The 60,948-nt window shown below is 42.9% G+C and overlaps 1 protein-coding gene and 1 non-coding gene across 6 annotated transcripts; one reads left to right on the top strand and one right to left on the bottom strand.

Annotated features, from left to right (window-relative positions):
* Positions 1 to 1,965: 1,965 nt before the first annotated feature.
* Positions 1,966 to 2,038, bottom strand: TRNAS-GGA (transfer RNA serine (anticodon GGA)). The gene has a single exon. It is a non-coding gene; the product is annotated as a tRNA-Ser (tRNA).
* Positions 2,039 to 32,619: 30,581 nt separating this feature from the next.
* On the top strand, positions 32,620 to 53,394 carry C6H4orf54 (chromosome 6 C4orf54 homolog). Of its 5 annotated transcripts, none has more exons than XR_008199603.1 (4): positions 34,541 to 34,777; positions 35,597 to 41,040; positions 48,737 to 48,862; positions 52,852 to 53,394. XR_008199603.1 is itself a non-coding variant. In XM_052642261.1 (3 exons), exon 2 carries the CDS (start codon positions 35,628 to 35,630, stop codon positions 41,001 to 41,003), a length of 5,376 nt encoding a protein of 1,791 aa, XP_052498221.1. In that variant the 5' UTR covers positions 32,620 to 32,900; positions 35,597 to 35,627; the 3' UTR covers positions 41,004 to 41,040; positions 48,737 to 49,894. The 5 variants fall into 5 exon arrangements, 3 of the variants coding, with proteins under 3 accessions (XP_052498221.1, XP_052498219.1, XP_052498220.1); XR_008199604.1 differs by having other exon boundaries at positions 48,737 to 48,858; XM_052642261.1 differs by lacking the exons at positions 34,541 to 34,777; positions 52,852 to 53,394 and adding an exon at positions 32,620 to 32,900 and having other exon boundaries at positions 48,737 to 49,894.
* Positions 53,395 to 60,948: the final 7,554 nt, after the last annotated feature.

Below are 60,948 nucleotides of genomic sequence, written 5' to 3' on the forward strand. Positions count from 1 at the left end.
ATAAGAGACCCGGTTTTAGTCCCTGGGTCGGGAAGACCACTGGAGAAGGGGATGGCTACCCACTCCAGTATTCTTCCCCTAAGAATCCTACGGACAGAGGAGCTTGGCAGGTTATGGTCCACAGGGTTGCACAGAGTCAGACATGACTAAAGCAACTTAGTACACAGGCAGGAGGTGTCAAGCGCCGGGTTAGGCAGGTATTGAAAATTCACTGACAGACCAGCCTGTCAAGTAAACATCACATAAATGCTAGTGATATGTGCATATAATATTATGCATATATCAAACTCAAAAGATATAGATATGTAAATTTAAAAGATATACTTTTTAAATGAATGTATAAGCTCAAAGGACATTCAATGTGGAAAACCAAAGCCAGCATTTAAATGTGTTTATGACTTTCCAGAGTGACTTAGGTGGCACGGCCAACGCCATCTGCTCTAGAGCAGAGAGACTACTTACCAGGCAAAAGCAGCTGCCAGCTGAGGCTTCCATGTACTCTTTCATTCCCTCCAGGATGACCTGGCGTGACCACCCTTTCTAGGTAAAGAGGATTCTATCTCCATTTGACAATAAATCCTCAACCTGAGGAAAGGGAGCTTCTGTCAGCCTGGCGGACTTGTAGTCACAGGAGGGTGGATTTTACAACCTAGTCCGCCTTGCAAAGGCCAGTCATTCAGTTGGGTAAATCCAGCATGGTCTGTTTGGGATCAGATTGCTTGTTTCAGTGTTTCAGCACCACTGACGTGAGGGGATATATTTCTGAGATATTAACATAGGTACTCTTTCCCTGATATTTGAGATGCACTAAAACACAGTGGTAAATCCTTACGATGGGAGCGCGGACAGGGGTGAAGGAAGAGATGGGCTGGGGAAGGAAGGAGAGTAAAGTGTACTGAGAGAAAGATTTTCCATTCTTGGAAAATGAAGCTTTGAAATAAAAATTAACATTGCTATAAGAAAACATTTTAAATCTCTTTCTTGCATACCTGACACTGTGGGAAGGGAGTTGAAATTGGCTCAGATACTTTCTGGGGATTTGGTCTGAAGTTGCAGTATCTCAGGGCTCACTGCTATACAGCAGGCAACTTTGGTAAATTTCTTAATAATGAAGGCAAACGCAAAGTCATTGTAATAAATTTGGGAAATAAAAAAGTCTAAATAAAGAGAAAAAGAAAGACTCATTTATAACATTTGTATCCATTTCCTTCTAGTATGTTCCTTCAGCATTTTATAAAATATAACTGAAAGTATACCATATATATATATATATACATATACTTGTCTTACTATCCTATCTGACAATAAATACTGCATGTGGTGGGTTAGTTGCTCCGTCGTGTCCGACTCTTTGTGACCCCATGAACTGTAGCCCCTCAGGCTCCTCTATCCATGGGATTCTCCAGGCAAGAATACTGGAGTGGGGTGCCATTTCCTTCTCCAGAGGATCTTCCTGACCCAGGGAACGAACCCAAGTCTCCTGCATTGCAGGCAGATTCTTTACCATCTGAGCTACAGGGAAGATCTTAAATACTGCATAAAAAAAGTTTTTTTTCTGGGACTTCCCTGGTGGTCCAATGGCTAAGGGCCCATGCTCCCAGGGCAGGGGGCCTGGGTTTGGTCACTCATCTGGTGACTAGACCCATATGTCTCAACTAAGAGTTCCTATGCTGCAACTAAAGATCCCACATGCTGAACTTAAAAAAAAAGGAACTTTTTTTGCCATTAAAAACATTTAAATATATTTTAAAATTAAATATGTTTTATTGCAAAATTAAATTAACCCATGTCTATTTGTAAAAAATTTAGCAAATTTTAGGAAATTAGTTAGTTAGTGAGTGAAGTCACTCAGTCGTGTCTGACTCTTTGTGACCCCATGGACTGTAGCATACCAGGCTCCTCCCTCCACGGGATTTTCCAGGCAAGAGTACTGGAGTGGGTTGCCATTTCCCTCTCCAGGGTATCTTCCCTGACGCAGAGATTGAACCCGGGTCTTCTGCATTCCAGGCAGACGCTTTAACCTCTGAGCCACCAGGGAAGCCCAGTTAGTTAGTTAATTAGTCCTAACTAACCAGAAAAGAGAACTTTTAATCTAGCTGGCTCTGAACCATAGACAAGTGTTCCACCTCTAAAAACCTCATTTTTTTAATCTTCAAAATCTTCACTAATGATAATATTTTCCTTACAGGGCTGTTATAAGATACTTCATATAAAGATAAAATGTTTCTCATAGTGTCTGGCATATAAAAAGCATGTACATATAACCTTATACTAATTTTAAACCAAGCAATTTCAATCTCTACAAATTGTTCTAAAACCTGCTTTCTTCAAAAAAGCAAATAATATATCAGGATCCTTTTCATATGTTAACAAACATCAAACTGCAATATAATTTGAATAACTACATAGTGTTTTTTTAATCTACTATGATATATGTATGAAACACTTGGATGACAAAGGTGATTTCTAATGGTTGTATGATATTCCACAGTTTATTTGACACCTTATGTTGCCAACTGTATGCTGCCTGGGGAAAATGAAGCTATATTAACAGTAATAAAATATGTTTCTCTGCCTCTCTTCCAACTTTCTTTTGCTGGGCTTTAGGTTCTCTTCAAAGACTTTGTCTCTCATTTCTAGGAGCCCTTGAGGGATTCATCTATTCATTCACTCAACAAATATTGAACACATAGCATGTAGCAGGCAATGCCCTAGGGATGCAATAGTGAGGAAACACAGGCACAACTGCAGCTCTGTTGGTGTTTTCAATCTTTTGCAGGAAACCAAACCTTAATTGTATAATCACCAGGGAATCAAACACATGCTATGTGAAGTGCCATGAAGAAAAAGTAGAGAGCCCTGAGAACGATGGTAAACAGACCTGACTCGGGCTGGGGCTCGGAGAAGGTCTCTGAGGAAGATCCCGCTGAGATCAGATTTAGATGTGCAGAAGCTTGCTAGGTCTGGGGGAAAGTCTTTCTGAAGCAAGAGGGTCATCTCTGGTAGAAGAAATGGCAAGGTAGGAAGGACCTCAGCATGCTTGATGAACTGAAGAAAGCCCCTGAGGCTGTGAGTGTATGCCATATGATGTCTTTTAAAACTGTTATTGTTCAGTGGCTGAGTCATGTCCGACTCTTTGCGACCCCATGGACTGCAGTGTGCCAGGCTTCCTTGCCCTTCCCTATCTCCTGAAGTTTCTCGAACTTATTTCCATTGAGTTGGTGATGTTATCCAACCATCTCATCCTCTATCACCCCCTTCTCCTCCTACCCTCAATCTTATGCAGCTTCCCTGGTGACCCAGGTGGTCAAGAATCTGCCTGCAATACAGGAGACCTGGGTTCAGCCCCTGGGTTGGGAAGATCCCCTGGAGAGGGGAATGGCAACCCACTCCAGTATTCTTGCCTGAAGAATCCCATGGGCAGAGCTGCCTGGAGGCCTACAGTCCGTGGGGTCACAAAGAGTCAGACACGACTGAGCAACTAACACTTTCACTTTTTAAACTGTGGATTTTATTTTCCAGGTATGGAGGAGCTGACAGGTCAGGAGACAATTGCCATTGAAAAGATCTTTCCTTACACTCACAGATTCCAAGAGGATGGGGCACATGGGGAAGCATGAGGGTCAGAGGCTAGGGAGCCAGGGAGGAAAGTGGGCAAGAGCCTTTGTCATGGTTTCTGTGGGAAGGAATGGGCAAGGAGGGTACTCAGCCTAGAATTGACTGATTTGAATGGCTTAGCCCAGTAGTGGGCTCTGGGCAATGGGGGCTGTCCCTGCTTGTCTGGTACCTGGTCCTGAGATGGTTAGAGCCAGGAAATAGTAATCCTGCATGTGCAAAGAGGTGGTTGATAGTTTGAGCTCTGGGTTGATTGATTTATATTTGAAAGGCACACTCATGCAAGCTGTTTGATACCTCTAGAAACTGCCTGGGATAAGAGTCCCTCCAGGGCCAGCAAGCTCCAGGATGCCAAAGCATCCAAAGGACAGAGTGAAAGGTATGATTGCTACAGTACTACTTTGACACTGTGGCCTCAGTGGGGCAAAGCGGTTATAGGAAGTTTAGCGAGAGGAAGTAACAAGAAGGGATATAGCTCAGTGTCTCAGAGAGACTTCAGTGAAAGCAGATCTTTCCGTTTTTTGTAGTCCTTTTGCCCTTTGGGCAAAAATATGCAGCTGGACTGAAGGTCAAAGCTAGGTGGTAGAAGCATCTGCACTCAGAAGTGTCCCAGCAACTGAGGTGCTGATGTGCAGCTAAGCCTGGGTACTGAGTCTCCTCATCAGGGATATATTTTGAAAACATTATCTTTTCTTAAGTGTTTTTTTTTTTTTTTTTTTTGTCAAATAGACCCTAGAGCAGTGGTTCTCAGGTGGAGCAGTTTGATTCCCCATGGGATAGTTGGCAACGTCTGGAGACATTTTCTGCTGTCACAACGCGGTGGAGGGTATTACTGGTGTTTAGAGGGCAGAAGTTGGGGATGCTGCTAAACACATTCAAATGCATGAGACAGCTCCCCACAACAAAGCATTATCTATCCCCAAATGTCAATAATGCCTTGGTTGAGAGATACAGATCTAACATCTGCATCTGAGAATAGGGCCAGGGTTTAATATCTTCCCTGGTGGCTCAGATGATAAAGAATCTGCCTGCAATGTGGCTGACCTGGGTTTGATCCCTGGGTGGGGAAGATCCCCTGGAGGAGGCCATGGCAGCCCACCCTGGTATTCTTGCCTGGAGAATCGCCATGGACAGAGGAGCCTGGCAGACTACAGTCCATGGGGTCGCAGAGAGTGGGACACGACTGAGCTTAAGCTGTGGCCCTTCCACAACAGAATTTTTCATTAATAATTATGCTGCAGTGGGTATATTAGATATTAGTTCTATGAATCTTTCTTTTAGTCTCAAGAAATGTCTTACTTTTATTCTCCCTGCTTTTTCTCTCCATTTCTGTTTCTGGGGAACAAGACCTATGGAGCTTATGTGGAAAGAGTCACTTAATCTATTACCTTGCAGCACAGTTCCAAAGCCCTTTGAATGACTGTCTTATGTTTTGATTATTTTTGAGTCTCCCGATAACTTTATGAGATCATGTCAGCTCAACAAGTCTCAAATGACTGCCCACCACATGCTTAGCATGTATCCCGTCTCTCTAAATCTAGCATAGTGACTGACACAGTGTGCACAGGGATCTGACTTGTGAGAATGTTATCTTAGTGACTTCTCCCAACAGCCTTGTAGTGGAGGGATGAATATACCTCATCCTACACATGGATAAATGGAGGCCTGAGGGTTGAGTAATGCCTAGGTCACATGGATGGTACATAGTAGATCCTGGATTTGAACTCAGCACATGATTCGACCCCAAACCTGATGCCCTTCTTGTGGAACTCAAGGACTACATCTTACTGATGGAAGCTGTAGACCACCACGACTCTTCATCCCCCAAGAACTGTGCTCCAGTTGGCTGCTTTAATTTAGAGAACTCCATTAAGCTCACTCAACTTACCCTCAAAGAGTAAGCACAGTCCTGGATGAAAGGAAAAATATTAACTAAAGGAATAAAGAGCCCTCGTAACAGCTTGACTCTCCTCCACCAGAAAGGCTGGCTTTCAAAAACTCTGACTCCTACTTAATTAGTACCTTAGTTGAATTGCTATAAGCTAGCAGAGGTCAGTTGGGGATAATGACAATGGAAAGGGCTTGTCCTGATACTACTCAAGTTCTGTTCTACAGATTTCCCCCTGGAAAATTAAACATTCTCACTGAGACTGAAGTCAGCTCTGAATTTATAGATGGTGGTACAATTCATCACAGTAGGCCTATTTTTGCTCTTAAAAGGTATCTAATCCTCAGACGTCAGCTCCTTCCCCATTCCCCTGTATTTCCCATGTTGTCAGCAGTTTTTGAAAAAATTATATCCTTCTGTATTGTATCCATGTTTTTTTCCTTTATGCCCCTATTACCTCTCTAAAGTGTGACACGAGCTAGCTAGCTGAATAATTTATAGTTATTAAGAGAACTATCCACTGTGTTATAGCTTTAAAAATAGGATGCATAGAGCAAGTCACAGAACAGTATATAAGATGTGATTTCAACTGTGTTATACAAAAGAAAATACATTTTAATATGCATAAAATCTGTCTGGACTGAGATAATGGCCATTATGAGGAACAGAGACTGAGGAGGTGGGAGAGTTGTTGGATGTAGGAGATATTTACTTTTCGGAGGTTTTAAAAGACCTAGTCTACTTTCCCAGGTGAAATTCTACATGGGCCAAGATGCTGTTCTGTAAGTGTTAGTCACTCAGTGATTCAACTCTTTACAACCCAATGGGCTGTAGCCCTCCAGGCTCTTCTGTCCATGGAATTCTCCAGGCAAGAATGCTGGAGTAGATTTCCATTCCCTTTTTCAGGGGATCTTCCTGACCCAAGGACTGAACCCAGGTCTCCTGCATTGCAGGCAGATTCTTTACCACCTGAGACACCAGGGAAGCCCCGCCACTCTGAAAGCTCCTGTCATATTTACAATTTAAGCACCTAAGTTCTTGATTTGTTTACTAAATGTTGTAATTTGGTGAACAGCATAATTTTTATGTCATTTGTAAAATTTTTATATTTTATGGCCTCTGCAGGTCATAGAGACTCCTTATAAAATCAGTTCTTAGTCTTTCACAAAACTGCTTTGCACACCAAGGATCCACACTCAGATTTCAGAATATCTATACCTCCACCAGCAGAGGTAGGGCATCTTTCTTGCACTAATGTATTACTCTTTTTAGGTCAGTGCCCAGCCAGTTGGCACATTTCTATTGACCTCTAGTAATACTAATTTTGCTGTAAACAGTTACAACTACCTCTGGGCAAAGATGGCTTTGTGTGGTTGGTGTGCTGTCACTACCTGACCCAAATGGGCTAAGCCATTCAGTGACTGATCCTGGTTGCAAGAAGAATCAGTAAATCTTCCTAATATTGAACTCACCAAGCAAAGCCCTCTGGCACCACAAATGTACTAACCAGTTAGAGAGGCCCGCAGGGCACACCATTCACTTCACACCCTCGACTATCTTTCTTCCTCTTGTCCAACTGTTTTTTTTTTTTTTTTTTTTCTGTGATCATACTGCAGTCTCTGCTGAAATTTAAGAAAGACTGAAAATCAGGGACACCTGTTGTAGCTGGAAACGGCCGTGTTGTCTGTGTTGTAGTGGCCACCAAGCCTGGCAGCTGCACAAACTCAAGGCCAGTCAGGGGCCACTTCAATACAAGTGTCTTCTCTGTTTGGAGGAAAAATGCCAACAGAACTTCAGATCCGGGGCTGTTGCTCTGTTTTGTTTTGTTTTTTTTTTTTTTGCATTTGTTTGTTTTTGCAGAAAGAATGTTTTCTAGTCTATCTCTAGATACACACACACACACACACACACACACACACACACGTACATAGGTGGTTGGGCTAGCAGCCAATTGAAAAAGTCAAAGGGATGAATGACAAAAATACTATGCATACATATAAATATGTTGTCTTAAAACATGGATGTCTATTTATTTTCCAGTGTCTAATGGAAGGCCAGGTCCTGTTTTGAGTGTGGGCACACTGTTTGAAGTTATGTTGTTGCCTCTTATGGGTGAAACTCACTTTCCAACGCACCATGCACAATTCCCAGGCTGAATTTCTTTCGAGTTCCAATTTCTTGGAACTCCAAGTAACTTAAACCATCTGAGAGTAGATTCCATCTAGATGTTTACAAAGAATTAACTTGTCTACATGTAATTTCATAGCAATATTATTAGTGACTTTAAAAAGTCTTTCCAAATCATTTTCTTTAGTATCCACAGAAATACTTATGAAACTCATTTTACTGTATTTCACCAGCTTGTATAATATATAATTAAAAGAATATAAAGTTATGTACAGTGAAAGCTATGGTTTTTCCACATATGTATGGGTGTGAGAATTGGACCATAAAAAAAGGTGAGTGCCAAAGAATTGATGCTTTTGAACTGTGGTGTTAGAGAAGACTCTTGAGTGTCCCTTGGACTGCAGGGAGATCAAACCAGTCAATCCTGAAGGAAATCAGTCCTGCATATTCATTGGAAGGACTGATGCTGAAGCTGAAGCTCCAATACTTTGGCCCGCTGATGCGAAGAACTGACTCATTGGAAAAGACCCTGATGCTGGGAAAGATTGAAGGCAGGAGGAGAAGGGAACAACAGAGGATGAGATGGTTGGATGGCATCACTGACTCATTGGACAGGAGTTTGAGCAAGCTCCTGGAGTTGGTGATGGACAGGGAAGCCTGGCGTGCTGCAGTCCATAGAGATGCAAAGAGTTGGACACGACTGAGAAACAGAACTGAACAGAACTGAAAAAACTACAATAAAAATAAGTATAATTGGTGCTGACTTGTTTGGGGACAAAATCCAACTGATCCTTGAACCATAAGCAGCCCAACTGAAGCTAGTAGAGGGGGTAGGTGGCTTGGGTAGCCATAAGCACCGCCTGGTTCCCACTGACCGCATCAGTCAACAAGTCCACCTTAACCCTGGGAGAAGCTCAAGCATAGGTTGGTTTGTGGAATATCAGCTGTTCAGTCACCTCTTTGGGGGCTTTCCAGTGCATTTTAAGCAGCATAACACTTCTTTCCGGAGAAGGCAATGGGACCCCACTCCAGTACTCTTGCCTGGAAAATCCCATGGATGGAGGAGCCTGGAAGGCTGCAGTCCACGGGGTCACTGAGGGTTGGACACAACTGAGAGACTTCACTTTCACTTTTCACTTTCCTGCATTGGAGAAGGAAATGGCAACCCACTCCAGTGTCCTTGCCTGGAGAATCCCAGGGACGGGGGACCCTGGTGGGCTGCCGTCTATGGGGTTGCACAGAGTCAGACACGACTGAAGCGACTTAGCAGCAGCAGCAACAGCAGCAGCAACACTTCTTACACAGAAGAAGAGAATGAAAGACAAGAGAGGGGATGCTCTGGGGGGTTGCCTCCTCCTTTTCTACATCCCTTCTCTTCCCCTGAGGTGGCCCTTGGAAAGCGTCTGGAACCCCTAGGGCTCTACGAACCACAATATGAAAACATCCCACAAAGTCCAGTCCTTTCACAATAAAATGATAAGCTGAGATCTAAAGATACTGTGACCAGAACTCAGTCTTTCTGGTTCCTATGCTTGAACTTTTTCTGCTGCATTTTCTCTTACTTCCCAGGCAACTTGAGGCTGCCACTTATGGGCCTTTCCGCCATCTGGTTATCTTTGTATGGTGGCTCAGAGGCCAGGAAGGAATGGAGAGCAATAGATTCAGCATGGACTTGCTTTCCTCAGGGCTCTCTGAACTTCTTGCCACCAGCATCTAACCCCTGAACTAGAAGGTGCGGCCATGATTTTCTTCCTGACCTTTCTTCAAGATTCTGCACTTTTGGGGCTTAAGAGGTATTTTCATTATTCAATGCACAGTCCCTACTTTTGTCTTCAACCCTGACCTGGGTTTGGTCAGGAGGAGGGGGCGGGGGATGGAAGGGCCTTCTAGGCATGGCCGATGTTAGACACAAAGGCCTGAACTTGACTTGGGCCAGTACAGTGTTTCAGAAGCAGAAAACCAGAGCAGGAGCTAGAATCGTGAAGGGTTCTGTATCCATGCCAAGGACTCTGGGCTTTATCATGAGGGCAATAGAAATATATTAAAGGATTGCAAACAAGTGCATGACAAAATGAGACTTGTGATTGAGATGGGTCATGCTGTCAACACTAGCAAATGGATGGTGGTGGGAGGGCGGACGGAAAGCAGGGAGACCAGAGAAGAGGTGGCTCTAGGAATTCAGGCAAGAGATGACAGAAGACCTCCACTGAGGTGGTGACAATTTGAGTGGAGTGGAGGAGACAGATTCCAAAACATTAAGCATGCCTGTACTTAGACAGGACACGACTGCTGACTAGAAAGCTAGATTGAAGCAGTCAAAACAATTTGGGGGGCATGAAAGAGTGTGGCCCTCACATGTGACCAAGCTTCAGATTCAATTTCAGGGACTCTTCCCAAGCTTCTAATTTTCCTATCAAGGCTACCAGATGTGGCTGGTAGGCTGTGCACTGAGCAACTCCGGGAGATGCTGCTGATATAGACCACAGTGGGTTTAAAGCCTCTTGAAGTTGTGCCTTCCTGCTCCCTATGGCTGTGCAAACAAACATTTCTAGAGACAGTCTACACAGCTGCTTGAGAATACTCTATGAGGTATAAAAGTCCTACCAAATAGAAGAGGTGAAGGGAAGGTAAGATTCCGGATGGTTGCTCTTAGGATCTGATGCAAGACTGAAACAGTCCTTGCTTCACACTGAAGCTGAGAGAGAAGAGGAGGGCATATGGCAGTGGGCCCTCAGGTGGCTGAAGAAGGACAAAGGGAGCTGGTACAAGGCCATTGGGATGAGAATAGAGTGAGGGAGCACTTCCATCAATATACCCTGGCTCTGGAACATAGGAACCAGCCCAAACAAGGACACCTTGCCATAGTGCCCAATTCCAGGGCCCCAGATATGAGCCACGGAGAAACTTAGAGGAGTCTTCAGAATGGCCAGCCCTTCAGTAACATCTGCACCCACATACCCTGAGGTATTTCCTTTCCATTCTGTTTGGGAAAATCTGAGGGTCCCACACCTTTTCTTATTTCACATTAGCCAATCAAGATGATAAGTCTTCTAGAAGTAGGTCTTCGGTTCATAAATTCATGGTGCATGTGAAATATACAAGGAAGTAAATGAATATGTGTAATTGTCTTTCACTTTACCCAGTTGATATAATTCTGAGAAGTGGGGGTTTTACTACATACAGATCAAGTCAGAAGTCTGTAAGAGATGAAAATTGCAAATGAAAGTGCCATACACTGTTGATCACAATATCAGTGCCTAATGGTGCCTGGCACATGATACCTGCTCCCTAAATGTTCACTGAACTCACAGATAAATGAATGATGTTAACCAAGTGCTTCTACGCAAATTATCTCATCTGATCCTAACCAGCCTGTGAAGTAGGTGTTGTTATCTCCGTTTACAGAAGAGAAAACAGAAGCTCAAAAAGGTTAACTGGCTTAAGTGCTCAAGGTCACACAGCTAATAAATGGTGTAGCTGGGACTCTAACTGAGGCCTCCTGATTCTTTCCACTGCTAACAGCTGTGTGTAAAAGCTCTGGTCTGTGTAATTCTGATTTAAAGGAACCTACTGAGGAATCCTTTGGTAAAGAAAACCACAATTAATGTATATATTGTCAGCTATCTTTTTTAGGTGTTATTTTGGATTTTCCTAAAGTGGACCTCTCATCTTGTAAATGCATAAATCCCTACTTTGTACTCTTTTTGAAGATGGAGGAACTGAAGCACATAAAGTTTACACAAATAGTTGGTAGGCACAAAAAGGAAAAAAAAGATTAAAGCAGAGTGCAAGAAAAAGAAATTAAACTTCTTAACTTTTCCTGTTTGGTCCTGTCTATCAGAATCTACCTCTCTCACATTTGGTAGCATTATCTAATGTTTTATTTCCTTTTCTATCTGGTTCAAAACTGAAAGATTTGTTTTCTAAAACTGGGATCCTAATTTGCTGGGTTGACTTGATAGATGAATAAAGTAGAAATTGGTGTCTATGAAAAACCTCCCACCCCCAAATCACAAGTATTAAAAACAGTAGATGGAAAGAGTCATGAATCACTGAGGTTTTGAACTTTCTTTTATGTAAAAACTAGAGTGATTGAGCTCAGTGGTGAGGGAAGCTGATATCAGAGAGTGTCACCTCTCAGATTTCCGCGTCTCTCCCACCTGCATGCGGGCTTCATGGGCCAAAGTCAGTTTGAACCTTCACATCCTCTGGTGGAGATCCCCAGGGATCCCTCGGAGATCATGTTCTTGGTGCCTCTCCTAAACCATTGTTGAGCTCTGCACACTTGGTATGCTTTCTCTACTGATCTTTTTTAGGTGAGAGTGAACTGAAGCCCAAGGATCAGGTGCTGGCTCCAGAACAAAGCTCTGTAATTTCCATCAGGATCAAAGGTGAACACAAACCAAAAATAAGGATGGTACCTTCACCACTGGGGGCTTCAGACAATAAAAAAGAACATATTTTTATAATTATATCAGAGTCACTGCTCAGGAGAATCTGTCTATAACAATGCAATGTCTTAATCTGATTAAACCAGTCCTCTTTTGACTGGTGGAAGTCTCATATCCTGGACACAGTAACCTGGTCTATGGTGATACTTTCAAGAATCCCAGAGACCTCAGCTTTGTCTGTGGTTAAGCTTCATTTAGTCAACCTTCCCTCATTCAGAGCCCTTTCTCTCGAGTTAATTGATCTAAAGCGCTGAGCAGAAACTGATCAAATGTCAAGTTTTAAAATAAAAAGAGAATTTACTTATCATTTTAATTGATAAAAAAAGGACCCAACAAGACCTAGATATGTACATGCATGCATTAAATTTTGATGGAGGTAGATATATTCTCCAGCAAGCACACTGCACATTCACAGTGGTGTTTACTGAAGTCTGCTATATTTAGAAAAGGCCTGTCTGATGGAGCTGGGCTCTGAGAAAGCTGCTTGATCCTCCCTTTCATCACTACGTGGTGGAGTGGACCTTGGCAAGCCCTGGGTGGGGAGAAATCACCATGAAGGCTTTCACTGCACGAACCTCCACTCTTGTGACCAAACATAGTCCTGTTGCTTCAGGAAGGTTTGCATAAAAGGGATTGATTTTCATTTGATTCTGCAAATGGATTCACTGAGTGAGCCTGGCAGAAAGGAAGAGAGTAAGAAGGAAAAAAAAAATCTCAGGCAGTTCTGGCCAGCTTCCAAATGCTTCAAGCTGACAGCACAACTGGTTTAATCTGCTTCTTTGTAGGTGAAGACATGCTTCACCTTTCAGACCAGAAACTTGGGACTTAAAGAGCGATCACCTGAAATTCTTTTTTTTTTTTTTCTGGCAAAATAACAAAACCAAAACACAAACTATTGTGCTTGAACTATATACATTAAAATTTTTTTAAATTGTAGTCCCTCTCATTTGCTTAAAAATTATTTTAAAAATTGTAAAACTGCATAACTTCTTTCAGAATCGTTTTGCACCTATTGCTACTACATGATTACACTAATACTATTTAAGACAAAAAGATATTCATCTTTAAAGTGAAATTAATTCAGCTGGATTGAAAATAATTGTCATTTATTTCCTGACAATTTACAGTGGTCAGGTATTAATGTCAGGTTAGTTACAAAGATAAAGACCAAAAAATAAAAAAGTAATCACTTTTTCTCTAGAGTTTCACAGTCTGGCAAGAAAAGCATACAGTCACGGCTATGTAAAGGCATGTATTCTAATTTTCATATAGTGCAGCTAGTGTTATATAAAAGGGATGGGTATGATGTCGTGAAAACAAGCGAAGCAGTAATGAATTTGGCGTGGGATGGGGCAGGAGTTGATTGGGGCTTCACATAGATATTAACATTTAAGCCAGGCTTTAAAGAGATACTATCCATCAAGATTTAAGAGTAAGACCAGGACCACATGAGGACACAGTGTTCAGCAATCACTCCCAGTGAGGCCAGCTCTGTTCAGACAACACAGCTGGGCCAGAAGCTGGATTACTCAACTGCTGTCGCCTCTCACCTGGAATGCTAGGCTCCTTCTTGGTCTTCTTCACCTCTCACTCTTCTTCAGACGTCTCCCCTCCACAGTGCATCAAAGCTCATCCCTTTAATATGTAAAATCATTTACTTCCTTAACACATTTGCAGAGCAGCTACCTCGCATCAGATGCTCTGCTAAAGGCTTGGGAATGTGGGTGAACTAAACAGCCAGACACCCCTGCTCTCTCTCCATCTAGCTATGAAGAGAGTTAGGCAATGAAGAACACAGTGAACACGTGTAAATGAGCAAATTTCATAGGGTATTAGACAGTAGGAAGTTCTATCTAATAACGTGAACAGTGAAAGCTCATCGGCGGTGAAAGAGTTCAGAGCAGGTTTACACTTTGACTCGGATGGCCAGGGCAGACCTCAAGTGTCAGACCTTGAGAAACTGACACTTAAGAGAAAACTTGAAGAAAGAGAGGGAACTAACCGTGTTGGGGAAGCGAGTGACAGGCAGCGGGAACAGCCAATGTGATCCACAAAAGTGCACAGTGCCTCACATGTTTAAAAAACAGTGAAGAGGCCATTATGGCTGGTACAGAGAGTAAGGGAGAGAGAAATAAAGGAAAGTCAGAAAAATAAGCGAGAGGTCAGCTCATGAGGGTCTATTTGGGTAGTATAAGGAATCTGGCTTTTACTCTTTGGGGAAATGGGCTTTGAGCAGAGGAATGACCTGCTCTGACTTAAAAGAAACCATCTGGTTGCTGTGTGGGGGATAGACTGCAGGCAAAGGTGGGGAGTGGGGAGACTGAAACGGGATGAATGATTAGGAAACTGCTTCAGTCATCCAGGGAGGAGACAATGGAGGCAAGAAGAAGGGAGTAAGCAAAGAAAGTGGTATGAGAGGTAGGGTTCTGGATATACTTTGAGGGAAGAGCCATAGGATTTGCTGATGGATTTGGCCATAAGGTGAGAGAATGAGAGGATTCCAAGATGACACTAAGTATTTTGACCTGAGCATCTGGAAGGATGGAGTTTCCATCAGCTGAATCGGGAAAGGTTTCATGTAAAGCAGATTTGAGGATGAGATAAGGAGCTCCATTTGGGATGTATGAAGTTTGAGATGTCTACCAGACACCTCAGCAGAGACATGAATCTGAGTTCACAAGAGAAGTGAGGATGGAGATATTAACTGAGAAATCATTGGTATATAAATCATACTGAAAGTCCTGAATGGTACTGGGTGAAATCACAAGTGAATGTGTATATATGGAGAAGAAAAGACCAAGCACTGAGAAAAAAAAATACCTAACAAGCAGTTAGAAGGAGGGATCAACGAGGTAGGCAGTATGCCAAGTAATACAGTTTCTAGGAAGCCAAATGAAGAGAGTTATCAATATAATCAAGGGGGAAAAGATAGTCAACTCTTTCCAATGTGGCTGAAAAAAGTTAAGAGCTGATCTTTGTATTTAACCAAGTGAGGCTTAATGTCAAAGCCGAGGACTTAATACTGACTCTTAAAAGCGCAGTTTTGATGGAGTGGTGACCGTAAAGTTTGATCGGAGTAAATCATCCGCAGTCTCTGTTTCAGAACCAAGTTCCCCAAACTGTTCCTGTTTCTGTCTTGCCTCTTATTCTTCTGCTGGTCTACCTTGCTGTCCTCTCATTTCTGTCTTCATGCCAGGTTTGGGCTTTGTGCTTGGCTCCATTTCCATGGTGACAATTATCACTCCTTTAAACAATGACTATGTATTTATGCCCCATCGCCTCTGTGCTCAGCTGCTCAGTAGTGTCCAACTCTCTGTGACTCCACGGACTGTAGCTTGCCAGACTCCTGTCCATGGAATTTTCTAGGCAAGAATCCTGGAGTGGGTTGCCATTTCCTCCTCCAGGACATTGCCTCTAGAAGCCTCAAATACAAATCTCTCCCAGCTCTCTGACCCGGACCCTTTCCACTCTGACATTATCCTCATGATTTATTACTACAGGAATTGTCCTGGTTTTGTACAAGCATGAAAGAGCTTACCGTAGCCTGGACTGTTGGCAAAGCTTCCCTGGTACATGAATCATATCACTTTTTTTTTTTTTCTTCAACTCAGTATGTTCCATTTTTCCTGAGACTCACCAACCCAGATGTAATAGTTGGCCTGACCTTTCCATGAAGTTGGGACCCTTCATGACTTGAGCTGGCACACGGCCTAGCTTCTCTTCATAGTTATGTGACTTCTACGGAGAGTTCTCTACCCTTATTAGCCTATCTACTTGTGAATATCTTTGAAGCTAATTTGGAACTTGCTCTTTCAAAGATTATCTCATATAAGAACATCCACAAAGTTCTTCTCACCAAGATTAGCTCTATCTTGTATCTTATTTGCATCACTATGTGGCAGAATATACTGTAATGCCAGGGACACAGAAATGATAAGAATGTCAAGAGGAGTCCTCATAGATATTTGTCATCCAAAAAAGCATGATAAGGAGTAATTCCCAGTGTCTTATGTTGGCCTTTATGTTTATTACAGTTTCATTCAATACCAAGGTAGGACCATAACGATAATGCTGGCAGTAGATCCCAGGATCTTAACATTCTTGAAAAATAAAGGAATAATGCATTAAGAATGGAAGATTGTTGAATAATGACTGCTAAAGGATACCCAGAAAAGACATTCAAATGAGTTCTCTTCGTTCATGATCTTTAGTCCAAATATTTTATGAAAGCTTCCTGAAAGTAAACACAATAATACCTGAGAATGGTCATGGTGTTTAGGTTAATCATCTTAATAGAAACTGTGTGTGAAATTCACTATTTACTTAAGTTGACAGTGAGGGGGAATTTTGGAAGAAGTCTGTGGCCCCAGCCATCACTCTCTCGTAGAATTCACTCTTGAGAAGTCCTCTCCCACATTGTAATCAATAGAATGAGGCAGAAGTGACAGTGTGTGATTTCCAAAGCCAGGTCACAAAAGACATCTTGGCTTCTGCCTTGTTCTCTCACTCTTGGGTCACTTGCTCTGGGGTAGCCATGTGCCATGTTAGCAAGATGCTCAAGTAGCCCTATGGAGAGGTCCATGCGGTCAGGTACTGAGGCTTCCTACCAATCACCAGTGAGAAGCTAGATTTCTTTCCCAACGGGTGAGTAGGCCATTTGAAAGTGGATTCTCCAGCCTCAGCTCAGCCTCATGCATCTTCAGCTCTCTCCAACATCTTCACTGCAAACTCATGAGCGATCCTCAGCCAGAAGACTTGGACTCAGCAACTTCCACATTCCTAACAGAGAGAAATGGTCTGAAATAATACCCATGCATTGTTTTAAGCCCTTAGGTTGTGGCAGAATATGTGACTCACAATCGATAGTGAACACAGTGTCACCTAGAACTTGAAGGTACAATTCTCCCGCAAATCCTAGAGCACTAATAAGTCATCAACTTTATTTGTCTGGTCGCTCATGTACAGTTGAATCCCCACGTGAAAATATTTTCTGAGTTCTGAACTTTGTACCCCTTTACCTTGAGATTTACCACAGTTTAGCAAAAGAGCTTAATGATTCTGAAATTAGGCTTTGGAATTAACAGAGTTCAGTTAAATCCTGTTCTGATACCACTTACTAGCAATATGACATTAGGAAAGATGTGCATCTGGTTTTCTGTCAGTGTCATGATTATAAAGAACTTTACTGATATAAGAATTAATTAGATAACACATATCAAACACTTAGCACACTGCTGGCTCCTAAAAACTGCTCAGTAAATGGCATTGATGCTGCTGCTAATGATGTCGATGATGACAGTGGTGGTGGTGACAATGTGAGGATGTGGACGATGTAGAAGGCAAAAATGTCCTTGTTTTCAACTTGCAGGCAAACTCCTTACAAGGTAAAAGAACTTTTTCATTTCTATATTAGAGTCATCTCAGTTATTACACTATACTTCTTGCCCATCTGTAGTTACATCTATAATCATCATTATTTAATTTTACAATTTGCCTATTTTTCTAGTTTTTTCACAACCTTTTCTATAACCCACAATATAGCAAGATTTTGCAGGTATTCTCATGACAGAAGCATCATATGACTAAGTCAACTAGGGCAAAATTTTAGCAATAAATCTAATTTTGGTGTTTATTTATATTCATATTGATTGCTCCTTTTACAGGTAGGTTACCTATTATTACAGATTATGAAAATGCATATATTGTTCAGCTATTCAACTCTTTGGGCTTCTCTTGTAGCTCGGTCAGTAAAAAATCTGCCTGCAATGCAAGAGACCCAGGTTCATTTCCTGGGTCAGGAAGATTCCCTGGAGAAGGAAATAGCAACCCACTCCAGTATTCTTGTCTGGAGAATCCCATGGACAGAGGAGCCCAGTGGGCTACAGTCCATGGGGCTCCAAGAGTTGGACACATCTTAGTGACGAAACTACCATTCAACTTTTTATAGAGATGTATAACGATGGCTTTGGTCACGTGTCTGATAACTTTGTGGGTTTAGCTAAATCTTCATAGGAGGACAAACTGAAAAAGACACATGGAGTTCACATTCTTTAAAGAAGATTAGGCTGTGTTTCAATCTCATGGTTAAATGTGATTTTGGTTCTCCTTTTCCCTTGAAATTGGACAAATGAAGAAAGAAGACCCACTTGTAGGATAGACATTTATAGTCACAAGTGTTGATTACATTGGTGCTTCTCTTATTCTCAGTTTTATCAGTTTTACGCTAAGTGCTGCTGCTGCTGCTGCTAAGTCGCTTCAGTCGTGTCTGACTCTGTGCGACCCCATAGACGGCAGCCCACCAGGCTCCCCCATCCCTGGGATTCTCCAGGCAAGAACCCTGGAGTGGGTTGCCATTTCCTTCTCCAAAACATGAAAGTGAAAAGTGAAAGTGAAGTCGCTCAGTCGTGCCCGACTCTTGGTGACCCTGGACTGCAGCCTACCAGGCTCCTCTGCCCATGGGATTCTCCAGGCAACAGTACTGGAGAGGGTTGCCAGTGCCTTCTCCTAAGTTGATTGAACTAAATAACCTATAGAGTCACTCTTCCTCCAGGTTTTTCTACTCATTCTCTGAGAAATCACGCCTACTTCTGTTTCCCACCAAAGGCTATAAAAGATGAAAGACTTGGCTGAGTCTTTGTTGCAAATGGATATCTAGCATTAAAAGTGAACTCTACCAGCCTTTTCTATGTCTGGAGTATCTTGGATCAGTGAATGATAAAGCCTTCACTAGATGGTTCAATGCAAAGAAATAGAGGAAGCCAAATGGAAAATACTAGAGATCTTGTCAAGAAAATTAGAGATACCAAGGGGACATTTCGTGCAAAGATGGGCACAATAAAGGACAGAAATGGTAGGGACCTAACAGAAGCAGAAGATATTAAAAGAGGTGGCAAGAATACACAGAAGAACTGTACAAAAAAGATCTTCATGACCCAGATAATCACCATGGTGTGATACTCACCTAGAGCTGACATCCTGGAATGTGAAGTTAAGTGGGCTTTAGGAAGCATCACTATGGAACAAAGCTAGTGGAGGTGATGGAATTCCAGTGGAGCTATTTCAAATCCTGAAAGATGATGCTGTGAAAGTGCTGCATTCAATATTCCATCAAATTTGGAAAACTCAGCAGTGGCCACAGGACTGGAAAAGGTCAGTTTTCATTCCAATCCCAAAGAAAGGCAATGCCAAAGAATGCTCAAACTACTGCCCAATTGCACTCATCTCACACACTAGTAAAGCAATGCTTAAAATTCTCCAAGCCAGGCTTTAGCAATAGGTGAACTGTGAACTTCCAGATGTTCAAGCTGGTTTTAGAAAATGCAGAGGAACCAGAGATCAAATTGCCAACATCTGATGGATCATGAAAAAAGCAAGAGAGTTCCAGAAAAACATCTATTTCTGCTTTATTGACTATGCCAAAGTCTTTGTGTGGATCACAATAAACTGTGGAAAATTCTTCAAGAGATGGGAATACCAGACCACCTGACCTGCCTCTTGAGAAATCTATATGAAGGTCAGGAAGCAACAGTTAGAACTGGGCATGGAACAACAGACTGGTTCCAAATAGGAAAAGGAGTACGTCAAGGCTGTATATTGTCACCCAGCTTATTTAACTTATATGCAGAGTACATCATGAGAAACGCTGGGCTGGAGGAAGCACAAGCTGGAATCAAGATGGCCGGGAGAAATATCAATAACCTCAGATATGCAAATGACACCACCCTTATGGCAGAAAGTGAAGAGGAACTAAAAGCCTCTTGATGAGAGTGAAAGAGAGTGAAAAAGTTGACTTAAAGCTCAACATTCAGAAAACTAAGATCATGGCATCTGGTCTCATCGCTTCATGGCAAATAGATGGGGAAACAGTGGAAACAGTGTCAGACTTTATTTTGGAGGGCTCCAAAATCACTGCAGATGGTGAATGCAGCCATGAAATTAAAAGACGCTTACTCCTTGGAAGGAAACTTATGACCAACCTAGACAGCATATTAAAAAGCAGAGACATTACCTTGCCAACAAAGGTCCATCTAGTCAAGGCTATGGTTTTTCCAGTAGTCATGTATGGATGTGAGAGTTGGACTGTGAAGAAAGCTGAGCGCTGAAGAATTGGTGCTTTTGAACTGTGGTGTTGGAGAAGACTCTTGAGAGTCCCTTGGACTGCAAGGAGATCCAACCATTCCATCCTAAAGGAGATCAGTCCTGGGTGTTCATTGGAAGGATTGATGCTGAAGCTGAAACTCCAGTACTTTGGCCACCTCATGCAAAGAGTTGACTCATTGGAAAAGACCCTGATGCTGGGAAGGATTGAGGGCAGGAGGAGAAGGGGACGACAGAGGATGAGACGGCTGGATGGCATCACTGACTCGATGGACAGAAGTTTGGGTAAACTCTGGGAGTTGGTGATGGACAGGGAGGCCTGGCAATGCTACGATTCATGGGGTTGCAAAGAGTCAGACACAACTGAGCAACTGAACTGAACTGAACTGAGATGGTTCCAAAAAATTCAAACCACTCCCAGGATGCCTGTTGTCATGAGATGAGCAATAGAAGGCATACTAACAACATGCAGAACTCCCTGTATGCAGGCAATATTTTAAGTACTTCATATATTCGTGCTTTACCTTCTTTGATCCTCTTCCTTGTCATGTTAGCTATGGTTATCCCAGTTTTTCCAAGTTACCTGGCGTTTCATTATGAGGATTCTACATTCTCCACTCTCCAGACACTGGAGACAGAGGAGAGCATTCTTATTTTGTCTGTGGAGTCCTCATCCTGGTTTTTACGCCAATAGCAGTGAGAGTTCAACTTTAGAAAGTACAGCTCCGCAAAGTGAGAACTGAAGAAACACATCCATTCTCAGCAAAAGGGTAAACATGTGGTCTAGAAGTGTATTTTGAGAGGTATAACTCTGCTTAGAGGTTGTGCAATCCAGTCCTCCCCACCCTCCATGTACCCACACACACATATATACACAACCTCAAAGCACTCACTTCAGCCTTTCAAATAATTTAAATGTGATTACTTATTACAATATTAGAAATGGAACACGTTTTACATTTAATGGCTTTTATAAAAATTCATGTACTACATCTAAAGCCCATCAAGTGAATAAATCATTTTATGGAAGAGAGGCAGGATAGGAATTTGGAAAGATCATGGCTCTGGCTGAGAAAGAAAAACTGCCTGCCTTTCTAGACAATCAGATGGCCCAAGTACAAGTTTCTTGTGATTATGTTGTTTGTCTAAGTAAGGTCATTGATATTCCTGAAAACTTCCCTTGGGAAAATGATCTCAGATACATAGTTGGTTCCAAATAGGCTTATTTCAAGCACAGAACAGAAATCAAGGCTTCAGGTTAGTACTCAGAGGGCAAATAGTACCTCTGATTGCTGCAGTAGCGATCCATCTTCAAGTAAATTTAATTTATGCAAATTCAACCACTCTGTTTGTGGGGGTGGGAGGCTGGAAAATAAAAATGTTATCAAATGCTCTTCTGCATATATGCTTTTATTGCATACTGAATAAACACGTGCACTTATAAATTATCTATTGTACACAATCATGCAGATTCACGTATTATGTTACACAGGGTTGTATACTCAAAACCTGAAATCAGAATTTATGGGCAATTTATGGGATTTCCTAGGGTAATTTTTAACTTATGTGTCTTTTTACCTTGGGGCTTCCCAGGTGGCTCAATGGTAAAGGATTTGCCTGCCAAAGCAGGAGACGCAGGAGATGCAGGCTCAATCCCTGGGTAGAGAAAATCCCCTGGAGAAGGCAATGGCTACCCACTCCAGTATTCTTGCCTGGAGAATGCCATGGCCAGAGGAGCCTGGCGGGCCACAGCCCCTGGGGTTGCACAGAGTTAGGCACGACTGAGTGATTGAGCACCACGCACATCTTTTTACCTTAAACACAATCTTAGAAGCCCAACCAGCCCGTGACTCTACTGTGAATTAAAATGGCCATTTAGTGAATGAAAAAGCCCAAGGGATAGATGTCCCCTGGTCCCAAGTTCCAATCCAAATCTCTCTCTCTGTTTGATCAGTCTGTTAGATCTTATCCAGAACTGCACAGAGGTTGCTTTAAGATAGCTGGGAGAAAACTCAGGTGAGAAGTTTCAAAACCAGGAGAACATGTGTCAAAGTCAGTGAAAAAATGTTTTGTGAACTGTTGCATTGAAATTGTGTTGTGTTGACAAATGAACGTTATATATGAAACAGAAACAGATTCACAGATACAGAGAACAGACTTGTGATTGCTGAGTTTGGGGAGGCAGAAGGGATTGATTGGAAGTTTTGGATTAGCAGATGCAAACTATTATATAGAGATGGATAAACAAGGTCCAACCGTATAGTACAGGGAACCACATTCAATATCCTGTGATAAACTATAATGGGAAAGAATACGAAAAATAATATATACATATGTATCACACAATAGAAATTAACAGAACATTGTAAATCAACTATACTTAAATAAAATATTTTTCTGTAAAGTGTGTTGTGTTAGAAGTAGTATTCTTTCCCATGAGTTTGCTTCCCCAGCTGCTAAGGGCTTGAGAGCGGACAGTTCACCAGAGTTATCCAGAAAAAGCCTCTGCACCTATTTCTATTCTTAGGGACTGTGAGCTTGGTAATTATAAAGAGACCAGTTTGAGTCTTATGGAAGGGGGTATATGTTTCCAGGACCTAAAATAGTAGCACATTAAAGTCAGGCAGGTGCTTGACTAGGGAATGTGAAACCATCTTCTCATAAGAGGCTCTGAAAGTTTTTATTAAATGTTTTCAGCAAAATAAACTGTTACTAGGAAAACATGTTGTTATAAATATAAGAAGGGTCTGCAGGCCTGGAATGTATCTGGCTGATTTCTCCTTCCTATGTAATCCCACTAAGCCTAGATGCTCAGCAGTGAAAGATCTCCTTGCACTCCTCATCACCCATCACCCTGCTGGCCGAAGATGGTCAGCTTTCTGAGATTAAAGTAAACAGTCCTTGATGAATAACTCCTGACCTTTTAAAGACGACCTTTTTCAGATATCTCTTTTGACCCAGGAGGCTCCTGCATGATATAAAGGGCAGTCTACAGAGAGCAGAGAATTTTGCTGGAGGCAGTGACTGATTTAATGAAGGGTTATGAAGTACTGCAAAGAAGCCTCTTCGGATTTACCTGATCAACTGTTGAGCTGAGTTATATACCAAAGTCATTATGTTAGGATCAATTCATTCTGAATATTCATTCTAAATACGTGTTATTTGATAACCTTCTATTTAGAAATCTATGTTGCTTTATTTAGAGACTTTTTTTTACAATGCAAAGTTGTAAGGCAAACAAGATAATGAGGGAATTGTTTACTAGCTTTTGAGTATGGAATGTTTCTAAGGACTTTGGATGCAACTGTTTAAAAACGATGTATTAATAATACCCAGAGATCATAGTGCTCTGATAAATTTATTATAAATCATTTTTAGCTATTCATTTAAGGAGGATTTTTTCCCTAAATAATGTCGCTAGCTTTTCTCCAATTACCCTGAAGTAATAATTAATCCATTGATTGATTGATTGATTCAATAATGTAGACAAAACAGCATTTACGGAGTCCCTACTCTTCATTCAGCAGAGATTTGTTGTGTGCTTACTATGTGGCAGGAACTTTTTAGGCACCAGGGACCATATTAGAGAACAAAAAAGTAAAAGAGAAAAGAATATCTATGCCCTTGTGGAGCTTATATTTTCCAAGATGTTGGGTTTGAAGCAACAAACAAGTCAGACATGACCCCTGCCTGCAGAGTGTTTAAATTCTGATGGAAAAGATGAGCCATAACTACAGACATACATTTTATAAAGGTAACTGGATCGGAATAAAATGGAATATACAAAGTAATGGGGTCCATGGTCATTCTGAGGCCCACTTTATGTTTTCAGTTTTTATTTGATATTAGAGTATAGCTGATTAATGGGCTTCCCTGGTGGCTCAGCGGTAAATAATCCGCCTTCAATGCAGGAGACATGAATAGACATGGGTTCAATTCCTGGGTCAGGAAGATCCCCTGGAGGAGGAAATGGCAACCCACTCCAGCATTCTTGCCTGGAGAATTCCATGGACAGAGGAGCCTGATGGTTACAGTCCATGGGGTCACAAAGAGCCGGACACTACTGAGTGACTAATACTATAAGAATGGGTAGAGATGAACAGAGTAAAAGGGAGGGCCCAGCTCTCAACTGATGGAAGTACCACTATTGAGATGGAAAATCCTGGGATGGAAATATCTGGGGAAAGGGAAGGGTGGTGTAAACAACCACGAGTTCCCTTCTTGATATTTTACATCTGTGATGCCTATTGGACATTCAAGGAGCCTTCGGGGTATATGAATCTGGAATTTAGGGATGATGTCTAGGCTGAAGGCATAATACTGACAGGCCCCAACAAATGTAACTCATTTATTTATTTTTATTTTTGGCTGCCTCAGGTCTTAGTTGCAGCATGTGGGTTGGATTCTCTAGTTAAGGTGCACAGGCCTAGTTGCTCCGTGGCATGTGGGATCAAACCCACATCCCTTGCATTGGAAGGCAGATTCTTAACCACTGGACCACAAGGGAAGTCCCAAATGTAGAGCATTTAAGACCATGGGCCAGGATGAAATCACCTAAGAAGAGGATAATAATAGCAGATGATAAGTGAACAGTTAGTCCACACATTTTTACTGCGGACTCACTATATATAAGGCATATTGCCTAGTCATTGAGGGCAAACAGATATGTGAGACAAATCCTTCCTCCTTAAAAAAATTGCATTTTGAGTATGAGAAAAAACATGCAAGAAAGTGAAAATAAATGTCAAAAGAAGGGACCATTTATTAGTTAGGATAGTGATTGCTATGGGTATTGAGAACAAGAGTCACTTTGTAATGGTGTTGGAGTCCAAGGACCACAGGTTGAAGGCTGGACCAGGGTTCAGGGGGATCACAAACCCCCAGAATCAGATAGTTTGTTTCCATGAATGCATATATTTTTTTTCCTAAAAGAGAGAAACTGTCAAATTGCAATTGTCAAATTTGCAAAGGGTTTTGTAAAACAGAAAAGATTAGAAGCATTGCTATAGGAGATCAATTTAATCTGGGTCTTAAAAAACTGTTAAATTATAGAAGGTATGGAAGAGCAGGAAGGATGTCTTGGGAAGTGGGGACAGTGCAAGTTTACATAAGCAATGAAAGATTCTGAGATACAAAAGTGTAAGGCGTAGCTGGGAATGGTTGTAGACTTGTATAATTGGGACAGGAGGTTAATACGGAAGAGTGAAGAAACTGAAGCTGGAAAACAGACAGGGATGAAAAGAGGAACAATCTTAAATGAAAACTAGGATATTGGACTTTCTCCTACAGACCAAAGGGAAACATTGGATTCAGTTCAGGAATACTGAGCATCTGATATGTGGACATCACCAGACGGTCGACCCTGAAATCAGATTGATTATATTCTTTGCAGCCAAAGATGGAGGAGCTCTATACAGTCAGCAAAAACAAGACTGGGAGTTGACTGTGGCTCAGATCATGAACTTCTTATTGCCAAATTCAGACTTAACTTGAAAAAAGTGGAAAAAACCACTAGACCATTCAGGTATGACCTAAATCAAATCCCTTATGACTATACAGTGGAAATGAGAAATAGATTTAAGGGACTAGATCTGATAGATAGAGTGCCTGATGAACTATGGATGGAGGTTCGTGACATTGTACAGGAGACAGAAATCAAGACCATCCCCAAGAAAAAGAAATGCAAAAAAGCAAAATGGCTGTCTCAGGAGGCCTAACAAACAGCTGTGAAAAGAAGAGAAGCGAAAAGCAAAGGAGAAAAGGAAAGATATACCCATTTGAATGTAGAGTTCCAAAGAACAGCAAGGAAAGATAAGAAAGCCTTCCTCAGTGATCAATGCAAAGAAATAGAGGAAAACAATAGAATGGGAGAGACTGGAGATCTCTTCAAGAAAATTAGAGATACCAAGGGAATATTTCATGCAAAGATGGGCACAATAAAGGACAGAAATGGTAGGGACCTAACAGAAGCAGAAGATTTTAAGAAGAGGTGGCAAGAATACACAGAAGAACTATACAAAAAAGATCTTCATGACCCAGATAATCACCATGGTGTGATCACTCACCTAGAGCCAGACATCCTGGAATGTGAAGTCAAGTGGGCCTTAGGAAGCAACACTACAAACAAAGCTAGTGGAGGTGATGGAATTCCAGTTGAGCTGTTTCAAATCCTGAAAGATGATGCTGTGAAAGTGCTGCACTCAATATGCCAGCAAATTTGGAAAACTCAGCAGTGGCCACAGGACTGGAAAAGGTCAGTTTTCATTCCAATCCCAAAGAAAGGCAATGCCAAAGAATGCTCAAACTACTGCACAATTGCATTCATCTCACACACTAGCAAAGTAATGCTCAAAATTCTCCAAGCCAGGCTTCAGCAATACATGAACCGTGAACTTCCAGATGTTCAAGCTGGTTTTCAAAAAGGCAGAGGAACCAGAGATCAAATTGCCAACATCCGCTGAACCATGGAAAAAGCAAGAGAGTTCCAGAAAAACATCTATTTCTGCTTTATTGACTATGCCAAACCCTTTGACTATGTGGATCACAATAAACTATGGAAAATTCTGAAAGAGATGGGAATACCAGATCACCTGACCTGCCTCTTGAGAAACCTGTATGCAGGTCAGGAAGCAACAGTTAGAACTGGACATGGAACAAAAGACTGGTTCCAAATAGGAAAAGGAGTACGTCAAGGTTGTATATTGTCACCCTGCTTATTTAACTTATATGCAGAGTACATCATGAGAAACACTGGGCTGGAAGAAACACAAGCTGGAATCAAGATTGCCAGGAGAAATATCAATAACCTCAGATATGCAAATGACACCACCCTTATGGCAGAAAGTGAAGAAGAACTAAAGAGCCTCTTGATGAAAGTGAAAGTGGAGAGGGAAAAAGTGGGCTTAAAGCTCAACATTCAGAAAACTAAGACCATGGCATCTGGTCCCATCACTTCATGCGAAATAGATGGGGAAACAGTGGAAACAGTGGCTGACTTTATTTTTGGGGATTCCAAAATCATTGCAGATGGTGATTGCAGCCAAGAAATTAAAAGTTGCTTGCTCCTTGGAAGGAAACTTATGACCAACCTAGACAGCATATTAAAAAGCAGAGACATTACTTTGCCAACAAAGGTCCATCTAGTCAAGGCTATGGTTTTTCCAGTGGTCACGTATGGATGTGAGAGTTGGACTATAAAGAAAGCTGAGCATCGAAAAATTGATGCTTTGGAACTGTGGTGTTGGAAAAGACTCTTGAGAGTCCCTTGGACTGCAAGGAGATCCAACCATTCCATCCTAAAGGAGATCAGTCCTGGGTGTTCATTGGAAGGATTGATGTTGAAGCTGAAACTCCAATACTTTGGCCACCTGATGTGAAGAGCTGACTCATTTGAAAAGACCCTGATGCTGGGAAAGATTGAGGGCAGGAGGAGAAGGGGATGACAGAGGATGAGATGGTTGGATGGCATCACCGACTCAATGGATGTGGGTTTGGGTGGACTCCAGGAGTTGGTGATGGACAGGGAACCCTGGCGTGCTGTGATTCATGTGGTTGCAAAGAGTCGGACACGACTGAGTGACTTAACTGAACTGATATGTTTAAAGCAGTATGTGGTGTTCTGGTTGGAGGTGGACATGAGAGATACACATGTAGGTAGGGAAGGGTTAACATTCCCACACACCTTAACAAGATTTGGCAATAATTAACATTTATCCCATGCCTTCAACAGGCCAGGCCCTGTGCTAAGTGCTTTAAGTGGATTATCCGGTTTGATTCTCACAGCTCTATTGACATGTACCCTATTGGAGTAAAGGGATGTTAAATTACTTGTCCTCAGTTGTGCTGCTAGGAGAGGTGGAGCCCTTATTCAAACTCAGGCAGTGTAACTGCAGTGCCCAAGCTTTGGAACACTCTGTTGCTTGGCCTAAAATATCCTGACTCCCTCCTGCAGCCAGGGATGCCCATGATGCCTCACTTCTCATCAATACCTGGGTGCCCATGCCTCTGGAGACACCCTGGAGTTTGATAAGGGGTATGTGAAGGGACAAATAATGCATGTTTTGACAAACTATCACCATTTTTGTCAACAGTTGAAAATACATATATGAAATTATATATGAGTATACTCTGGTTGTAAACATCACATCAATTTTTTGATGAACATAGGACCTCCCTGGTGGTCCAGTGGTTAAGACTGCACATCCAGTAAAGGGAGGTGTGTGTTCAATCTCTGGTCAGCAAACTAAGTTCCCACATGCCAAGGGTGTGGCCCAAAAATAAAAGTAAAATAGTTTTTTAAATTTTTAATGAATATATTGTATAAAATGTGTACAGAAAAGTGAACAATCATAAGCGTACAGCTCAATATAGTTTCACAAAGTAAACACATCCATGTGATTAGCATGTGGACTGAAAAACAGAAGTTACTGCACTCCAGATCCTCACTGGCCTTTCTCTGACACTGTCCCCTAAGGGTCACCACCATCCAGACTGACTTCCAACACCGATTCAATTTGTCCTGTTTCCGATTTTTAAATAAATAGAATCATCTAGTATATTCTCTTTACATCTAGCTTCTTTTAACATTACATTTGTGAGGTACATCTATATTGTTGCATGTGGCTATGGTTTGTTTATCTAACCAACACTGATTTTGAAGGTAAAACATAACTCCGCAATAAAATTATTTATTCTTAGGGAACATACTCCAGTTGTTTGAGAATGTGACTTGGTTTCCTATTCCCTTTGGTTACTTTGAGGACAAAGTTTAAGCAACACAGGAACAAGCCCTGAATTTGGAGTCAGGAGAAATGGATTCCACTTTTTCTCTGCTGCTCATCGCTGTGTGACCTTGGGCAAGTCTCTTACAGTCTCTGAACTTCGTTTCCTACGTTAATAAAATAAGGAAGTAAAGACTTCGCTGGTGGCTCAGTGGATGAGAATCTGCCTGCCAGCGCAGGGCACATGCGTTTGATCCCTAGTTCGGGATGATCCCACATGCTGTGGAGCAATTAAAGCCCACGTGCCACAACTACCAGAGCTCTCACAGCCTGGAGCCTGCACGCTGCACCAGCTGGGCCCTCGTGATGCAACTGCTGAAACCCACGTGCCTAGATAGAGCCCAGGCTCCACGAAAGGAGAAGCCTCCGCAACGAGAAGCCTGTGCACACGGCAACAGGGAGTAGCCCCCGTTCACCGCAAATAGAGAAAGCCGACGCACAGCAATGAAGACCCAGCACGACCAAAATTTAAATCAGTCAATTCGTTAAGTCAAATGAGGAAGTAAAACTGAAAAGTCTCTGGTCTACTGCAGCCTGAGTTGTCTTTGTTTCCACACTAAGCTGCTTGGGCTCAAGGAATGTTAATAGAGAAGAATAATTTTTTTTAATTATACAAGAAAAACGTAATTGTTGTAACAGTTCAAACAATACCGAGCTGCATGAACAAAGATTTAATCATAATTGTTCAATCTTATCTCCCTACATATACAAAAACAATGTTAGTTTGGTGTTATGCTTCTGTCTATTTTTTGGTTGATTCAACCATGAACTACATGAACTATGCTCACTGAGTTTGATTATTGTATTTGAAACAGATTCATACTCGTACATTTTTATTCTGTAATTGACTTTTCATGGCAATTCTTCAAAGACTGGAACGTATGTTTCTATGTATTTAGTGTCTGTGCAATGAGTCAGAATATGTGTGCTCTGTAATCAATCAATCGTCCTCTACTGGTTGATATTTATGTGATTTCCAATTTGTTTTGCTATCAAACACATTGCAATAAACATTCCTGTATATATATTATTGAACCCTAATAGTCGTATTACATATGGTAGACAGAAGCTGTCACATTATTTTCTCAAAAGTTGCTTAATTTGCATCTCAGTACTTGAGTTTTGAACAGATTTGGAGTAAAGAAAGAAATGAGATCTTAATTTTCATAATGATTTCAAGTATTCATAGAAAATAGAAAGCTGAAAAATAAAATACTGAGTGTATCTATAGAGGCTCCTGTTTGAAATCACTACAGTCTGAAATCAGAAATGCGGGGAGAAAAAATATTTACCAAAGTGAGACAAAACAGGAACATGATTTTTAGCCCTCGCAATGCAATATCAAGAATTAAAAGGCAAAACAAGCTTTCTTTCTAAAGTCTTAGAAATAAGTTATTCATGTTATTCCATAGACAGGCAGCTGAGCTGACTGATGATGTAAACTCTGTTTCATTACCAACTGGAAAAAACTTACTTTAACTTGTGAAACCCTAAGGAGGCCTCTTCCCTGACCTGCTTTCTCAGACCAAGGAGGCAACCTTAGCAGTACCCTTCTCAGGCCTCCGCCTCCTACAGTCTAGGATAACAGACAGACTTGGGTGAGATGGACAAACATTGACAGTTAGGCTCTTCAAAGTGGTCTGTATTCCACAGACGAAGACTTATTTGTCCTGTCAATGTTTCACTTTGAGGTTGATGTAGAAGGGACAATTTTTCTTTATCCAGTAAGATCTGAAACACCAAAAACTCCAGTACTCCCTCAAGAGAAAACAAGATGGAAACTATTGTCAGGGGCCAAAAGGAAGAGGAAAGGGCATGGGTCTGGGGCAAGGGTGGGGAATGCAAAATGTCTAGGAAACCCAGAAGAGTGGTGGGGTGGGGATGGACATATGAGGAGCAACCCCAGATACACAGCCTGACTCAAGGGGAGAAGTGAAGGACTTTCTGCACCACCTCTGCTCTCTGTGTGCAGGCTTGAGTGTCTATGAATATTTTATTTCTGGTTATGAACTGCCCCTTTCTGTCCTTCCAAGTTTTAAGGGCATAGCTAAGAGGTTGCATCTCCGATGTGCATGGCTCACTTCTATGATAACGTGCTCTTCTTTGCACAAGAAGAGAGTGCTACTTATTCATCCTCATGGGACATACTGTTTTCTATTCACAGAGATAGTTTTACACTAATCCTGCCACTCCGTTTCCTTGGACTCCATGGTGACCAGCTGCTCCCATGTGCAGGCAGCTGGTGGAGGCTGTGGAACAGCCTACTGGCCAGCACTGGAAAAGAGCCTGTGACCTCCACCTCATGAACTGAAAGCTCTGTCATCAACTGAGTGTGGGTCTGAGTCTCTCAGAGCCAGGTAGCCAGGGCTCCAACACTTAGTAGTTGTAAGAAGTCATCCAGGTTACCTGTCTTCATTCTTTGGCACCACCAGCCAAAAAACCAACCAACCAAACAAACAAAAATGATGCTTTCTTTCAGATGTAATTCTTAGGTGTGTCAGCCTTGGCTAGGAGGAAAAACAGCTGGCCACACTCTGGACATTAAGCAGTGGCCAACAGAAAAGCCTCTTTCACATCAGTGTGTGCAAATAGGTGTGCAGGTGTTTTGGGGAAGCCTTTGTTATTGTTCAGTCACTAAGTTGTGTCTGACTCTTTGCAACGCCATGGACTGCAGCATGCCAGGCTCCTCCGTCCTCCACTATCTCCCAGAGTTTGCTCAAATTCATATTCATTGAGTTGAATGAATGTGATGTATCCAATCATCTCATCCTCTGTCACCCCCCCTCTCCTCCTGCCTTCAATCTTTCCCAGCATCAGAATCTTCTCTAATGAATCGAACCTTTACATCAGATGTCCGAAATATTGGAGCTTCAGCTTCAGAATCAGTCCTTCCAATGAATATTCAGGATTGATTCCATTTAGGATTGACTGATTTGATCTCCTTGCAGTCCAACAGACTCTCAAGAGTCTTCTCCAGCACCACAACTTAAACGCAATGGGAAGACTTACTCCAAATTTAAAGTAATCAGAAACTGACTCTCCCCTATTGCACCTCAGAGAATCCTGAAAATGCCCGTGTTTGAAAAACCCTTTGTCTAGTTTGAGTCAGAGTTTAAACCTGTCTCTTCATTTCTGGTCTTGTAGTCTACATTGGATAACTGTTTTGCTTTTGAATGAGGTATTTGTCTATCGTACTATGCCACTGTCAGAGGCCTGAAATATAATGATCCCCTTTCACTGGTTGGTGGATAGCCTGGACATCATTCTTCTTTAATCATGTTAAAGTTTTCTTCACTGTGATACATTGCATAAGAGTTTCAGGGAATGCTAAGAAACTTTCTCTTCAGAGATAAATATAACGACATGAGTCATTTCCTTTGTTGCTCTTTGAATTCCCATATAAAGTTATCTACTGAGTATACCTTGCCTAGTCTAGCAAGTATGCTTGCTTAGCATGGGTTAATGCTGGTGATATTAGTCACTGCTAATTGCTCAAGAGCTGAGATCAGGTAGGCAATCACTGAGTTCATCTGTAAAAAAAAAAAATGACTGTAGTCATGTTAGGAATAAATGGCTCTATGGCTAATGAATGATGAAAAATTATCTCATCAAAACTGAAATTATTTCACAGTAGCATATACTAATCTAGAGCTCTGGAAATGCCAGGAAGCAGACGCTTGGTGCTTTAGTCTTACTTTACTCTATGATTGGTCCTTGTTTTTCCATTTATGAGTTTCTTTAAAAAAATTTTTTTTAATAGAGTCTTCCTACTCCAAATTTTCTGCTTTTTTGATTTTTAAATAGAACTTGTGGTTTGAATTAAACTCTACTTGTTGGAAATTGACCTCACTTGAAAAAGGCCAATTTTTTTTTCTACAAATTTTTTTCCTATGCTGGCATTGACTTAGAATAGAGAAAAGGAGCCACACAGGTATTTTGGAGGTAAGTGCCTATTTTAAGTTAATCTTCTCTCTTTGTGGGGAGTTTGGGCTAGGGTTTACTCTCTGGAAGAAGCAAAACTCTGGAAGTAAGCTTCTAGAACTCAGGACATTGAATAATTATGCTTAACCTACATCCAGGGCATCTGACCTTTCAATTCTGTGCTTTGCCAACTGCAAGGCAAAACTGCTAAAATCTATTGAGTTGTCATGACAGACAGGGCCATATGGAAAGTGCTGGAAACATTTCTTCTTGAGGTATAATTGCCTTGATGGGCAGAAACTCAGTTTTCTAATCAGCTGAGGAGTGTGTATGGCCCACAGTGTTTTGAGGTAGTATTCGGGGTTTCTCATCCCAGGCTTCAAAGCAAAATTAAAATGGGGCTTTGGAAGTATTCTGCTTGCCTGGAGGAGACAAATATATTTTATTTATAGGCTCATGTTCCTTAATCTCTGAATACATAATGTGAACGCAGGCTGATGATATAAACAAAACAAAACCAAGAAATGGTTACATGGCTTATTTTGTGGTCATTCAGATGAAGTAGCCTAGGACGTCCTGCTCCAGTCTAATTGGGCGTCTGTGTGTAGCAGAGAGTATTTGAGTATGGAAGTCAGCAAGGCAGTGTAGCAACATGGTGAAGGGGCGAGCTGTAGAACCAGACAGCCTGGGTTTGAATTCTGCTCTATAATTTCTTGGGCTTCCCTGGTGGCTCAGAGGGTAAAGCATCTGCTTACAATGCTGGAGACCGGGGTTCGATCCCTAGATCAGGGAGACCCCCTGGAGAAGGAAATGGCAACCCACTCCAGCACTCTTAGCCTGAAAAATTCCATGGACGGAGAAGTCTGGTAGGCTACAGTCCATGGGGTTGCAAAGAGTCGGACACGACTGAGCAACTTCACTATAATTTCTTAACATCTCTGTGCTTCAGCTTTTCCGCCTGTTAATTCACTACAATTATTGTACCTAACTTACCCAGCTGTAATGAGAATTAAATAAATAAATACAGACACATCCAAAAGTGCCTCAGATAATGCCTCACACACAGTAAACACTATGTAACTCTTAGTTATAACTATTGCAATTCACAATTTTTTTATCATTAAGAATCTAGGATTTTGTGCCATTACACCTGGCTCCATAATCAAAAATTTGATCACAAATTTAGCAAGTCCCTGCTTTCTCTCTCACTTTTTTGTTCTTTCATTCTCTCCCTCTCTGCTTCTATTTCCTTTTCTCTTCTACTCTCTGCCTCTAGCATTCTGGCTCTCTACCCACATTGTGATACTTGATATTTCCAGCCTTCCCTATGTCGTGTTTTCAATGGCAGTGATGTGGGCAGGAGAGACTTGTCCCGGGAGAATGGCAGGGCTGCACTTTCCACATCCCATGGATGAGAAGGTGGATGCCTCAGTTGCTAGGGGCTCCCACTCCATACCTCCCCCCACGCCCAGCCAGAGGAAGGAACATTTTTCAGTGCGGGGGTGGCCTTCATGTTGGAAGGGGATGGTTGATGGTGTTATTTTTGTTTCCCACAAATGTGAATGTTTAAAATAGTGCTTTATTCAATCGGCATAAGTGACACATAGACTATGTATAGTGGTGGAACTGGGCCTGGCAGGTGATGGGAGCCAGATCTCACCAAACCAAGAGTTGTGATTCTCCACTGATAGACCCAAGGGATCTGCTCTGAGGATGGCCAGCACAGAACTGCCATCTGGGGTTGCCTGGCAAATACACTGGCACAACTCCTGGATTGTTTGAGATGAAAGGATCTCAGAGCCAGCGACCTAGGCTTCTGGCTTCGGTGCCATGGGGCATGCCAGTGGGCCACATTTCCTCTCTGGGCCTCCCTGCCAGCCGCATTGCACTCGTGAAGGGTAAGTGTATTCGCTGTTCTCCCGTGCCTTCTCAGTCAGTGCCCTGCAGGTCTGGAATCGAGCCAGTGTAACTGAATCGTGAGGCTGCGGCTCAGGCTATATATATAATTGGAGGTTTATTGTCTTGCCATGGTTTTGGAAGTTTAGGGAACTTTTTGAGATTGTAGGGATTTGAAGTAGTGTCATTTTGGAACCACGTGGTGCTTTTTAGTGACTTTAATTAAAAGTTTATTTCAAGTGTTTGGTTTCAAGTCTCTGAAAATGCCCTTTTACACTTTAGTCAACAGTAAGGGCTGGAGGAGTTCTTCCTATTTTTAAACAAACAGATTATGTTTCATAAAGTGGAACTTTGGGGAAGGAGGGATAGAGTGTTTTATTCCTACAAAAGGTGGTATTACCAGAACTCAACTGATTTAAGATGAAAGAGAAAGAAAAGGCATAGATTTTCAGGCAAACATAAAGCTGCCATATGTCCAAAGGAGATTTTGAAGTCTTTCTGGGCTGTCCTTAATTGATTTGAAATGCACTGCTGAATTCAGATTTATTTAAGAACAAGGTGGTGGGGGGACACATTTAATCAGACTTGGGAATGAAAGACGGCAGTGAGTAAAGAATAATTTCGTACTTGCTAGACATCCCCGTAATAGATTACATAGGACATTTGGTTGATTTCAATTAGAACCCACACGTCTTCTCTACCTCCCACATTCTCTATCTCAGAGCCTCTTCTCTCTTCCCTCAAGTGTGGTTTCAGTATGACTGGGGAATGGACACTAAAAATATTTCTGGAATGACGTGACCCACTCTTACCCCATCCAGGAAAGGGACAAGGCTCCAGAAGAAACAGCACATGCTTTCCTTTCATTTCTGGAAGTCCCGGAGTCGACCTACAGATGCTGCTTCTTCCGTGGTCGATGGCATTCAGACTCCTAGCTGCCGACAGCGTCAGGCCAACAGCTGGACAGAACAGCTTGGCTGCTGGAAGCTGGCCACAGTCTCGGCCAGAGCAGCAGCCCCCTGGCCACGGACCACCTCTGCCACCCCACCCAGGAGCCTTCCTACCTCCCTCAGGTTGGCCTGGGCCCCGCCACAGGGGCTGAAGAACTGGGAGGTGGTGACGGCGGTAGCAAGGGTGCCTGCAGCCTTGGGGCCAGTCCAGGCACGTGGGACCCTGCTTCGGGCTACTCTGCAGCCCCTCCAGGGCCAGGGAGGGACCCAGGACAGTCCCATTGCTCACCACTGTCTCTTCCTGTCGCTGACACCTAGGAGAGGGCTCAGAATGGAAGGCACCCCTCCTGAACTGAATCTGCAGGCCAGATCCAAGGAGGTGGGGGACGGGGTGAGCGGAGCTCAAGATAGCCAGGAGCTAAAGCAGCAGCTGCAGCCGCTTCCCAAGCCATCAGCCTCCTCCCTGCGAGAAGCAAAATATGTGGAGATGTGCGCTTCAGCTGGAGTCCCAAGGGACAGTCCCCGGACCATGAGACTCACTCGGGAGCAGTGCCAAGGGGATCAGAGGGGCTCGAAGAATCCCCAGGAGAGAGCCCAAGACGAAGTCAGCAGTCAAGAGCGCGAAGCTCCAGCCTCACTGAAGAATTCTGGCCCCTTGGAACTCTGCAGATCCCAGCTCTCCGGTACCGATGAGGGCAGCAACCCCTTCTCTTCCTCCTCTTTCTCCTCCCCGGTGGATGGAGCAGAAGAAGGTGGCCTGTTCAAGATGGATGGCACCACCACGTCTACAGGGGCTCTGGCCACCTCGTCCTCATCCTTAGGCTTCGAGAGTGACAGTGGTGAGAATGTGCTGAGCTGCCAGCTCAAGGGAGAAGAAGGGGAAAAAGCAGGAGGACGAGGAGGGGGAGGAAGAGGGCGATGTGGGGAAGCAGATGCCACAGAGTGCAGAGACATTATTGCCAAGTCTCAGGGCAGCCGGGACCCCCCCAGAAATCAGGAGGCCCATTACATCACCACCCACGAGATCCAGCTGAGCGAGGTGGAGCAGGACATGGACTTCGACGTGGGCCTGGCCTCCCGCTGGGATTTCGAGGACAACAACGTGATCTACTCATTTGTGGACTACGCTTCCTTCGGTGGCAGCGACGAGACCCCAGAGGATGTCACCACCCTGACCGAAGAGGACGACGACAACAGCTGCTACCTTAGCACCACTCCCAGCACCAACGCCACCCGGACACCCAGCCCCACCAGCAGCGACCCCACCCGGCCCAGCGCGGGCGGCGGTGGCGGCGACACCAGCAGCACGGAAGTGGGCAGCGGCCCCTCGGACGGTGACCCCACTCCCCCACCCATGGGGCCTGGCACGGCCACCCCGCGGGAGCCCTTGCCCGAGCCCCCGGAGGCGGCTTCAGGGGCAGCAGCAGCCACCGCCGCCAGCAGCTGTGGGAACGCAGCAAGCCAGATCCTCCTATCAATCAAACCGACTTCCCGGGCTATAAATGAGCCTAGCAACGTGTGTGCAAAGCAAAACATTATTTATGCTGCCAAGCATGAAGGCGACATGAGCCTCCGCATCTCTACAGCTGCTGACCACAATTCCAGTTCGCTGAAGCAAGACCCGGCTGCAGCCGTGGCTCAGGACCATGCAAAGAAATTCATCGCCGTCCCTGCTCGCCTGCAGACCCGGTGCGGGGCCATCCGGGCGAAGGAGCTGGTGGACTACTCCAGTGGAGCCTCCAGTGCCGTGAGCGAGCTGGACGATGCGGACAAAGAGGTGCGTAATCTCACCTCCCGGGCCTTCCGGAGCCTCGCTTACCCCTACTTTGAGGCTCTGAACATCAGCTCCCGGGAGTCCTCCGTGCTCTCCGAAGTCGGCTTTGGGCGCTGGTCGACCTTCCTGGACTTAAAATGTGGAGGTGTTGGAGCCAGGGTGGAACAGAGCCTCCTGAGGAGCAGCGCGGCCTCAGTGGCTGCAGGGCTGAGGAAGGGCGGTGCGGCCAGGACCACGGCAGACCAGCTCTACATCCAATCCAAGAAGTCCCAGACCAAGGCCTTGGAGTTCGTGGTCAGCAAAGTCGAGGGTGAGATCAAACACGTGGAAACACCTCTGTGTTTCCAGAAGCAGGTCCAGTCAGGTCCGCGCGTGGTCACCCTTCTCGAGCCTCTGAATTTACGCAGTGAGAGCAAAGCCAGCTTGGCCGCGGGGCCCTGCAAGGCCACCAAAGGCCCCAGCAAGGGCCCCGGGTCGGTGTACACGGATGATGGCTCAGAGACCTCCGAGAGCGGCAAGCCGGCCTCCCGCGCTGATGGCCCCCAGAAGTCCAAGTTTGCTTCCAGCCTGCTCAAAAATGTCATCTCCAAGAAGATGCAGAGGGAACACGAGTTCAAAATGGAGAGGGGAGAACTCAGCGACACATCCCACCATCACCTCTCCAGCACCTCCAAGGAGACGGAGGGCCCTCCGCCCGGGGCTGAGAAGCAGCGCGAGAGGCGCCTGCAGAGGCAGAGTTCTCGCCACTCGGAGGCCGGCTCCGAGTACACGGTGGTCAGCATGTCCGATGCCGGGGGGGAGGGGGCCGTAGCTGGGTCTAAATCCCCCATCTTCAAAGCCAGCGCCCCTCGGGAGAGCCACGCAGGCTCCGGCCGTCATTTTGCCGATGGACTCCCAGAAGTGTGTGAAATTAAAAAGAGTGCCTCAGAGACTGTCAAGGGCATCTTCCTCCGCAGTCAGAACAGTGCATTCCGGTCCTGGAAGGAGAAAGAGGCTGAGAAGCGAGAAGAAAGGGCCCCCGTTGGGAAGCTGAAACTCCCCAAGGGGGGTGACTGGAGGGCCGACCTGGGGGAGATCTCTGCCAGCAAGTCCACCATCATGTCTCGCCTCTTCGTCCCCAACATCCAGCAGACACCCAGGGATAAGCAGCCGGGGAAGCAGGCCACCAAGTACCCTGCTGCTCAGGCCACCTCCACGGCAGTGATCCGACCCAAGGCTCCCGAAATCAAGATCCGCCTGGGGAGCGTGCAGCAGCCGAGCTCGGACTTCAACATTGCCAAGTTGCTCACGCCCAAACTGGCCAGCGGCAGTGCCTCCAACCTCTTCAAGACCGTTGAGGACAACAGCAGGGCCCAGCAGAAGCTCTTCCGGGGGGACAACCTGGAAAAAGTGCCCCAGTTCCAGGTGAGAGACGTCAGGGACAAGTCCAAGGCTCAAGGCCCCCTCCATCAGGTGAGAGATGTCCGGAAACTAATCAAGGGGTCAGGGGACAGCAGTGACAAGGGCAGCGTTACCCCAGAGCAGGGGCTGACTGGGCCCAAACCCAAGCAGCTGGCTCCTGCCACTGGGGGATCCGGATCCTTGTCCCCCATGGTGATCACGTGCCAGGCTGTGGTGAACCCCAGGGAGGACAGCACCGAGCGAGAGCCCAGGGAGAATGCGGGCAAGGGAGGCGGCCGGGTCCTGAACTCCTCCTCGCCAGAAGGGACAGTTTTGGTGCACAGGGCATCTGGCAGGCTGCCGGTGGCCACCATCGCCCCCAACAAGCCTGAGCAGGGCTCCTACCTGCCTGTGCTCAAGATCGTCTCCAAGGCTCAGAGGACCCCAGAGAAGGTCAAGGAGGAGGAGGTCAAGGAGGAAGGGAAAGGCCCCAAGACATCTCGGAATGCCCTGGAGAAGCTGACGGCGGCCGTGAGGTCCATGGAAGAGCTGTACAGCTTCAACAGGAACGAGTGGAAGCGGAAAAGTGACCCCTTGCCTCTGCTGACCGACAGCCACGTCCTGTCGCTCATCGCCAGCGAGGAGAGGGAAGGGGCCGGGGCTGCTGACCCCGACAAGTTGGCCAGACGGCTGGGTGAGGCGGAGGAGCCACGGGGCATCGGGAACAAAGGTGGGGTGGTCCTCAGAGGGGGCCCAGAGCGTCTACAGCGGAGAAACTCCAACCCCAGCACCGAGAGTGTGTCTGCCCGTGCGGCTGCCTTTGAGAACTTGGCCAGGGAGCGGCCCCGGTCCCTCTATATTCCGCCAGTGCACAAGGATGTGGACAGAACCCAGCCCCTGCCCCCGCTCCCCAGCCAACGGAACGTCTTCACTGTGAGTGCCAGCAGCACCCAGAAAACTGGGGGAGTCGCTGGCAAGTTCCCGCAAGGCCCTTCTCCAGAGAGTCCCTCGGCAGCCGCCAAGGGAATCAAATCGCAGGGACTGCGGTCCCTCAAGATCTCTCCGGCCACCCGGGCACCTCTGGAAGAGGTGACCAACAGGAAAATCGGCAGCAATTTGGAAAAGAGCAATAGTGACTGTGAGAATTACCTGACCATCCCTCTTAAAGGAAGCTCTGCAGCTGGAGAGCTTCCAGGCAGGCCTGGGGCAGGGAGGGAGGGACCCCCAGCTTCTTCAGCCACGGCCACTCTCTGCAGCTTGCCCCCCCTGAGTGCCCGCAGTCAGGTCCCCACTAGTCCCAAGGGCTCTCAGGTCAGTGGAACCAGCCGGCCAGCTTGGCGCACCAAACCTGACCACCCCCGGGAGACAGTAGCTGCCCCTGCGGGGCCCCAGAGCCCTGAGCATCCCCCCACCGCTATCTACCACCAGCAGCCACTGCCCTTCACCCTACAGAGTGCCCAGCCCCAGGTCCTCTGCTTCTCCCCTCCAGGCATGCCAGCCCCGGCACCTGCCGCCCCAGCTCCTGTCCCCACAGACCCCTTCCAGCAGCCCCCACCTCAGCAGACCCAGCGCAAGATGCTCCTGGATGTGACCACCGGCCAGTACTATCTGGTGGACACACCAGTACAGCCCATGACCCGGAGACTGTTTGACCCTGAGACGGGGCAGTATGTGGACGTGCCAATGACCTCCCAGCAGCAGGCAGTGGCTCCCATGTCCCTCCCTGTGCCTCCTCTGGCCCTGAGTCCTGGGGCCTATGGACCCACTTACATGATCTACCCCGGGTTTCTGCCCACGGTGCTGCCCGCCAATGCCCTGCAGCCCACACCAATTGCTCGCACTCCAGGGGGCGGTGAGCTCTCCCCACTGGCAGCAGAGCCCCCCAGCAAAGAGGCAGCTGCAGCATTCACTGAGGCCCCCTACTTCATGGCCTCTGGTCAGTCTCCCGCCTCCTCTTCCTCCTCTGCCCCGGCAGCCACCTCCCAGCTCGTGGGGGCCAAGGGCTTTGCCCAGCTGCATGGCAAGCCTGTCATCAGCATCACCTCACAGCCCCTGGGGCCGAGGATCATCGCACCCCCCTCCTTTGACGGCACCACCATGAGCTTCGTGGTGGAACACAGATGATGAGTGGTCACCAGAAAGCCGAAGGGAGCAGCTGCTGGTGAGTGACCATCACTTTGATAATCAGGTTTGAGGGATTAAGAGGAGTCCTAATGCTTTGTGTTTGAAGTCGCAGGTTTATAGCAGAGGAGGTATTTTCGTAAGAATAGAACCCCATTCAAATTATTAGGGAGCTAATTTTCCTGCGAAGCGTCCTTCTCTCCCCACTCCTCAGCCCCACGGCTGGCCTTTTCCCTTTGACCTTTTCAAATTGCCTGAGTGTTTTTCCCACAGTGAGTAGGAGGGATCTATCAGGATTAGCCTTGGGTGAAGGTTGGCAGGGGGAAGAAGTGAAAACCTGGTCTGGATTTTGTGGAGTGAGCCTTATTCCTTGCAGCCCAAGTGACAGAGGCACAGGACATCTTTGGAAACACCGTTACTCTGGTTGCTCCTCAGAGTAAGGAGAGTCAAAGGCTGACATTTTCTTGTTAAGAGGTTTTCTAAAATCTGCAGAATGGCTTCTGTCCATCCCCCACATCTTTCTCTTGAAGTTTCTTATACAAAGAGCCTATTTTTAAGGTCTCGTTTTTGCTTTCAGACAATCAGAATACTTTGTTTAGGCAAGTCCAAAGTTTTTACAAAGTCTTTAAGGTATTTTACACACACACACACACACACACACACACACACACACACACACACACACGCGCGCGCGCAAACACAGCTTGACCCCTATGGGATGGAAGATTCCCAAGCTGCAGTGGCTCCTGGGGTGAAGCTGCTGTGTTTGATCCAGTCTGTTCAGAGTGAATCTACTATGCTCTGCTGGGAATGCCTACAAGGCACCCTTTCCTATCTACATTCTCTCCCATCAGAAAAGAATCAACTCCCCCTTGTTCCCCTCTCTAAAAGAAGTAGATGTGGATTCTGACAGTCCAGGAACTTGATAGGAAGGGGAGCCAGATTTTCTGAACCAGGACACTTTAGGTCAAGCACATAAGGCAGGGGCAACCTTCAGACAGGCTTCCCTGGTGGCCCAGTGGTGAAAGGGAGATGCAGGTTCAATCCCTGGTTTGGAAAGATCCCCTGGAGAAGGAAATGGCAACCCATTGCAGTATTCTTGCCTGGAGAATTCCACGAACGGAGGAGCCTGGTGGGCTACAGTCCATGGGGTCGTAAGAGATGGACATGACTGAGAAGCTAAACACACACACACACACACCGTTCAGATACAGCAGGATGCTGCTGGCACTGGGCGGACAGATTTGCCCTCTCCTTCTCCTGTGTCTTCACATGAGGAAGGGTTGACAGCATAAATGCTTCTATGGGGTTTCATACCTTGCTAAGAGCATACTGAACTAAGAAAGGAGAGGAAGAGGGGAGGAACCCTTTCTATGCTTACATGGAAAAAATAAGCCATTCCTGTCTTCTCTGTATTGAAAAGAACGAGAGGAACATTGTTTCTTTATGAAATGAAAAACCAATTGTGTTTTCTGGGGCATGCAAACTCTCTAGGACTCATGACAACTGTGTGTCAATGATTTCTACTGCTCAACATTTGTGTGAATGTCAGATCATGTAACAGTTGTTGCAAAATATAAAAGTTTTCCAAATTAAGGGATTTTACTATGTATTATATTTACTAGGCTGAAAAATAAACAATAGACCACTGTTCAATAATCCTTGGATCTTCCTCTAAAAATTCAGGTAAAAGCACAACCCTCATTTCACTTCTAATCTAGAAATAGATGATTCGAATTCTTCCTTTCCAAGAATTTGCAATGGGCCGTATGTAATGAACACAAATAAAGAAGGGAGGGAAAGATTAAAGATAAATAATGCAACTGTTGTTCAATGTAGAAAATAAAGAAATATGCATGTGGAAGAGGCCCCAATTTAGAGACAGCTTTGCAGAAGAAAAGAAGTAGCCTCTAGACAAAAGTGTTTTCATCTTCTGGACAGGTGGGATGTTTACCTAAGGCTGTTTGGGAGCAGCTAATCCTGGGAGGCCTTTGTGTGAGTTGTGGAGGCGCAGGGCAAGGGGAAAGGAGGACAGGGCCCCGAGGAGGGAGGAAGTGGCACAGGCTAGCTCCGTGTCCTGTCGCAGCTGCCTCTGGCCCTTCTCCTGTCTGCTGAGTCTGGAGAGATTAGGCCGGCGTGGTTTCCATCAGACACAAATACAAACCCAGGTTTTTTGCACTAGAGATTTGAACAGTGATTTCTTTGAAAGCTTTTCCTTTCTTTAACATTTATTTTACTCCACAACCCTGAAGATAGACAGAAAGGCAAAAGCTGGCTTTAAGATTTAAGGCTAGTCAGGGAAATAACTGGGGCTTCCCTGGTGGCTCAGAAGGTAAAGAATCTACCTGCAATGCAGCGACCTGGGTCGAGAAGATCCCCTAGAGAAGGGAATGGCAACTGACTCCAGGATTCTTGCCTGGAGAACTCTGTCGACAGAGGAGCCTGGCAGACTACAGTCCATGGGGTTTCACAGAGTCAGATACAACTGAGCAATTGATACACATACTCACACAAATACATGCACACACAGAGGAGTTAATTATTAGCTTTCTGTGTATAGGTGAAAATCTAATTACCCAAATTCAGCTGATAACTAAAATCCTTCAAGACTCAGCATCCTGAAAGTTCTATGCCACTTGCCAAAGAAAAGTCAGGTTTTAAAAAAAGGAAATGTATAGTTTTTTTCCTTGTGTGAAAAAATTTAAACATGGTTCAGATACAGCAAGAATTACATGGTACACCCCCCTTCATCTGTTGGTGTTTGTACAAACAGTCAGTGTGAGAAGGCCTGGAAGCTAGTTTCAGTTTAAGATTTCCTTTGAAAAGTAGACTTATTCCAGAGTATTTTCTTGAGGTAGAGTAGGGTTTTATGTGCCCCTCTCAACTAAGAAGTCACATAAATGACTTGATCCAAACATAGCATTTCATAGAGAAGAAAACTGGGGCTTTAGAAAGAAGTGGTTTTGCTGAGGTCTCCAGAGAGGGAGAGAACCAGGACCCAAGGGGCTGGCTCCTGGCTCCTGGACCACACAGTATGCTGTTTGTTTGTTGGTAGGAGTCATGAAACAAAAAAAGGATGGCAGAGGAGCCTAATGAGCCCAGGACTGGCAGCCAGGACACCTCGGACCTGCTCTGATTCTCTTGACTTTTGTAAAATGAATGTTTAATAAAATGCACTAACTCCTTCATTCATTCCACAAGCATGAATTACATGTTTACACTCCATCAGCCACGGTGAACTCTGTGGTGAGGCTATGAGCCCACATGTGACCATCCTATTAATACAAGCCAGGAGCCTGCACTCCAGCTGGAAGACATAAGCTGAACACACAGAACCGCAAAACCAGTGTTCAAATCCTGTCTTAACCTTTAAGATTCCTTCCAGCTCAAATAATAAGTATTTCATCATCTATTTTTAGCTGCACGTTGTAACCAGGAGCCTTACTTTCTCCCCCGTATAGATTTGAGTATACCCAGCTGCTGCTCCTCTTGGATTATTCTGGTATGAATTTTCCTCTCGTTTCCCTTTCATAGGTGTGTCTTTACTATTTCTCTTCTTCCTGTGAACAAAATTGCAGTGTTCCTCAATCTTTGCCTGGTCACAACCCATCTCAGAAGCTAAGTAGTAATATTATGTATTTTATTTGTATTTAGCAACGACATCACACAGTGTGATAAATGGACCAAATTGTTCCCAGCTGGTGGCCAGAGAGTTACAACAGAAACCCACTGGGAACACACCAGTGTGCTGGGCATACCAGTTCAAAACGTCCTAACTCTCTCCTTTTTTGTTAGGCCTCTTCTGTTTTAGGCCTTTGTTGTTTGTTATGTTTCGTTTTGGAAGTCCCTTCTCCACAGTATCTTTGATGCCTTTTCTGATGAGATTATTTTTATTTTAGATTTCTGTCATTTGAGGCATGTAGCTATATTTTTCCTTCCCTAACATGTTCAGTCGCCTGCTTTCTCCTGCCCACCCACTTACATGCTGTATTTTTGCTTTAAAATTGTATCTGAGACTTGATACTAAATACCATTTACAAGGGCATAAAGATAAGCAGGTAATAATAACAACAGAAAACTTTCATTGGCACCATGCCTGCCACCCAGTGGGGACTGCAATTATTTTGTTTCCTTTGAACGTCTTTTCTTTTTTTAATACTTGACCCATTTGCTTCTTCATTTCTGAGTGTGCTATATACTGTTCCTGTGTCATTGTTCTTTCTTTTTCTCCTCACTTCTTCAGAGTTATTTCTACCTCCTGAGTAGAGCCCCAGACATCAGCAACTGAAGAGGAAGGAGAAAGGGAGCAGATTTAGGGGAAACTATTTTCATAGGGTTATCTAAAGGGGCCCCATGGGGTCCTTAGATCATCAAACCCTGTCCCCTTATGTAAAGATGGCAGGAGAAAATTCAGGCTAACCCCTCTGAAGTCATAGTGTCCATCTAGGGCAGAACTGGGGCTCAGAACTGAAGTATCCCAGACCAGAGTCTGTTTCCATTTGCCTCTTTCTTAATGCTGCCCAGTCCCCTTCTCTTTTTCTCCCACTCTTCCCTCTGCTCCTCCATCCTGGGGTCGGGCCCACACCTTACTTTCCCTCTTTTCCTCCCCTTCCATTTGTTTGAGAATTTTCTTTCTGTTTTTTGATCATTTCTTTGTGGCGGCTCCCTCACCTGTGTTCTTGGCAGCCTTGCGCACGAGGTCAGAGGGCGGGCTGCAGGCAACACGCTCGACGTTTCATTTTCAGCTCATCCCATGATCACATTACTGAATCAATTCATTTATATCTATTTTTTTCTACCTTGATTGTGGCTTCCTCTCCTGATGATTATATATAGCTGCTGCTGTATTATCTTCCTTTTGTCTTTTTTTTTTTTTTTTTTTTTTGTATTTCTTTTCTCCCTTTCTCTTTCCTGGGATTGTAACTTTCCTCATTCTTATTATTTTGTGCTTTTCTCTACAGGTTTTTTTTTTTTTTTTCATTGTATTTTCCTCAAACCTCTATAAAATTAATAAGAAAGGAAAATTAAGAGCTAATGTGTATTCATTTATTATATACCAAGATTTAACATCATGCTGCTTGTCTTTAAGCCAGTGGGTACTTTCTTATCCCCATTTGACAAATGAAAAAATAATTTGTCCCAGATCAAGAGACCAGCTGAAATCCAGGCCCTTTGAGCTCAGTGGCCATGTGTTGCCCACTTTCTCCCTCTCTGCCCTGCACATCTCAGTTCCTTGTGAATTGTCCCTCTTTCTTAACTGGGAAAAAGGGAGAGAATAAGGTAGGAAACTGATCCTGAATCTGGCAATGTCTAGCATATATTAAGCCTCCATGTGTGTTTCTCTTTTGATTAAAAAATTAGCTCTCATTAGTCATTAGAACACTGTACATCCCAAAGAGAAATAGTTTCAGCACTTCTAGGGGCTGTGGCTGTCAGTGTTTGTATGGATGGGGTGGGGTAATCTGTGTTGGCGGGGAGGACAGGTAACTCGGCGGGGGGGGTGGGGAGCAGGTGTGGAATGTCACTTGAAAGCAGGGTCTGCTAAATGCCAATGGGGACATGCATTTCAGTCCAAAGGAAGCTGTGTGGCTTTGACTAAAACCCAGGTATGTGTGCCTTGAAGTCAGGCACCCGGACTCAAAGTCTTCCCCCAGACAAATGATTCACCCTCTCTGGACCTCAATTTCCTCAAGGGTAAAGTGGGGATACCTTGCAGGAGCATTGTGAAGACTGAATCATAAAATCACTGCAAAGGACATGGCACACAGTCCATGCCCTGTCATAAGAGTTCAATCTTCCTTGGAGACTAGACGCCCCTCATCTCTCTGGGGCCTCCACCAAGACAGAAAGTCAGCCCTTTTTCCTGCATACTCTCAGGGAAGCACCAGGGGCCGGTATGCAGGATTTCTTAGTATTTCTTCAAACCGGAGGTCATGCTCACAGCTCTGCATGCTGCCTGGCCCCCTGGGGCAGGAGTTGGCTGTGGTCAGGGTTCTCTAGTATCCCCACGCTTTTCAGCATGTTATACAGCTCCTGGCATAGGGTGCCAGCTGCATGTGGTGGTTTTCCCCTCTCTCTGGGTGCAGGCCCGTGTGGAGCAAGGGAGAGTCTGACCCAACATCCCAGCTGAACTCTGTCATGGGTTCCGTCCTAAAATCATGGGAAGTCATCCAGGCCAGACTGCCTGGTGACAGTACAGTCACTCCCTCCCTTCTCTGACTTCGTCATGAGCCTCTGCCAGGTTCAACTGGCAATCATTATTTTAGCCTTAATAGGAATTGGAGCAACCGTATTACTTTCAAGATTTTAAACATAGATCCTCTAAAGTTAATATACAGGGTTCCTCCATCCATTGGATTTTCCAGGCAAGAATACTGGAGTGGGGTGCCATTTCCTTCTCCAATTAGCAGAAGCAATATCCCACAAATGAGTGGAAAGATGTTATCTAGACAAGTCCCTGAAAATGATCCCAGCAATTGGTAGAAACAGATTTCTCCTCCATTCCTCAGCTTGCTCTCCCCATCCTGGGGTGTTCCCTCTCTCTTTGTCTCTCTCTCACACTGTTTCTCTCTGTCTCTCTCCCCTCTCTGCTCAAGGAGTCCTTACAAACTTTGCTTCACGACAGGACTCAGCCTGAGTTGTCCTTAGATCCATGTTGACATTTTTCTTCTTGGTCTCCTATTTTCTCCTCCCCTTGTAATTATGCTTTCTTTTCCTGTTCTGTGTGTCCTAAGGTAGAAAACCTTTAGCAAATGAGAAGTTTCCAGACCCACAACAGTCCCTTTTCTCTTGAAAGTCATTTCTTGATATCAAGTACAGAAGGGTAAAATCAACAAACTTGAAATGTATACATATGAGCTCTAAACCTATAATTAATCTTATAGACTTCTTTTTCCTTAAGCATATATTTAACACAGGTCAGTTTCTAGATGGCAGGATTAAAATATCCTTTGCCACTCTACTCTGATTGCATATAATTGATTAGATAGCTGTTATTTGATACTTGAAGGTTGTTTTTCACATGATAGAGTCGTCTAATCCCTAAAAAAATATTACCTGTAGGCCACTCTATTTTTGTCTTCATAGTATTATGTTCAAATTTCAACTCCCAAAGGTTAATTTTAAAAAGTTCTTTAGGCAAAGTTCTATTAGATATGCACTATATAGAGAGATTGACAGAAAGAAAGGGCTAATTTTCAGTAAGATTTTGAACACATCAGTGCTTGTTCTAAAATGAATTGAAATAAGTTATAGACTCTAACCAGTATATCTCATTTCAAACAAAATGCACAGTATGAAATTCCACACAATTTAGGTGGTGACCATTCACTTTAGAGTATAGAGTTTATTCATTTAACTAAATTAATATCTCATGTTAATTTCAAATGTTTCAATTAAAATATCATTTTTGTATGTTTTAAGAACATATCTGTTATACTATTTTCTGTTATGGATGATTTCAGTAAAACTAAATATTTAACTCTTTGAATGGATTGACTGTATTTAATTCAAGTTTCAAAAAGATGTTCCATTTGGGGCAATTTCGTGAAGTCAGTAGGATGTCTAGTAGGTTCAGAAACACATTCTCCAATTTTAAAATGTGAACTTCAGCATTATTCACACAGAAATTAGCCAAATAGTTAAATAAAATGTATCTTGGCATTTTGCTTGCTTCCTCAAGACTGAAATTTACTTTTGGAACTAACAGTCTTTTCTTTGACTATGTTTGTTTATAGGAGCAAGACAGAAAGATGGACAAACCTTCTTAAATCTGAAGGCTTCATTGTAACAACACTAAGAACCACCAGAAAAACTTCCCCTAGATACGTTATTCTTAGTTTTTGCTTCTTATAAACAAGTGTGTAAGTTTCTATATTTTTCTGAATAACCCTGTTAAGACACTTTGTGTTATTGCTGATTGAATGGTTGCGTTTTTTTCCTATGTAAAACTATTTCCTTTTGTACTTTAATATAAGCTTTCCCTTCATCTTTCCTTCCTGCATTTGTGACTAGGCAAACCATCTCTTACATGTTCTTGTAGTTCAGTCAAAACATACAACAGAATAAGATTGGTTTTGTTGTAAACCAACAACAAATCAGTCATTTGGGTCACAAATCTCCCTACAGATTCTTACAATATATCAGCACTGGCAGGCAGAGTTGTAGCATTTGTCTGGGTTTCAATATGATGGGTCTGTATTTTGAATCATAGACCAGCCAAGCCTAGTCATTCTCTTGGTTATGTTTTACATGTCCTTTTATTTGGTTTAGCATGATTTCAAATGTGATTGTGAAAAACAGTGGTTTTAACTTTTGTGCCTTGTTTTAACTTTCCCATCGGAACAATGCCATGACACCATTTGTTGCCTTAAAATAGAATGGTTTGAAAGACTGGAGAGCCAGTGGTTGCGTTAAAGATTAAGGTCTTAGTTTCAGAAAGGTATAAAATATCTATTTCCCTCTAGAATCCAAGCTTTGCTATGAGTGTGGAGGATTATATTCTTCTTTAATGATTCCCTCCATAGTTGCATACTCCTCTCTCTCACAGATTGTTTGGAGTCTGAAGTGTGACCTGTTTGGGGTAGTGGAGCAGAAAGTGAACTCTGATTTGGTGGCTCCGATTCTCTCCAGCCATCACCACACCAATAGCAGTGATCTAGGTTTATATCACTTGCTCCTTATGGTTTTAAGAGATGTCGAGAATCCAAATCATAGAATCTTTCATTGACGTTCAATACTGCCTCAGTTGTAGCCCACTTCTGAAGGTTATTTTAGTGAGTGTTCATGGTAAGTTTCGAAGAGCTGATTGAACAGATAAATATTTAGCTCATCATAATTTATAAGTGAGTTAATATATTATATATTCAACAAATGTTAGATTGAAATATTTCTTACTTTTAAAAAGAATAACTTGAAGGTTCTCCTGGGCTTTTCAAAAAGGAATCTCCTCTTATTTACTTATTTTTTAAAAGATAAAGCATTACGGTAATTTTTAAAGCCTTATTTTTATTTTAATGATCATCAATATTGATTTTTGCTTAAAATTACATCTTGAAACCACAGAACTTTATACTGTTCATGACTGAAGATATGTTTTATGCTTCCATCTCAGTTGTACTCTTTTTAAAAAAACCTCAATTTCATATTCAGGGCTTTCCTTAAAGGGATCTTATTCTGAAAAGAAGTTCTTTTGGGTAAAAGGAAGGGTTTGAGACAGGAATAGTCAGCTCTGGTCACAATTCAATCAATCATTGGGCTGATGAGCTATGAAATGAGGAGACTGCCTCTATGAGATACGGAGCATGAAATATGGAATAGTCTCTGTATTTGGAAAAGATGTCCTTGTGCCATAATTGGGGGAAGTGTTATTCCTTTGTTATAGAAGTCATCTTACTCAACTCCATCAACAGATTCAGCCCAGAACTTAATTTTTCATTACTAGGAAGCGTCTCTCACAGCATCAGCCCTTCCTTATATTCAGTAGAGATGCTCTGGGTCTTGGTCACTTAATACTGAAACAAGAATGTAGAATCTGTTAAAGATCTCAAACATAGTACTCAAATAACTTATAATGCTTTCAGAACACCGAAATCTCAAGTATTGAACACATCCTGTGAAACTCAGATACAATTTCATAGATAGAACCAGAATTGACAAGACTATTTCAAAACTACATGTGACTTTTAGGAAAACCCAGTGCTCGTGTTTAGTCAACTACTTCCAGGTCTCCAAAAAGAGAGACATCTCCTTTCCCAGAGAATGTGATGGAGTCTTACCTACCAAGGGTCTGGGGATCCCATAAGCTACTTATCACTATTTATCATTATTTTCCCCTAACAGATCTGAGCCTCAAATTTTCACAATGAGGTAAACTAGGAAAAAAAGAACTTTTCATTTGTTGGCCCTATGAGAGAGGCCACGTCCTCTGAGAAGCTGCTTTGGTTGTAGTAAATGTCCAAGTGGTTAAAATAAGGGATTTTAAAGTAGTGTTCTATGAATACCATATCATCTGTGATAATTTCATGGTTCTCTATTTCATCAAGCCGTACAAAGCAAAGCTGCTAGGCCATTTACCACCTCAAATGATAGAGGGGAACATGTTTAAAAACATGAGGTAAATCTAAATCCTCACTTTTCATTGTTTTATTTCTTGAGGTTGTGTTGATATTTGAATGAAGTAGTTGAGTCCTTCCTTATTCAACCAAAGCTAAGTAGAAAAAGCCAGGAGTATATGAAACCTTCTGGCCCATAAAACCATCACCCTAACAGTGTCCTTTCATCTACCAAGCTACCTTTTTATGGTTTAAAAATACAAAACCATTAATAAAGCATGTAACATTTCCTATAGGGTTCCTGGAGCTTGAATCTAATTAGAATTGCAGAGTCTGCCTTTGGCCATCTCTTCTTGGGGTTACATGTGAAAATGTAGTTTTCCAGATGAACCACAGGGTATTTTGTGTAGAAATCTTGACCCATTTTCCCTTTTTCCCTGTTGGTCAAATGGTCAGGTTTAAATATGCTCCTTTTGAATTGTTGTTGGAAAACTGAACAAATTTGTAACCAGTACAACAGTTTAATTCACCAGAATGTATTTTCTTGAAAAACACTCTCTGAAATTGCCCTCAGGATGAAATGAAGCCCAAATATGCAGTTAGTGACCTAACATATTGGCTCTCTGTATGTCTGTCTGCATCTGTTATGTCTGTATGTGTATGGCTCTCTGGATATGATTGAACAAATAAGCTAATACAAATTACATTTTGACATCTTTATGATGAATCTTAAATGTTAACATGCACTTCAAAACCATCCTATGTCACTCAGAAATACATAGCTATATAAATCTTTTTAATTTCAGATTTGATTTCATCATTCTTGCCTCTTAAAGAGATCCAATGCATTTAAATTATTTTCATATTTCATAGAAATGGAAGTCTGTGTTTGTTACAAATTGAATGCTCATGCTACCTGAAATAATACTTTGGACTGCAGGACAGTGTTGATTCTTAAGTAGACTGACTATAATCTCATGATAAGTATATATTATATGTGCATGAGAAGACACATTCAGTAATAGTCTCTGTGTTTTAAAACCATCACGGTACACATTTTCCTATGTGGTGCTTGAGGAGTTTCATTCTACAGTTTACAAGGTGTAGGTTTGCACCCCAAATTCTCAGGGTATGCTATTTTACCCAAATACTTGAAAGAAAAAGGTGCCCTGTATTTTATCAGTACTGTTGAGGGGAAAAATTATGTGTAGGTTTGTTTTAGAAAACTACTTATAAAAATCAAATTCACAGAATATGTTAGGCTTTTACATAATTCCTAAAGAGGTATATGTAGAGATATGATATATATTTTCAAGAGATTGTTTCTATATTCTTAATTAATTTCTGGGTCCTAAGTAGACCTCACAGGTGCATAAAATCATTAATAAAGCATGTAGCATTTGCTAAGTTGTAACTTGAGTTTGAATCTAATAAGAATTGCAGACTCCGGTCCTCTGGGGGAAAAATAAAAACACAGGTCCATCTGTGGCACGTGTGATTACAAGGCCCAGGGGAGGATTCTGAAAACTGGAGTATTGATATACCCCATGTCTCAGAAGAGAACTGAACGTTCACAGCATTTGTAAGCTGTTACCATTCTTGTTTCATGTTGCAACTTAGAGCATATTATTAGTTGTATTTGTATTTGATTCATAATGGTGCAAAATAAAACACACACACATCAGATTTGATTTCTTTTTTTAAGTTTCATACTTGCTTTTTACAAGCTAATGTTAATGGCAAAAAGTCCTTTCCAGGGCTTCCTGAAATTACCTATCATCCTTGTATCCTTTTTCTAGCAGGTGGTCCTTTCTTTTTCTCCCCCTTTGAAGATGTTGGTTTCTATATTTACACTGAACTCAGCTTATTGTACAGTAAAGACAGTGGTGGTTGAAAAGAATGTGAAGACTGAGGAAGTTAGGTCCCAAACAAAGGAGAGTAAATTGTGTGGTAAATGGAGAAAGACATTGGATAACGCTGAACTATACCTCTGACTACGAAAAAAGCCAGTGGGAAATGGAAAGAAGGTGACTGTTTAAACTGCTCTCATGATAGAAATCTTGGTGGAAGAGTTCCTACTTGAGATCTGATGTGATTCAATTATGAAATGCAGTGAGCATGCCCAGCGGGACTGTGAATCCAGCCCAACAGCTCTGAGAATGACTTTGTCAGTGTATTGCATACGGAGAAAACTACTTAGACAAGGACTCTGTGAGACTAGCCTACTTACCTTTAATTGACAGTATTTGTAAGTGATTGTGCAATCTTGTGTAATGGTCTTTTGATTCTTTTGAAAAAAAATGTTTTGTTGTTGTTTTTTCTTTTTTCCAGTAAAAGTAAATGCAAAGAAAATGTGCACTGTTTTGTCTTTCTTTTAACTCAAGAAACAAGCTTTGGACATTTTCCTTTTTTTCTGTCTTCTAACAAATCTTTCCTTTAACTTAAAACACTCTATTGTAATGTTTCACATCCAGGTTTTATTACTTTTCTCTTGTGGTAACCACAAACTTAGTGGCTTAAGCCACTGAAAATAGTGGCTTCAGACAACATGAGTTTATTATTTTATGGTTCTTGACGTCAGAGTCTGATATGGTCTTTCCTTGGACCTAGAGTATTTCACTTAATCAAGGTATCTAAGGCATCTACATGCTCTCATTATTAAGGAACATTGTGAGGGGCACCTACCAAGGTATGGGATGCTCCACTGACACCAAAGAGCAACCTAGACAACGAATGTCCCCAAGGGTTCACACTGAGGCTCAGGAAAGTATCTGTGGTCATCCCCTTCAAAACCAAAATAAATGAGGCACACAGTTGGAGACAGGGCAGGAAGGATCAGCTCTAACACTGAAGTTACTATAAACCTTAATAATTGCATTGTGCTATTCCACCAAGCTTCATTGCAGTGTACCCATCCTGTCCTGAGTATTCCAGACTCGAGAATGTATACATATGGCAGGGTTATGTTGAATGCTTATGGTAATGGCACAGAGATTGGCATGTGCCCCGTGCCTGCAGCCAGCTGTGTCAGCAAACACCTTTAACCTGAGCACTGGCACGCCTGTTCCGAATAGGCACTAGAGCATTTTGCTAGCTGTTGAGTTCGTTTGTGCTTTTCCCATCCTCTGTATGGTTGGAGCCCTCTGCCTCTCTTCATCCTCTGCTCCTTAGCTTGCTGGCTCAGAATCCTCTTATTTTCCTATTATTTCTTATGCAGAGCAATTTAACCATCTAGCAAAGCCCTCCTAAAGCAGATTCACTGCATATGTCCAGAACCATTGTTCTCATTGTGTATTGCTGAATAACAATCCACCCTAAAACTTAGTGGCTTAAAAAATACAAAACTCATGTGTTTAACTTGTGAGTCTGCAATTTGGGCAGAGCTCAGCATGGAAGGTTTGGCTCTGCTTTTCGTAGCAGCTCGACTTCTAGGGAGAATCTACTTCCACAACGGCCCATTCCTATGACTAGAAAGCTGATAATAGCTGTCAGCTGGGAGCTCAGTTGGAGCCAGTCAAGAGCCTCAGTTCCTCTTCAGCTGGGCCTCTCCATGGACAGCTTGAAAAGTGATCAGAAAGTGAAAATTGCTCTGTCGTGTCTGACTCTTTGCAGCCCCATGGACTATACAGTCCATGGAATTCTCTAGGCCAGAATACTGGAGTGGGTAGCCTTTTCCTTCTCCAGGGGATCTTCCCAACCCTGGATTGAACCCTGGACTGCTTGGGCTTCCTCAAAACATGGTGGCTGGGTTCCAAAAATGACTATCCCATGAGACAGGAACAGACACTGCCCATTTCTCAAGGCCTAGTTCAGAGTGAGACAGCATCACTTTTACTCTATCTGACAAGCATTCACGTAGCCCGGATTTCAGTGGGCAGAAACATAGTCCCATCTCTCAATGGAAAGAGTGTCAAATAATTCAGGGACTTGTTTTAACCACCATCCTAAATAAGGAGTGCTTTGGACTTCCCTGGTGGATCAGACAGTAAATGTGAGAGACCTGGGTTCAATCCCTGGGTCGGGAAGATCCACTGGAGAAGGAAATGGCAATCCACTCCAGTACTATTGCCTGGAAAATTCCATGGACAAAGGAGCTTGGTAGGCTACAGTCCATGGGGTCGCAAAGAGTCGGACATGACTGAGCGACTTCACTTTTATTTTCCTTTCCTTTAAACAGATACTTTTTAAAGAAGGAATTTTAAAGCTGGTTCTTAGACTAGTGTAGGTTAGGTCAAAGATTCTAGAAAAAATCTAGAATGAGAATGGTCTATAAAGATTTGTTCATTGACATGTATACACCATACACCATCATGTGATGACCTAGAGGGGTAGGATGTGGAGGGGAGGGAGGTTCAAGAGGGATATATGTATACGTATAGCTGATTCACACTGTTGTACAGCAGAAACTAACAGAACATTGGAAAGCAATTATACTCCAATAAACAAAAAAGAGATTTGTTGGGTGTGCCTTATGTATGTGTTGAGCATATGCTGGAATCTCAGAGGGTAGAATCTCACTAGTGTATTTCTAGCATGGAGGGAATTAATGTTCTTTAGGAATGAATGAATGTCTGCTATACGCCAGGCATTCTGACTCATGAAGAGGTTAGGATTTCAGGAAGCCTTTAAACATGGTGAGAATGCCTGATACGCTGATGAAACTCTTTAGTCTAAGCCTTGTCGAAGGCATGGAGATTGAAAGAGGAAACTGGCCAAGGGCTGCAAAGAGGAGATCCATGCCAGCGACCCAGCATGGGGCAGGCATGGCGCAAAGAGGGCTAGGTGTGAAGAGAAGCAGAAAACCAGCGCAATAGCAAGAGACTGAAAGTGAAGCAGCAGTTTAGCTGTGCAGAGGGCAGGGAGCTGTTGAAGGGCAGTAAGGAGAGGAGCATGTCGGGCAGTAGCAAGGCCCAAGCCCTTTGACAGGAAGTTTATTCACACAGAAATGGTGTGAAAAGATAGTCATCAGAGACACAGCAAAAACTTACATATATTTTTTTCTGCCCCAATCAACAGATTGCCCCTTGAGTATAATCATCCCTGAAGGCTTATATACCTTCAGTACCACTGGATAGCGAGTGAAAACAGGTTTTATTATACACGTATGTATATTCCACACAAGCAAACCCTAGATAGAGCATTATAGGATAACATTATAATATACATATAATATGTGGCATATTATATATTATTATAAAGACAGAATTGTGAGATAATGCATATTACTCCTAGCCTATAGTTGCATTCAAGAAATATTAACTACTAACAAAAAAAAGAAATATAAACTACTACAATACACCTCTTAATTATAGCACATTTGCTACTGAAAAATTCAAGTTCACTCCTATACAGTTTGCTTAAAAATGCTCAAACCACTTACTGGGATATCTTCTGTTTATAAAAATAGTACATGTTCTTTGAATGAAATTTAGAAATGTAAAAATAATCTAAAAACTAAAAAGCAGGAAAATTCTTAATCACTAAGCAAAATACCTCCAGAAGCAAATATTATTACTTACAAGTGTATTTGATACTTTACCTGCTATTTTGTAGTCTATTTTTTCCATACATTTATAAACCTACCTCCTTAACTTCCAATATTTTTAAAGGAATGTTTTTTAACATCTATATCTTATTTCTTATCTCATGTTTACTTAATCTCATATTTTAAGCACTTAGTTCTTATGGTTTGGGGCTGTGAAAATAATGCTGCCATGAACATCTCTGAACACAAATCTTTCCAAGCATGTCTGATGATTTCCTTGAGACAAAGTCCTCTAATAAAAGGTCATGAATAATCTTAACACTTTTGACACAGATATCTCCCTATCATCTACCCCAAAACATGCAAACACCTTATTTAGAAACTTCATATTTTAGCACTTCGCTTGTATAAAATTATCCTGAAGACTGAGGGATGAGAAGTGCCTTGTGATTTGCTGAAATACATATTCACTGCTAAAATACAAACACTTGCTTTCAACCCTTCCCTCACCCAACAACTCCACTTTCTAAACACACACACACACACAGTTTGCAAACTTTAGAAGAGACTGGGAGTCTTCTTATGACTTTAAATATCTTCTTTTTTTTCTAGGGCAAGGCTCTCCAAGTGTGGATCTAAGCTTGAGAAGCTCACCCTTTCTAATTCCCAGGTGGGTGGCAGACGTACCAAGTGTACCTGCAAGCAGGTGGCTCAGTCATTGGCAGCTTCTACGCACAGGAAGTATGACGGAAGCTGTGCTTGGGGAGATTCGTTTGGGCAGAAGGAAGGGTGAGAGACGAGGAACTGAACAGCTGGATGTTGGTGTGTTTGGAGAGTATATGTGGCAGGAACATGAGGGGTGCTGCTTGTGAAGAGTCATGTGGTTGAAGCTGGAATGAAATGTTGAATTTGAGTGTGGAGAGGAAACTCACTTCCAGACTTAGGAGCTCAGATTGAATCCTGGGTAGGTAGCAGAGGACAATGATTACATGCCTGAACGCTAGAGGGAGACTCCTGGATTAATCCTGTGATCTCTACTGGTTATGAGATCTTACACAAGGCCCTGAGTCTCTCTGTGCTTCAGTTCTCCATACAGAAAAGGTGTATAATTACAGTTTCTACAGTATAGGATCATTTTGAGGATGAAATTATAGGCCACCTATGAAGTGCCTAGAGCAGTGCATGGTGCCTAAGAGGTTCTGTATAAAATGATGAATCATGAGGGTAACTGGGAGACTGTGGAAGACTTTGGTGAAGTAAAAATAATTAAGTCTTGGGAACTGTCTGATCATCCCATAAGTGCTTTGGCTTCACCAAGGTCCTCTCTGATTTTATTGGAAAGCTGATGTCTTCTTCCATAATTGGGGAATATATTAGAACATCTTCACTCACAAACATCTCTTTGTATCTCAATAATTTAATTCATCTCACACAGAAATCTTACTTTTGACTGTGTTTACATGGTTGATCTTCAAGCAAATTAAGTGGGAGAGGTTTAAAAAAGTGGGGATAGGTAACCCAAAACAGAATGGAGGTGACTCACTTTCACTAACAAAGGAATCAGGTAATATAATCTAAAGCCTATTCTGGAAAGAGAAGGTCCAAACTTTTACATGTAATCCTAGAAGATTATGGCAGGAATCTTTTTAGTAAAAATAGAAGGATGAAAATAGCATACAGGTTTATGTGACGTTCCAAGTCAACTGTGAACAAATTAAACTCTTATTAATAGGAGAGTAGCAAAGGATTACGAACTCATCCTAGATTAATGTTAATCCCACTATGGAAGGTAAATGATTAGTTAATGTACCTCCAATGGTGGACTTTTTATTGATATCAACTTTTATGCTCCTCTATAACCTCATCAAACAGAATATGCAATCATGCAGTAGGCTCTGTGAGTGTGAACTGCTTGTCTGCACAGTCAAGCTGCAAACAGACCTGACTCCATCTTGGGGGTTTAGAAGTCCTGGATAGTAAAGGAGTCTGATACACAAGAGAAGCCAATCCTGGTTAAGCAGTAGCTGAAGAAAGGGAAAGAAATCATGTGGTCTTATTCCAAACTGCCCTCCCTGCTTCCCACTCTCCTGAATGCCACACATGAGAGGCTCAGATATCCTGGCCATTGAGTTAGAGGAGTGTGACCACTGTGTTATCTCACTAGTTGGAAGGTAGAGGTAGAAAGTATAAACAAATATTATTTTGTTGAAACTGATCATTGATGACTAAGAACATTGGTCATGACATCTCTAATACTAAAAACAGTATTAAGTCAAGTGGAAAATAACATTTATCAGATGCTACTGTGTGCTCTGGTGGCGCAGTCGGTAAAGGATCTGCCTGCAACGTGGGAGACCTGGGTTTGATCCCTGGGTTGGGAAGATCCCCTGGAGAAGGAAATGGCAATCCACTCCAGTATTCCTGCTTGGGAAATCCCATGGACAGAGGAGCCTGGTGGGCTACAGTCCATGGGGTCGCAAAGAGTCGGACACGACTGAGCGACTAAGCACAGCACCGTGTGCTCAGCGCTATATACATTCATTATCTCAAGGAATTCTTCAAACCACCCAGTGAAATAGGATTATCATACCTATTCTAAAGAGGACAAATAGAGTCATATGCCCCAAATCATTCAACCAACAGATTGTAGACCTGGAATTTCAAGTCACAACCTGCCGGTTCCACTCATCTGCTGTCCCCACTGTCTCAATTGACAACTAAATTAATGCAGAAAGTGCAGTGAATATTTGATCAACCTGAGTCCAGAACAGACTCTTAACTTTCAACTTCCCAGCTGAAACACGTGGGAAGCCCAATGACAGGATAGACATCTTGAACTCTGTCCCTCCTCCCCTGTACAGGAGCACATTTAGACTATTTTTAATATGTTTTAAGCTTTCAAATAAGTTTTTATGAATTTTAAAGTAAATTAATTAGTGAAAATAGAACTGGAGCTTTACCAAGTAATTTGAGCCCTCCTTCCACGTTCTGGGGTTATCATCCCTCATTGCTCTCACCCCCACCACCATCATTGCTAGCACCACCATCTTTGCTATGTCCACACTCACTACTTCCATTCAATGTTCAGGCTCCAAGTTCTAGCCAGGGCATTTAAGCAATAAGAAAATTAAAGCAATTTATATTGGAAAGGAAGAAGCAAAACAGTCTTTATTTACAGATGATATGCTCTTTTATATAGAAAATCTTTAGGAATCTATCATAAGATATTAGAACTAACAAGTGAGTTCAGCAGGGTTGCAGGATACATGATCAAATACAAAAAATTGCATTTTTATACACTTGCAATGAAAAATTCGAAAATGAAAGTAAGAAAACAATTCCATTCACAATAGCATCAAAAATAATAGAACACTTGGAATAAATTTGACAAAAGAAGTGCAAAACTTATACTCTGAAAATCACAAAACATCGTTGAAAGTAATTTTAAAAGATTTCAGTAAGTGGAAAGGTGTCTCACATTCATGGATCAGGAGATATAATATTGTTAAGATGGTAATACTTCTTGAACTGATGCACAGATTCAATATAATCCTTATCAGAATCCCAGCTGTGTTTGTGGAAATTGACAAGCTAAATCCTAAAATTCATATGGAAACTCAAGGGACTCAGGATAGCCACAACAATCTTGAGAAAGAACAAAGTAGGTGGACTCACAGGTCACAATTTCAAAAGTTACTATAAAGCAACAACACTCAAAAGAGTATCCTACTGGAATAAAGATAATATGCAGATTAATAGAATAAAACTGACAATTCAGAAGTGAGCCATTACACTTACAGTCAATTGATTTTCAACAAAGAAGACAATTTAGTGGGGAAAAAAAATACTTTTAACAAATGCTGTTGGGACAACCAGGTGTCCACATACAAAAGAATGAATTTGGACCCCCTACTGCACATCATATATAAAGGTTAATTCAAACTAGATCAAATATTTAATTAAGAGCTAACTATGAAACTCTTACAAGAAAACATAGGGGTAAATCTTTGTGACCTTGGACTTCCAGTGGTTTCTTGGATGTGACCAAAAGTACAAGCAACAAAAGAAAAAACAGATTACTTGCGTTTCACTACAATTAAAAACTCTTGTGTTTCAAAGAACATTATCAAGAGAGCGAAAAGACATCACACAGAATGGAAAAAATATTCAGAAATTATTTATCTGACAAGGGACTTACAGCCCAAATATACAAGGAATTCTTACCACTCAATAATAAAGACAAATAATCCAATTTTTTAAAAGGCAAAGGATCTGAATAAACATATCTCCAAAGAACATAATAATATGCAGTGGTTAGAAAGTGCACTGAAGAATGCTCAACATCATTAGTCATTAGGGAAACACAAATCAAAACAATAGTGAAGTACCATTTCACATCCACTAGGATGGC

The sequence above is a fragment of the Budorcas taxicolor genome, chromosome 6, assembly GCF_023091745.1.
Source record: "Budorcas taxicolor isolate Tak-1 chromosome 6, Takin1.1, whole genome shotgun sequence".
Lineage (NCBI taxonomy): Eukaryota > Metazoa > Chordata > Mammalia > Artiodactyla > Bovidae > Budorcas > Budorcas taxicolor.

Coding starts and splice junctions, on each gene's coding strand:
- C6H4orf54 (XM_052642259.1), top strand. CDS start 34,710: ATGGGGCATGCCAGTGGGCCACATTTCCTCTCTGGGCCTCCCTGCCAG. Junction 34,778..35,596: donor CCGCATTGCACTCGTGAAGG/GTAAGTGTATTC, acceptor TACCCCATCCAG/GAAAGGGACAAGGCTCCAGA.